The 69,267-nt window shown below is 47.5% G+C and overlaps 7 protein-coding genes across 9 annotated transcripts; 4 read left to right on the forward strand and 3 right to left on the reverse strand.

The window, feature by feature from the left end:
* Window positions 1–10,873: 10,873 nt before the first annotated feature.
* Window positions 10,874–13,807, forward strand: LOC136516974 (cleavage and polyadenylation specificity factor subunit 3-I-like). Its single transcript, XM_066510489.1, has 5 exons — window positions 10,874–11,066; window positions 11,174–11,271; window positions 11,350–11,395; window positions 11,476–11,625; window positions 11,937–13,807. Exons 1-5 carry the CDS (start codon window positions 10,905–10,907, stop codon window positions 13,572–13,574), a joined length of 2,094 nt encoding a protein of 697 aa, XP_066366586.1. The 5' UTR covers window positions 10,874–10,904; the 3' UTR covers window positions 13,575–13,807.
* Window positions 13,808–16,013: 2,206 nt separating this feature from the next.
* On the reverse strand, window positions 16,014–19,073 carry LOC136517524 (non-specific phospholipase C3-like). The gene is made up of 3 exons (XM_066511113.1): window positions 17,600–19,073; window positions 16,801–17,517; window positions 16,014–16,706 (listed from the first exon to the last, which is right to left on the reverse strand). Exons 1-2 carry the CDS (start codon window positions 18,846–18,848, stop codon window positions 17,156–17,158), a joined length of 1,611 nt encoding a protein of 536 aa, XP_066367210.1. The 5' UTR covers window positions 18,849–19,073; the 3' UTR covers window positions 16,014–16,706; window positions 16,801–17,155.
* Window positions 19,074–20,240: 1,167 nt separating this feature from the next.
* LOC136517525 (uncharacterized protein ycf20-like) lies at window positions 20,241–22,065 on the reverse strand. Of its 2 annotated transcripts, none has more exons than XM_066511115.1 (3): window positions 21,894–22,065; window positions 21,470–21,679; window positions 20,241–20,759 (listed from the first exon to the last, which is right to left on the reverse strand). In XM_066511115.1, exons 2-3 carry the CDS (start codon window positions 21,649–21,651, stop codon window positions 20,306–20,308), a joined length of 636 nt encoding a protein of 211 aa, XP_066367212.1. In that variant the 5' UTR covers window positions 21,652–21,679; window positions 21,894–22,065; the 3' UTR covers window positions 20,241–20,305. The 2 variants fall into 2 exon arrangements, with proteins under 2 accessions (XP_066367212.1, XP_066367211.1); XM_066511114.1 differs by having other exon boundaries at window positions 20,243–20,759; window positions 21,470–21,684.
* A 117-nt stretch (window positions 22,066–22,182) lies between these two features.
* LOC136517527 (uncharacterized) lies at window positions 22,183–24,065 on the forward strand. The gene is made up of 2 exons (XM_066511116.1): window positions 22,183–22,444; window positions 23,661–24,065. Exons 1-2 carry the CDS (start codon window positions 22,229–22,231, stop codon window positions 23,919–23,921), a joined length of 477 nt encoding a protein of 158 aa, XP_066367213.1. The 5' UTR covers window positions 22,183–22,228; the 3' UTR covers window positions 23,922–24,065.
* A 625-nt stretch (window positions 24,066–24,690) lies between these two features.
* LOC136518627 (classical arabinogalactan protein 4-like) lies at window positions 24,691–25,584 on the forward strand. Its single transcript, XM_066512301.1, has one exon. It carries the CDS (start codon window positions 24,870–24,872, stop codon window positions 25,446–25,448), a length of 579 nt encoding a protein of 192 aa, XP_066368398.1. The 5' UTR covers window positions 24,691–24,869; the 3' UTR covers window positions 25,449–25,584.
* Window positions 25,585–52,636: 27,052 nt separating this feature from the next.
* On the forward strand, window positions 52,637–53,485 carry LOC136518350 (uncharacterized). The gene is made up of 3 exons (XM_066511999.1): window positions 52,637–52,871; window positions 53,001–53,256; window positions 53,329–53,485. Exons 1-3 carry the CDS (start codon window positions 52,637–52,639, stop codon window positions 53,483–53,485), a joined length of 648 nt encoding a protein of 215 aa, XP_066368096.1.
* Window positions 53,486–54,865: 1,380 nt separating this feature from the next.
* LOC136518144 (uncharacterized) lies at window positions 54,866–58,952 on the reverse strand. 2 transcript variants are annotated; one of them, XM_066511812.1, is made up of 4 exons: window positions 57,891–58,952; window positions 56,125–56,209; window positions 55,246–55,281; window positions 54,866–55,164 (listed from the first exon to the last, which is right to left on the reverse strand). In XM_066511812.1, the coding sequence occupies exons 1-4, from the start codon at window positions 58,845–58,847 to the stop codon at window positions 55,100–55,102; spliced, it is 1,143 nt and encodes a 380-aa protein (XP_066367909.1). In that variant the 5' UTR covers window positions 58,848–58,952; the 3' UTR covers window positions 54,866–55,099. The 2 variants fall into 2 exon arrangements, with proteins under 2 accessions (XP_066367909.1, XP_066367908.1); XM_066511811.1 differs by having other exon boundaries at window positions 55,246–55,287.
* Window positions 58,953–69,267: the final 10,315 nt, after the last annotated feature.

Consider the following 69,267-nt stretch of genomic DNA (forward strand, 5'->3'; position numbering starts at 1 on the left):
TTAATTGCCGTAAAAAAATCCTTAGGTATCTTAAGCACACACCAAGCATTGTCCTTGGTATCCTAAAGGAGCTATATTTGAATTAGTTGGCTATTCCGATTCGGACTATGCCGGTTGTAAAGTTGATAGAAAAAGCACATCCAGAGGGTGCCATTTGCTTGGTAGATCACTTGTGTCTTGGTCCTCTAAGAAACAAAATAGTGTGGCTTTGTCCACCGCTAAAGCGGAATACATTGCCGCGGGTGCTTGTTGTGCACAAATACTTTACATGAAACAAACTTTGTTAGACTATGGTGTAGTTCTAGATAAAGTACCTCTTTTGTGCGACAATGAAAGTGCGGTAAAACTTGCAAATAATCTGGTTCAACACTCTCGCACCAAGCACATAGATATTCGCCATCACTTTCTTAGAGATCATGTTGCTAAAAATGATATATCACTAGAAGGTGTAAGGACCGAGGATCAATTGGCGGACATCTTTACTAAACTGCTAGATGAGGCAACATTTTATAGATTGCGGAATGAACTCAATGTGCTTGATTTTAGTAACTTCACTAAAAACTGAGCTTGTGTTGTCCCCGTGCATTGCATTGTAATATACAACATGTTTAATGCTTTATAATGCATATAGGGCTTGTCTAACATGGTTAAGATAACCGCCGAAAAGCGTGTGAAGAAGCTTAACCTTGGATCAAACTTGACAAGCAACTAGATTTACATTCAAGTATTGCATATGCATGAATGTTGTTTTGTCATTTATTTCAAATTGCCCTTTTATTGCCTAATTTCTTAAAAAGAATTATAGCCTAAGGCAAAATATTTTGAAAAACTTGAGGGTTTGAGAGAGGTCACTCACATCAGTCCCAATTGGTGTTTATTTGGATCTTATTGCAGTTGGGACTTGATTGGGAACAGGCAGCATGAAGAACTTTGAAGATTTGCTGAAGGAGTGACCGGATGCTGCACCGAACCCTGATGTCCAGCGTCCGGTCAGTTCACAGGAGGTGAACCTACTGCCAAAGGAGTGACCGAATGCTGAAATAGTGTTTTCCCAGCATCCGGTTAGAAGGAGCTTCAACGTCTGGTCAATGATGAAGACGTCAAGGCTAGGTGACCGGACTCTGGCTGCGTCCGGTCGGTGTTCACCGGACGCATCCGGTCATGATTCCAGAGGAATTGGACCTCTCTGGAATCAACCGGACGTTGGGTGGCAGCATTCGGTCGCTGCCACCGGAGCGTCCGGTCAATAGGATTCGTGCGGCATACGATCTCTTTGCCTCTTTCCTTATCCAACTATGTCGGGGGACTCATTTAACCGCCAGTCACCGTGATTTGTTGACCTAATCCTATTTTGCTCCTTGCGCCATCACCCACAGCGCCGCCCAAGCCGCCGCAAGCCCATGCCTGCCCACGCCTCCACTGCCCACGCGTCGTCGAGCTTGCCAGCATCACCTTCCACGCTAGTGTCACCTGCACTGCACCATCCTGAGCCTGAGCATCGTCGCACAACGCCTCCTCGCCTCAGCACTGCCGCACAACCTCTCCTATGCTAGAGCTGCCCGAGCCATGCCCTAGCTCTGCCTTGATCCAGCCGCAGCTTCTGCACAGCGCTGGTAAGACCCTGTCGTCGTGCCCTAGCATCCATATCGCAACTTTGCCATGACCTTGCTATTCATCACAGCACTGATTTCAATTACATTCAGGGCCATCGCATTGCTCGGTCACCGCAGTTTTGCCAAGCCAAAACCCTAACCCAAATCTTCGATTGCCGACCCGGTGGTTCCCCGATCCTTTCCTCGTCTCGTTGTTTTGCTAGTTCGTCAGGTAGCAAGCCCGTCGTTTCAATTTCGTACCTAATTGCTTGCTTCCTAGGGTTTCACATCTATTAGATATATCATATTTATTTGTATATCCTTCTATCCCATCATGCAGTGAGTCGGTGCCATTGAGGTGTTAGTGGCAGTTGATAGTTAACTCGGAGCCAAGCTCGTGAGTATGGATCGAGGCCAGCGACAGTTGATCTTTGTTAGAGGCAGTTGTTTCTTTGTTAGGGCAGTTAATTCATCTCAGATATTTTAGATGGCTCGTACAAAGAATGTCGGAGGTGGTCCTGATGATGAGGATCCTAGGCCCTCGCCTCACCAGCCTACAGAACCTAAAGACAAGGCGACTAAGAAGCTAGTAGTCAAGAAGCGCAAGTATCTAGATGCAGATACAGCGAGAGCCGCCGCAGTTGTAGAGGCTGCAGAGCGTGCCAAGAGAGGAGGCGCTCATAGTGGAGTCCGGATTGCCGATCCACTTTCTCTAGAGGCGATGGCTACACTTCAGCATGTTGAGCATCTTCATGGTGGTCTAGCTAGGACCCTCATGATTGGAGGATGGCGAGTTGCCATTGATGAGGTTCAGCCTCAGGGAGAGCCACAGCAGTAGCCTCAGCCCGCACAGTAGACTTAGGAGCCTCAACCAGCTCAGCAGACACAGGAGGCACAACAGACATAGCCGTCTCAAGAGGGTGAGCAGGTCCAGCAGGTCGAGGAGACAGAGACGGCACCTCAACCACAGTTACACCACTCTGGTCGCACTCGTGTCTCAGTTTCACCGAGGCCAGTCACTCAGCGGAGGGGTTCTCGTCCACCGCCTTGACCACAGGGTCTGCCTCTAGTGACCCATCTTGACATGAGGGCCACCACGGCCAAGCAGGTGCAGCAGCTGAGGTTCGTTGACTTTGAGGTGTGGTTTCCACCCAGGAGGGATGAGCGAGCATCAGAGGGATTCTATACACCCCTGCAGGAGGACTTCTTTAATGCTTATCAGAACAGCAGAGCAGTCTTCAGACCACAGAGAGTATGCAACATAGAGTCTATTGTTGCAGCAGCTAGAGAGCACATTCGCCCCTACCTAGCATATCTACCGAGGCTGACAGATCTGATTAGATGGACCGGATTATATGTTCCATCTTGGGTTCATCAGTTCTACGCATCTCTCTAGATTGACCCCCACCACAGGTTCATTCACTTTGCATTTGGTGGCAGAGACTATCGATTGATGAGCACCAGGGTCAGGGAGATTCTCAGGCTTCAGGAGCAGCCAGTCGGGCTCTATGAGGCGTGCTATGGATAGACTGCACCTCCTAGACGTCCTCATGGTGGCATGGTACCCCCTACAGACTTGGTACGTCACTGCTTTATAGAGCCTTTTGGCGAGGGTTCAAGGAGGAACCCTAGTGATCTCATGCCCACTGCTCACGTGCTTGAGGCTGTTATGAGGAGGACTTTACTCCCGAGGATGGGATACAGAGAGGGATTGACTCGGATTCAGCTATGGCTTCTCAACTCTTTGATACAGCAGATAGTCTTCGACATCCGGGATCTCCTTCTATCAGAGATGGAGGACACTATAGTTGAGGGCTTCAGAGGTCATAGGTAGCTACCCTATGCTCACTGGGTCACTTTTCTTATCCATAGAGCTATCTCTGTGAAGTCGCCTGAGATGATTGCTGAGTACAGTGGTGCCACGATAGAGTTCCCTGCTTATAACCTGTCTCAGATGATCTGCCACAGTACACTACAGGCACCGAGTCAGCCGCGTCGTCATCTAGAGGTGCCAAAGACTGCATCCTAGTAGGATGATATCATCAAGGGTATTGCAGCTATAGAGGAGGAGGAGCTTGCTCAGCAGGAGGGGTTGGTCACTAGCGAGCCCAGTGACAGTTCTGATGATGATTACCAGCCCATTCCACAGATGCCTCCATGCCGACATGATGCTGAGGCCGGTAGCTCTAGTTCAGCACCACTTGCCCCGTAGACTGACCCCACTCTTTTGGCTATACTTGAGCGGATGAGGTAGGACCAGGCCAGACAGGCTCATGAGACAGCTGCTACACTTGCACAGTTCTAGACTTGGCAGGACGAGTTCTAGTGCCAGTGGCTTATTATTCAGCAGCAGACCCAGGCACTATAGCAGTAGCAGCAGGCTATGCATCAGCAGCAGGTACTCATGCAGCAACAGCTTCTCAGGTTCATGCATCATGTAGTGTAGGTGATTGGGGCCCCACCGCCATAGACTATGCCCTAGCTTGGTCAGCCTGCTACCACTTCGATGACTCCAGCGTTATAGCCTAGTGGGCTTCAAAGTCAGGGATAGCTACCAGCATAGTATGCTCTCCTACAGAGCAGGTGACCTAGTGGTTCGCTTCACCAGTGGTAGCCCCACACTTCACACCACTCCGAACGGGCTTCACACCAGCACAGACATCGTCGCTACTTGAGCTAGACACTTCAGTCTCTAGGAGTCTTGGAGCCTCCTTCAGTGAGTTGACAGGGCAACCCACTCCTCCATACCTGCATGTTCTAGGTCCTTCTATGGCTACACCTATCACAGCGATGATAGAGACGCTCCCCTCCTCCGTGGCATCATCAGAGCTAGTTGCTTTAGTTATACCAGCTCAGACTACAGCAGCACCAGTTCCTAATCCGACCCAGATTGCTTCAGCATCACTTCCAGCTTCAGAGGGCCAGGCAGCCCAGAGCTTAGGATCAGACGATGATGGCACCTAGTTCCACCTCGCTCCTCGTACCTCAGTGCCCGGCTCATCCGCTGCAGCCCCGCCGATCGACCCGTAGGATTTGGTGTTTGACGCCAAAGGGGGAGAGGGTTCGAGTATGTTAGGTTTAGGGGGAGCTACTTATCTAGGGGGAGCTTAGTTATTATATTAGCTTATCTATTTACATTTGGAGTTTTTATGTGTGAGATACATTATGCATTCATGTTTACTATATTTATGTGACAGTGATATCTACGTGATTGTGATATATGTGTGCTCTCTACTTTGAATTCTTTGTATGTCATATCACTTGTGCTTTGCTCATTTGCCTTTGCTTCCACGTTTTACTCCGATGCAAATGAGCTTTATTACTTGTACTCATGCTTATTTCACATCTTTTGAGTATATCATGTTGGCTTGGGTCATATAAGCTTGTCTAACACCTTTGTTCTTATTGTCAAAAGCTTATATGATCCAAGCATGTTAAAAACCTCATCTCTTTCACACACTCGAGGTAGTATTGTCATCAATCACCAAAAAGGGGGAGATTGAAAGCATCTAGGCCCCTAGTTGGGTTTCGATGATTAATGACAATACGTGATTACTATGACTAACGTGTGTTTTACAGAAACAATTGAGTTAGGCCACGGTAATGGAGATCGATTGGGCAATCATGGTTGTCATGCCTCTACGATGGAAATCATTTCGGTTTTCAAAGGATGGACGATAAGGTTAAGGATGGACTAGTTCTAAGTGTCGATTGGAGTTGGAGAGACACTTAGAGTAGTTTAAGACTTTGTTTTTCCTTTGGCCGTACTATTAAAGGGGGTATGAACAGGTAGCTTGACCTAGGTGAGTCTAGTGAGTTAGGTGTGGTGCACACTTGTTAAAACTAGCACTAGGTAGCTCCATAACAACCCTATGATCCATTGGAGCAAACTTCATTCACATATGTTCGAGAGTTGGAAGTGAATGGAGGGTCAAATACTGACCGGACGCTGGCTCCGGTGTGACCAGACGCTGGCTCAGAGTTCGGTCAGTTTATTTGACCAAGGTGAAAGCGTCTGGAAGTGACCGGATGCTGCTAGGTCATGGTACCGGACGCTGAGGGCTAGTATCCGGTCGACTCCAGTAAGATTCCAGAGAGGGAAAATCATGACCGGACGCGTCCGGACTGTGCTGACCGGATGCTGGCCAGCGTCCGGTCACACTGTAAACACTAGAGTTCGGGGTATACTGACCAGAGCGTCCGGTCAACCCGCAGAGGCATATAACGGTCGTTTTTCTGCCGGTGTTATAAATACAACCTTCACTCATGTGTGGGGGTACTTTTGCTCATTCCAACAGCTGAGAAACACCTTAGAGAGTGCCAAGAAGAGCAAGGTCCTAATGAGGTGATTGAGATTTGATAATCCCAAAGAGAGCCCTCATTAGTGAAGATCAAGAGTAGCAAAGTGTGCATCCACCTTTTCATTAGGCTTGTCGTGGTCAAGTGAGAGTTCGTGCTTGTTACTCTTGGTGATCGCCATCACTTAGACGGCTTGGTGGTGATTGGGAGTTCGGTGATCACCCGACGGAGCTTGTGGGTGACCCAACTCAAGTTGTGAGCGGTTGTGGGTGATTCACCACGATGGAGTGTCGAAGAATCAACCCGTAGAGAGCACTTGATCCTTGCACGGATCAAGGGGGAGCTACACCCTTGCGCGGGTGCTCCAACGAGGACTAGTGGGGAGTAGCGACTATCCGATACCTCGGCAAAACATCGCCGCGTTCCTTCATCTCTATTTACTTTGAGCAATTCAATTCATGTTTTTACATTCTTAGAATTGACATGCTAGAGTAGGATTGAAACTTAGGTTGCAAGTCTTTTGTGCGGTAGAACAATTAGAAACATTTTCTAGGCACAATGGGTTAATTGGGCTAACCATATGATTTAATTATTGCAAAGAAATTTAGAATTAACCCAATTCACCCCCCTCTTGGGCATCTTGATTCTTTCACCGGCCATGGAGGCATTGGATCCGGCCATGGCGACCCCGGATCCGGTCGTGGAGGCCCCGGATCGACCCCATCAAGACCGAGAAGCACATATCGACGCTGGACCTGGGCACCGGCGAGGGAAAGAAAGGAGCAAGGGAGAGATGCCACCTTCACTTGGTCTGCTCTGCGTGAAGAACCCGTGCGCTGGTGGCGCCCCTGGGGCCCACCAACCCACGCCGTCGTACTGCGTCGCCGAGAGGCGCGCTCGCCCGCACCGCCGCGTCTGGGCGTGCTCGTCCTGCGCCATCGCGCCGGGCCTGGAGGGGCGCCCTCGCGCCTGGGCGCGAGATTGGGAGCGGCGAGATTGCCGTGATGGAGCGGCACGTCGCCACGAACGAGTCCGCGCGGCGCGGGCGGGCGAGGAGCAGCAGATTTTTTGGGTTCGCTGTTGGAGGAAGGAAATTTTGGGTCAATGATGCAGCGACTGTGCGTGACTCAATCCTTATAATGGGTATTGTGTTTGTGTTTGGTTGGTTGGAGATAGTCTGATGGAAGGAAAAAGGCAGCTGCCAGCAGGAGCAGGACACCAGGTGACGTGACGCAGGCAGGCAGGGCATGCCGCGTACGGACGGGCATGTGGGCGACGGGACCGGCCGGCACGCCGCGTAGGCTAGCAGAACTGTACACATCGGCCGGGCGCGGCGCGGCGCCCAATGGACGCCGCCGGGGCCCGCCGGCTGCAGCGGCAGCCAGCCTCTCCTCCCACTGCGTCCGACATAATAATGCTCGGGAATCTTAACTGGCTCCCCGGCCGCCTCTGCTCGGTCGCTGGTGGCTGGCTGGCTCTCCGGCCGGGCGGCCAGGCAACCAACCGGCCGGCACAGGAGGCGCAATGATGGCAGTGCACACTGTCGCCGCTGGCTGTGGGCTGTGGCTGCACACGCACGAACGCCCACGACACGCATGATGAAGGCGCACGCACGCATCAAAGCCGGCCGGCCGGCCGCGCATGGGGATCCTCCCACCCGATCGAACGAAGACCACGTCGACCATCAGCCTGTCGGGGAGGCCGTATCGTATCATGGATTATTTACTGCTGACTGGTTTGGTGTGAGAGAAAAACACTGTTCCTGGCTGGAAATTTACGATAGCGAACAAACTGCATGCATCCATCATTAGGTAGGCCACACACAGCCGTGCCCCGCGCCTCTAGGTAGACGATCGAACGAAGCCGCCGGGCGCCAGGTGGACGACGATGGACAGTGGTGGTTTGCATTGCCCCGGCCGGCCGGCCGATCGAGTTGGCTTTTGCTTCGCTTCGCTTTGCCTTTGCAGCGCGCGGGCGGCGCGGCGATTGATGATCCAGGCATGCATGCATAGCAATAGCATCTGATAAATCTGATCTGTGATGATCGGATTCCCGACGATCGACCGCGAGCCGCCATGCGCGCGGTTCGCTTTGGAGCAGCCACCACTCGCTGCAGGCGGTATGCAATGCAAGCGCGCACCATGCGCATCGTCGACCGGGCCGTGGCCATGGTGCTCTGGTCTCCGGCCGACCGTCTCTGTGCTGGATCCCAAGAAGAAGAAGAAGACCCATGCAAGGTGCTGCTGGAAAGGAGGAGCACCGCCCGCCCGGGATCTCGATCCGACTGCTTGTTTAACGCATGGATGCCCATCTAGGGAGGATCGACTGACTGACTCTTCTGCATGCCATTGCCATGCATTTGTACGTATGCTGAATTGCTCATGGATGCATGCATCAGGCAAGAGGCCAAGATTCGGTCCTGCTAGTAGCATCTCGCAGACTTCGTGCTCCGCGCGCGCCCCTACTGAACCTCACCATAGCTGCAGTAGCTTCTTCCAGCGGCGGATCCGCGTGCAGGAGGGGGTGGAGGTAGCACCAGGCAGGCAGGAGGATCTGTCTTCCTTGTTCAACGCAGCGGCAGCATGTACAGTCTGCTCTCTGCGCACTGTGCATGCATGCTTGTCTCTCTTCTTTGCACACTGCTCCTGCTCTGCGCAGCCTCTTCCTACTGCTGGGAGTTTTTTTTATTATTCTAGCCAAATAAAACCAATAAGAATTTAAAAATAGCATGTAACAAGCTTTGGATTTTTAAAAACTAGTACAGTCATTTTTAGTCGCGCCAAATGCGACTCAGCCACTACAGTCATGCCATATGCATTGGCCGTACTAACTAGCGTCCGGTGCATGTGCTTTGTTAACAAACTTTGGATTTCACCTAAACACGTGTGCTAGTGAATTCCATTACAAAAAAACTACCTTTTTTTAAAAACAAAAAAACTACTTTTCGAACCATGAATTTAGATAACATTTTCGGATTCCATTCTAAGGCTAAACAACTTAACTTAAGTTTTAAATATAGCAATACATGAAGATCTTCAATTTCAAAACTTAAGGAAGTATGATACCAAATAAAAAAATTGTGGCATGGTTATTTTGTAGCACCTACTTATAAAATTTGGAAAAAAATAGAGATACGTAATTCTTCATTTCCGATCGACAAAACAAAAAAATAAATCGCCAACAAAAAGCTATGCAAGCTAACGGAGGCAAATATAGCCACGCCAATGATGGCGTGACTGGCCTCCGTGTCACGCCATTCACTTTGGCGTGACTCAGTTAACCAGTCAAGCCAAAATGTTATGGCGAGACTGAGCTTCATGTGTTGGTTGCCTGTATCTCGTAGTCTGGCTAAAAAGAGATGTTGTTTTACATGAGAAAAAAAAAGAATACAAGGTTGTGAGTGTAATTTTTATTTCGTACAGATATACTCTTAAAATTCCTATTGTCTTAAACTTCTTTAAAATACATTAATTGTACTTGATATGATATATACTAATCCTACACTAATAATAATATTTGGCTCCTAGAAACGCTTAAAATCTACGTGTCTGTAGAGCCAGGTTTAGAGACTTGTTTTGCATCCCGTGAGCGTACCCCAGAAAGCAATACAAGCTATTGGGCCAACCCAACCGAACGGCCCATATAATGTACGGATAGGCTCGGACTTTGACTCATGGAGCCCGTGCGATGCCGGGTGCTTGAAGTTTGAACTTAACGAGAAAAATAATCCAACTTCCTCAAAAGAAAAAAAAAGTGATGACTTTTTATTAAAATGATCTATCTTAATGAGAAAAATACTAGGGCCATTGCGAAGAAAACCTCAAACTTGAGAAAGGAAAACAAATAGATTTTAATAAGGCAGCAATAAGGATAGAGAAAATAAAATAAAAAACCATAACCAATCCAAACCAGCCAAATGTAGGCCCGGTTCTGTAGCAGTACTTTTCAGCGAAAGAACAGTGTTTTCCTCTCACAACATTTCAGCATAAGCATCAACATAAGCCAAATTTCAGCGAAACGAATAGGGCCGTAGTCGCTACCTTATTCAAACCAGAAAACCAAATCAGCCACTAGCTAATAGATAGAAAACCATATTTTTATTTTATGTTTATATTATTAATTACTTTTTTCAAAAGTAAAATATCCTAATAAAAAGGTGGAATATGCCACTACCACCATTTGAATTGGCGAAATTTAAATTTCGCATATTTAGCCATGGAATTGAACTAGCATCGTTTGAATCGATGGAATTTATTCTTTCTGCACAACACTTTTTAAAAAAATTCACAACTTTTTCAGATAAGCTTGGATGAAGATAAATCACAACTTTCAGGTAAGTTTGGATGGAGATAAAATTCATGTGAGATTTTCATATCGCGACAAAATCTACAACTTTCTACTTGCCCTGTTTTAAATGGTATAAATCATTCACATTTGTTTTGGAATACTTCTGTAAATAAAACATGACAGTTCATATATCAAAATCAACTTACTTCCTGTTTGTTTGCTTTGTTTGAAACATTACATTTCAGATTGAAAGAAAATATCTGTGCAGTTCGATCCATTCCGTCGCCTTTTTTCCTTCTCGGTCATTTTATGAATATTGTACTCGTACATTTTTAACGGTTGAAGTTTGTTAGATGAACATTTTTTATGTGTTTTTTAGCTGGATGTGGTCTGAGTTGTATTGTCAGCGCTACCACTACTAATAACTTTTTTTAGCAAAACCACTACTAACCGTCCTGTTCACTTGACTTATAAGCCGTACTTTTTCAACCAACAAACAATATTTTTTTCTCACAACGAATCAGTCAACAGGACTTTCGGCCATGGCTTATCAGCCATAACTGTGAATGTGAAACCCCAGAAAAGAAAAAAAAATCAAAATCGGGCTGGGCTGGCTGGTCGGGCCAGGGCCCAGGGAGGTGGTAGTCTACGAGCCCGCCGGCCGCCGCTACGCCGCACCACGAACAGAACCCTAACCCCCTCTCTGATTCAGGAAGGGGGGAAAAGATGGCGTCCTCCGCCGCGGCGCCGAGCGGCGCGCCACCAGCTGGGAAGCGCCCGGCCTCCAGCGGACGGGAGGGAGACCAGATGGTCATCACGCCGCTGGGCGCCGGCAGCGAGGTCGGCCGTTCCTGCGTCCACATGACCTTCAAGGGCCGCACCGTCCTCGTAAGCACCTCAGTCATCATTCTCCCCCACTCCCCTTGCAAACCCTACTTTTTTTTCGATTCGCCACTACTGCAGCTGATGAATGCTCCTCTTTGTGATGCGGCTAGTTCGACTGCGGCATCCACCCGGCGTACTCTGGCATGGCGGCGCTGCCCTACTTCGACGAGATCGATCCATCCACCATAGACGTCCTCCTCATTACCCAGTAAGCTTCTTTCTCTTTCGATCCGACCCCCCCTTGCCTCCACGCATGCCTAATTCGCGGGATTAATAAAAATTACAGCTTTCACTTGGACCATGCCGCCTCGCTGCCGTACTTCCTGGAGAAGGTAATGCCTGCGCTATTCGTGCTGCGTGGTTGTCGTTGTGGTGCTATTTGGTGCTGAAGTTTGCCGGTTAATCTCTGCAGACTACGTTCAAGGGCCGGGTGTTTATGACCCACGCCACAAAGGCTATTTACAAGCTGCTGCTCTCGGATTATGTCAAAGTCAGCAAAGTGTCCGTGGAGGATATGCTGTATGATGAGAATGACATTGCGCGCTCCATGGATAAAATTGAGGTATGTTACATCCTATTGCTGTACCTTTTAGCTTGTTTGGCTTTGCACTGCAGGAAACAGAGTGTTGCTTAAATACACGCATATTCGATACTGGTGTTTGGCATATTGATTTTAGATAGCAAACAATCCTTATAACATGTAATGCTTATGATGTGCTAATCAGTGAAACATACAATACCTGCTAATTTCCTCCCCTAAGCATCATCTGTTTTTCTTCTTTAAAGAAAATGCAGAATTCTGCTCATCATGTTTGAAAGTTTTTTTTCTTCAGGAATGCACATTTTTATTAATCTGAAAGTCGTCTTGTTCAGGTTATAGATTTCCACCAGACATTGGAAGTTAACGGGATACGCTTCTGGTGCTACACTGCTGGCCATGTACTTGGTGCCGCCATGTTCATGGTGGATATTGCTGGCGTGCGCATTCTTTACACTGGTGACTACTCCCGTGAAGAAGACCGCCACCTACGAGCTGCTGAGCTCCCACAGTTCTCCCCAGACATTTGCATTATTGAGTCGACCTATGGTGTACAGCAACATCAACCCCGGATTGTTCGTGAGAAGCGCTTTACTGAGGTCATTCACAATACTGTTTCACAGGGGGGTCGTGTTCTTATCCCGGCATTTGCACTTGGTAGAGCACAAGAACTGTTACTTATCCTCGATGAGTATTGGTCCAAACACCCAGAGCTCCATAAGATTCCTATCTATTACGCTTCCCCTCTTGCCAAGAGGTGCATGGCTGTCTACCAGACATACATAAACTCCATGAATGAAAGGATACGGAACCAGTTTGCACAATCCAATCCCTTCCATTTCAAGCACATCGAGTCCTTGAATAGCATTGATAATTTACATGATGTGGGTCCTTCAGTGGTGATGGCTAGTCCAGGTGGTCTTCAGAGTGGTCTCTCTAGGCAGCTTTTTGATAAGTGGTGCACAGATAAGAAGAATGCCTGTGTTTTTCCAGGTTATGTTGTGGAGGGAACCCTTGCAAAGACCATTATTAACGAGCCAAGAGAAGTGACACTAGCTAATGGGCTCACTGCTCCTCTTCATATGTCGGTCCACTATATCTCTTTTTCAGCTCACGCAGATTTCCCTCAGACAAGCAATTTTTTGGACGAACTTCGGCCACCAAATATTATTCTTGTGCATGGAGAAGCAAATGAGATGTCAAGGCTTAAACAGAAACTTATTACTCAGTTTGATGGTTCAAATACAAAAATTGTGTCTCCCAAGAATTGCCAATCAGTAGAGATGTATTTCACTTGTGAGAAAATGGCCAAGACTATTGGTAGGCTGGCAGAAAAAGTACCAGAAGGTGGAGAGTCTTCCGGTGGCTTACTTGTCAAGAAGGGATTCACATATCAGATTATGGCGCCTGAAGATCTCCGTGTCTTCACACAGTTATCAACAGCTAACATCACTCAGCGCATTGCAGTCCCTTATTCTGGTTCTTTTGAAGTCATAAAGTACAGACTGAAGCAAATATATGAGAGCGTGGAGTCAGCAACAGAAGAATCTGATGTTCCAGCATTGATTGTGCATGAAAGAGTGACAGTTCGTCTAGATTCAGAAAGTTATGTTACACTGCAGTGGTCATCTGATCCCATCAGTGACATGGTGTCTGATTCTGTGGTGGCTATGATCTTGAACATTGATCGTGAAGGTCCAAAAGTTGTTCCGGTTGAAGAAGCAGTGAAGACCAAAGAAGAGACGGAAAAGGTTGCTCAAAAGGTGGTCTATGCCCTTATGGCGTCACTTTTTGGTGATGTTAAAGTTGCAGAGGAAGGGAAATTTGTCATATCTGTAGATGGAAATGTGGCGCACTTGGATGGGATGAGTGGCGATGTTGAATGTGAAAATGCTACACTGAAGGAACGGATCAAGACTGCATTCCGTCGCATACAGAGCGCCGTGAGACCAATCCCACTTTCAGCCTCTTGATCGGAGGGCAATGTTTAAACTTGCTTGTCATTTCCCAGTTTTTCAAAGTAAGATTATCTGTCTGGACTAGGATAGCAGTTCTTTTTCGAAAAGAATGCCCAATTGCATTGTAGTGCAAGCTACTCAAGAGGATCGTTGCTCTGGGATTGGCACTGAAACGCCAGTTGTAACATTGTAACATGAACTAACTCATTTTCATTAAAGTTCGACTTATCTGTCCTGTTTCCTTTTCATACCCAAATTTGAAATACTTCGGTGTGGTGTTCCAAGTTCTGTGTGGACATGTTTCATCAATCTTCTGAAGCGGTTGTTGGTTGTTAGAAATGTGGCCTCGGGTATATCACCAAGGCTGGCTTGCAACTGATGGGGATACCATAAAGTTTCGTACTGTAAAATTTTATGCAGACGAGAATACATATAAAAAAAATCAACCTATCTTCTTTTCATCCTATTTTTTTCAGGGGCGCTAGCGCCCGGACGTCCGGCGCCCACAGCGCGTCCGGACGTATCTCCCAGTCCTAGGCAATCGAACTGTAGGCTGGCGTCGTGGCTCACCAACAGGACCATCTCAGCATCTCTCGTAAAATATAAAAATAAAGGGGTCTGAAGCGCTACATGCCCGCCTAACGGGAGGGGAAAGTGTGTGCTCGCGTCCGCATAGCAATCCCTTGGCGCGTACCGTCCGTCGGCCCTCGCTGCGCCCCCTCTGTAGTCTGAGAAGAATGCAAGGCAACAGAAGGCGAGGAGGAGACACCAAGGCGAGGCAGTAGAAAGCGAGGAGAGAGATGCAACCCCTGATCTACTTTTGAAACATCTAGATACAACACTCGCAACATATGTCTGAAGACAGATGAAACATTTAAAACATGCGTCTGAAACACTTGTAAAAACACTTGAAAACAATTGTAACACATACACAATATCCAGATAAAACGCTTGCAACATATGTGTAAAACATATGCAACATCCACATAAACACACACTTGCAATATACGTCTGGAAAACAAATAAAACATTGGGAACAAACGTTTGCAACATACGTGTACAACTATTGCAGATATGCAACGTCCCGATCTACTTTTGCAACATCCATATGAAACCCTTGCAACATATCTCTAAGATATATGAAACACTTGAAACATACGCCGGCAACATGCGCTTTTAGCGCAAGCGTAATGTCACCTTGCTGGTTGGACGAATGGAGCTCATCGTTGTGGAGCTCGACACTGGTGTAGAGCTCGATTCCATGGAGTGCACAGAGATTGCCGATGCGGAGCTCGTCGCCGTCACGGACCTCGGCAGTTGCCGCGGCAGGTGGATGGAGCGCAGCCGCGACGAGAGGCGTGAGTACGGGCGTGGGGGGGGGGGGGGGGGGGTAGCGGCGCGAGCAACGCCGGCGTGTGGATGAGGATGAGCCACGACGCCCGGACTAGAAGTCACGCGAGCGACGTAGGCTAGTGGATGAGGATGACCCATGTCCAAACGAGAAGTCATGGGACGGACGGTAGAGCCATATCATTATCGTATTTTTTTCAGAGGTAGTAATTATCACCAAGGAAAAGCATCTTATTTTTATGACCAGAGGTTGTAATTGTAATTATCAGCGAGGAAGCCTTAATGACCAGAGGTTGAATATGGTCTCGCTTTTCTTTCTTCTGCTGTATAAGCTATGACCTGAGGTCCTGAGTACTATGAGGTCCATTTTTTCAGATGAATATTTTCTGCTACTGTCACTGGGGTCCAATTTTTTTTCAGACAATATTTTCTTTTTTTCCATTATAAATTCTAAGACGTTTCGACTTTTTTAAATACTTTGTTGTTACTATCTATCTAGACATAGTGTATGCCTAAGTGCACACTAAAATATATATGCATCTAGAAAACCAAAATGTCTTGTAATTCGGAACTGTTTGAGTATTCGGCGGTGTTAGCGTCCGGACGTCCAGACAGACACCCGCTCCTACACTTTGTGTTCCCCCACATACCAGCATCCCGCGCCGCCCAACTGCGCATGTGGAGTCCCTGCCCGCGCCCCTTCACTTCTCACGCGCATGCACGTGGCCAGCAGCTGCAGCAGATGACTATAGCAGCTGGCTACGCAAGCATTCGGAAGAGAGGGAGGGGGTGATGGATGCCCAACCGGCGTCGGGAGGAGGAGGAGGAGACACCGAGACGAAGGTGAGGCAGTAGAAAAGTGAAGAAAGAGATGCAACGCCCGATCTACTTTTGAAACGTCCGGATGGAAAACTAACATATGTATGAAGGCAGATGAAACGTATGAAACATGCATCTGAAACACTAGCTGCAACATCAGATCTACTTTTGAAATATCCAGATAGAACACTTGTAACATACGTATGAAACAGATGAAACACTAGAAACATGCATATGAAACACCTGCAAAACACCTGAAAACACTTCATATGTAGAAAAACATATGCAACATGTATAGACTTGAAACATACTCTTGCAACATGGGCTTTGCTTGGACGAATGGAGGCACGCTGGCGCAGAGGTCGATGGCGGCATGGACAACTCGCCGGTGGGCGTGGCGTCACACGAATCTCGTCCCTGTCGCGTGCTTACTGGAGCATCCGTCATGGAGGCTTGCCGGCTCGGTGAAGGCGACCGCGGCTCGCCAGCTCGGTGGAGGCGGTTGCGGAGAGCGGGCTGGCGTGGTGAGTAGGCAGCGCGGTGGAGGCGGGCAAGACAGACTGAGCCTGGTGGGGAATGTGGCGCGAAGGAGGCAGCGTGGAGGAGGCCGCATGGGATGATGGACCATGGCGCTGCGGGGGACAGGCGGTGGCGAGACGGAGTGGGGTGGACGGATAGGCATGGCGACATAGGGAGGAAACAGTGCAGCTCAAGAGGATTGTTGCTGACCGCCTCTGTAATATCACTTGTAACATTGTAATCCTAACTTGAACCACCTCCATCGTTTTCAGTAAATTTCTACTTATCCATCTGTTTTCTTGTTGTACTCACTCGAATTCCCAATGCTTTGCTGTTCCAAATTCTGTTTTGCTATGTTCATGCAATCTTGTGAAGCAAAGGATCTGCTGCAAGATTTTGTCATTCTACCATCTGTTCACATGCCTTCAGCGTTTTCCTAGACAGTAAGGAGTCGGTCACCTGTCATTTATTCATTATTCAGGCTAAATGATCAATTAAACAGGATAAACAGCCAATTAGACGGGATACAATCGATTAAACGGAAATGGCATACCGCTTTGTAGCTTTTACATGGTGTTTAAGTGGGCTGAATGATTGTTTAGGTGAACAATACTGCCCTGCTTCTCTTTTCGTATCCACTCAGTTTTGAAGTTTCTGTATTTACTCCCCCTTTCTATTATGCATTAGAATATTTATCAATGAAAGGGAATACAAATCATATAACCACAATTCAATCTACACAACTTTGGTATCACACTGTATAATTCAGAAGCACACGAACTTATCAATCAGGCTATGTACTGTACATTGCTCCTTCCCCATTCCCCTGCAACTGCAAGAACAACAGGAACCGCTTACTCACCAGCCGATTCTGAATGGAAATTTCTGATGCCTGGACGCACGCATCATCAGTCATCAGAGAGGTCATGAGGGACGGCACAGGGGAGGCAAGCCAGCGCCTTGGAAACGAAGCTGCTCTTGCTCTTGTCCTTCCCCGACGACGACGGCTTCACCGTGGGGATGTGGGAGCCGTCCTCGCCGCGCTTCTTGCATTTTTCGCACTCGTCGCGGAAGGCCTTGAAGGCGTCGACGCAGTACCTGGCCGCCTCCGCCACCGTCATCCCCTCCACGAGCTTGTGCGGGTACGAGTCCTTGGTGTGGTCGCCGTTGAGCACCGCGGCGAGCTGCACCAGCTCCTCCTGGAACTCCGACAGCGGGGCGTGCTCCGCCGCCGCCGTCCGCCGCCGCTTCACTGGCTCAGGCAGGGTGACTGCATGCATGCACGCTCATCATCAGTGGCAGTCAATCAGTCATGCATGTCACTACACACTAGCTACTGATGGAGTACGTACGTGGGCAGTCGGTGCGCGGCGTGTCGCGCGTGAGGACGCAGTCGAAGGTGCCGGCCCAGGCGTCGCGCTTGGTGAGGAAGCTCCTGAGGTTGAAGAGCTTCTTGACGGTGGCCGGGATGGAGGAGTGCTCGAACTCCGACGTCGTGTATGGCGCCGACGGCCTGTGCAGCACCGTCCCGGGCTCGATCCAGGGCGACACCAGGAGAGCCGGGACGCGGACGCCGAGGCGGTCGAAGCCGAAGAAGAAGGGCGCGGCGCTGACGATGCCGTCGGGGCTGGGCACGACCCCGGCGCCGGCTGGCGTGGGCACGTGGTCGTAGAACCCGCCGTGCTCGTCATAGGTGACGACGAGGAGCGTCTCCTCCCACTGCGGCCCCGACCGCAGCGCCTCGTACACCTCCTTGACGAACCGCTGCCCCTCGGCGACGTCGTGGGACGGGTGGTCGTCGTTCCCCGGGAGGATCTCGAGATCGAAGTAGCGCTGCTCCACGACGACGTAGCTGGGTAGCTTCCCCTCCCGGCAGTGGCGCCGGAAGTCGATGTCGAACTCGTGGAAACTGCCGGCGTACTTGAGCTGCCGGAGGCTGCGGTAGAAGAGCGTCGACGGCGGGTACTGGTAGTAGATGCCGAAGGAGAACCCCTCGTCGTGGAGCGCGTCGAAGATGGTCCGCTGCGGGAGCCCCGGCACCAGCGCCTTGGTGTCGTTGCTGACGAGCCCGTGGGAGGTGGCGGAGTGCACGAACAGCCGGTTGGGCTGCGTCGACGCCGGGTTCGACGCGAACCACCTGTCGCAGACGGCGAACTCCCGCACCAGCTCGCGGTACACGGGCACGGCGTCCGGGCGGAACCCGCTCATGACGGTGCCGGACATGCCGGGTTTCTCCTTCTCGGCCTGCTGCGCGAAGCCGGACATGGGCGGGACGGCCACGCCCGGCGGGGTGATGGGCGTTGTGGTGGCGTCGACGAAGGGTGTCCCGTACACCTGCTCGTAGATGGCCTGCATGGAGTGGCCCGGGTCTGGGTCCACGTACTCGGCGCCGTCGCTGAAGCGGACGGCGCGGGAGGTCGGGTCGGACGCGTCCACGTGGTTGGTCTCGATGCCCGTGACGCCGTCGATGTCCGGGTTCAGCGACTTCATCCACCCCAGCATGTGGTCGAAGGAGCGGTTCTCCTGCACCAGCACCACCACCGTCTTGATCTTATTGTTACTACTGTTCCCGGCCGCCGCCGGTGCCGGTGCCGCCCCCATTGTTGCTCGCTTCTCTACAACACAAGTGCTTGCTTGATTGGTTTCTTCCTTCTCGGTGGATGGATGCGGATATAGATCGGTGGACAATGCACAATATATGTGCTAGCTAGCAGGAGTTAGTCCAACGTGCAAGGAAAAAACTGAAGACGAGAGAAGGAAGGTCGTTGTTGACGTAGCATTACACATGAGCCAGAAGAAGAAGAGGAAGAGGAAGAGGAAGACAAGCAAGATGGCACCCAGCTCGGACGCTTGTCTGCCAAGCATCTTATCTTCAGAGTTTCAGACACACACACACACGCATGGTTTCGTATTCTGACATGACAACAACAAAGAGAGCAACTGAGGAAGCTAGAACAATGTAGTGCATGCATGGACGTACACGCATCGGAGAAGCGTCCTTGTCGTCCGTCGCCATTCCTCTGACAGGCGAGAAGACAGAGAGAGATTTATTTGGCTTGTGGAACTATGCGGAGGCCGCCGCCAACCATATTGTTGACCCCATTTGTTGGGCTGCTGCTTTTGGATTTGCTTGGCACTCCAAGGTAACCCAGTAAAAGATAGATATCACAAGCAACAAGTCCAACAAACAAACAGATGATGGATCCACAGCAGCTAGCTGCTTAGCTTAGGCGTCCGATCCATCCACCATCAGTTGTGTACACTGTCCTTTTCAGCTCCGTGCAGCAGAGAAACCACCGGATCCAACCACCACCACTTGCTTAGGCGTCCGGCAAAAGGGTGGTTTCAGTTTCAGGCATATCCTTTCATATCATCGTTTTGCAATCTGCGTACCATCATTTTTCTTCTAACACATTGCCGACGTGTCAACCCAGAGTGTCGTTATCAGCTGATTAATTTGTTCATAAACCATAAACATCCATTCCTGTTGGTGCAAGCATATTCTCTGTTAGCGTAGCAGTGCGAACAATCAGAATGCTGATCTGTTTAGTTTTAGGTTTTAGCTTCTTATACACACAACTTGCAGTAGCTCATCAGTCAGTGAAAATTTCATCAGTCATGCCTTTTTTTTTATAAAAAAAAATCGAAGTGGTAGAGAACTGAAAGATCAAATGGAAGGAAACAAAAACAAACATGATATGAAAAATATGTTGGGTAAGAGCAACTCCAAGAGAGTTGGTAAAAATAGATGGCTAAATCCATGATTTAGCCAATCTCTAAAATAGAAATCTCCATAAAAAAACTGAAAACTCCAACGGTCTTTCTAGTACGGCGAGGCAGATGGCTAGCGGCACATGCAAGCTATATTTACCATGCGAGAATTCCGGGATAGATGGTTTGCTATTTTAGAAAGCCAGATTCAATAGCTGTTGGACTCTTTTTTTTTCCTCCAAAATAGTCAAATATAGATTACACTACATGGATAGCTCTTCTGTTGGAGTTGCTCTTAAACCAACATTTTCCATTGGTACAAATAGTAACAGGACCTGGAGGAAATTTTACCAAAGCCCAGTAAATATATTAATCTGAAAGTTGAATGGGTTACATGATTCAAGAAACTCATCCACTTCATATTTAAATGAATCCAAGAACAGCCCAAGTGTAAGACCAGCTTTCCAGTAATTAAATATGGTAATCATGTTCCTCATCCTACCAAGAACTGCAAAGGAAGCCCTGTACATCAGCGCACCGACAACCTCCACAATGGCAACAGCAAGTCCGGCTGACAATATATCCCAGTCACCTGTTTGTCCAATGACGGTTGCGAATGCAGTAGCGCAGTAGAACCCAATCAGAAAGAATAGGATCTTCACTGGTAACCCTTTCCTTGCTTTCTTCAGCTTGGCAGACAACATACTCCAAAATGAACGAATTGCACTGAAGAGGCGAGTGCTATTGCCTGACTGGTCACCACTGTTGTCTGACATAGTTCTGATGGCCCATTGCACCTTCCTACATAAATAAATGAAACATATCTTAATTCTTATTCAAATGCATTAAGGCATATAGTTGGAAGATGGTAACTGGTATACGATTTCAAAGACAGCAGCAGCTTTGATGAAGGAAGACTGGAAGGCACATAACGGAAGAAAATTAGAGCACTTAGTTAAGGGGACGACCACTGCTCAAATCATACAATTAACAGTGAACTGACTGAGATTGCACATTTTCTAAGGATTCTGTAATTGCAAAATGACGAAAGCAGACACCTAGTATTGCGTAGTTTTGGATCTTTCTAGTGAAGGTGTACAACTATACAGATATAATAAACAAAGAAACTAATATGAAAAATAAGATGCATATACAATGTGCACGCATAGAGCGATGCACAGATTGAATTCCCACTTTGGAACGTAGATTTGGTTCCTGATCAGAAAACATGATGCTTACATGCATTCTCTAGACTGAGTAATACTGCTTGACTTTGAAAATGAGTTCGGTGGTGTGGTGTATCTGAACCGCATAGCCTTTCGTGGTTTGGCCAGTGAAAGATGAGACTGATTGCTAGGACTCCCATTCAAAAGCTATTACACCAAAAAAGAAATGCTCTAAGCATATTGCATCTCTCAGTGTCTGCTCAAACATGCATCAGACACATTGACGGATCAGTACATTACATACACATGTTGCTGCTGCTAACAGTTTCAGTTACGCGAACAAACCTCGAGTGCCTGCGCAAGGAAGGAGATTTTGCCCTCAGCAAGCAGAGGGTCCCTGGCCTTTTCCAGCGGCAGGAGACGGCAGCTGCCCTCCCAACACGGGGCGCAGCAGCAAGCCTCGATCCGGAGCACTCCGACCAGCATGGCGAGTTGGCAGTTCCATCGCACAAGGAGAGAGCTGACATGTGCCACCGCCGGCTATTGACCAAGCATCTGCGCTGCAAAATTAGAAGAAAAAAAAATCCGTCAATGTCTCAAACGTTCAGACGTAACATAGGACAGTCGAAGAAAACCCAATCCTCCTGAGATTGTTTCCCCCTCAAAATTCACGGTGGTCTGAGGCGGCCAGCCATCTAGGCAAGGCAAGGCAACTGGACTCGTCAGGCAGGAGGAGCGTGACAAGGAAGAGGGGATGCAAGGTGCTGACCTCTAGAGATGCTCCTCGTCAATCGGCGGCGGGGTGAGCGGGGCAGTCACCACCGGAGCGGAGCCGGCGGTTGGCCGGGCGGCCGTGGCCCGTGGCGGAGAGAGATGAGATGGTTGGATGGAGGAGGGGAGCGGCGAGCGGCGAGCGGCCGACGACGAGTCTGTGAGGGCTGGGCGAATGGACCAGCTGGCCGAGCCCGAGGCAGTAACTGTTGGGCTGGGCCTGTTGGGCCTTATGGACAGCATTTTCTTCTGTAGCCCATTTCCAGGGGATGAGGAGGAGGGCTTTAGGCTGAACCTGAACTGAACCCCAGCGACCCAGGCGGCGGCGGCGTGATGCAGTTCCTCCGAGGCGGCGGCGGTGGCGGTGGGTTCGGGGGGACGGCGTGGGAGGTGCTGCGGCGTCACTTCTCTAGGAAGCGGGCGGTGAACGTGAGGCGGATCAACCCCAAGGTGCCCAAGGAGGAGGCCGTCGCCATCTCCGAGCGCCTCCTCCAGATCCTCTCCGACCATGGGCCCCTCACCGTCGGCAACGCCTGGAACCACGCCAAGGTACAAGGAAAAACACGCTGCTGCCCTAATATAAACTTCACTCACTCTATGTGTAATAATAACCTGTGGGCAAATGTGTACACTCATTCTACTACTCGTACAAAACAGAGCAGCCTGTTGCTTTGTTCATCATCTCCGAACCAGTAGTTGTATGCTACGCATTTAGGGAAGCATATAGTAAAACCAGATACATACCGTGATAGCGTTACTGTTCTTAGACAGGGCATTGAGCCATCCCCTGTGGATTCAAGCATTGTCCATCCCAACAGCTAGTTTGAGTTCAGCTAGCTCCGAGTAGTTTGAAGCACAGTTTTATTATCGGACCTTTGCAATTGCAACAGGTCATTCCGATCAACAGTTTTGTGGCTTGTTCAGTCTTTGGTTGAAGCAGCAGTTTGATGCGCAATATAAATGTCTGCAGCTCATCATGCTTGGATATTGTTCTGCCCCACAAAAGGGTGGTTATTTTTATTCTGTGAACTTGAAATTAAATGGGATCATGTGATCTGTTTCATCTCAGTAATCATATGTACATTTCTCTATACCACCATATTGCAAGGACACTGAAATCGGGATTACTTTGTTCACTTTGTTTGAATTAGGTGATCATAGTTTGTAGAATTAGGTACCTACTAATCTACCAGAATTAGGTGATCCATGAGTGTTGACAGGCTTGGGTTGCTGTGTAGTTTATATGTGACTGTTTAGCTCCAGTACCACAGCTCTGCTGAATGATATGAGCTGATATACCCATTAGTTTTCCATTTTTTTGTCGCTATGTTGGAGCCACCTGTGTACATTAGCAATCGTTTAGTTCATCTCTCTCATGCCTATGTCTTTTTTAGTTTTAATTTCCTGACTGCAGTTTAGCACCTGCTTTCAACTGAACTAGACTGTAGAATTAGGTGCCTAATCTATCAGACTTAGGTGATCCATGAGCGTTGACAGGCTTGGGTTGCTTTGTAGTTTCTATATGTGACTGTTTAGCTCCAGTACCACAGCTCGGCTGAATGATATGAGCTGATATACACATTAGTTTTCCACTTTTTTAAATTCCTGACTGCAGTTTAGCACCTGCTTTCACCTGAACTAGACTTACCCACTAAGGTCTGATTTATGTTAGCTTAGCTGCAGAAGAATGTATAGTATTCGAACCCGACAATCATAAGCTGTTACCTGCTGTGTTGTCAAGAGCTGAGCGTATTTTCTACAACAGGACGCTGGTATCGCTGGCCTGAACAGCAAGACTCACATGAAGATCTTGCTGAAATGGATGACGGGGAGAAATATCGTGAAGCTGACCTGCGTGCATGTGGGCAACGCGAAGAAATTCCTCTACTCCCCGTTCACTGAAAGCAGCGCCGAGGCATTATCGGCGGCAGCGGCGGACACCAATAATAAGGCTTCCGCCCAAGGAGGGAGAGGCAAAGCTGCGCGAGGGCAACCGAAGAAGCAGGCTGCAGCGGCCTTGCAGTGACGGTCAGTCGCCAGGCAGGCAGGCAGGCAGGAGGAGAACCCTGAGCGTGATTCTTGTGGGGATTTTGCTGTTGCTTTGTGGGGTGGAGGTGGAGCAAGAAGGGGAGGTTTTGCCTCTGGTCATATGACCCCAAGTAGAAAGAATTGTGACGAACCTTTGGAAGCATTTTGGGTATGTATTTTGAGCTGTGTGGGTAGTGACGGTTGTATTTGCCAAGCATTTGTGGACTGGAATAATTTACAAGCATCATGATACCATATTGTTGTACTTATCAGTTGAGGCTGCCCTGTCTTGATTTGATCATTTACAAGCATCATGATACCATATTGTTGTACTTATCAGTTGAGACTGGATGCAGTGCCATGCATTCGTCCCTTGCTTTTGTCTATTTGATGAGTTGATGATGAGTAGAGGTCAGTTTGCACTTCCCACAGCTGGGAAGTTGGGCTTGGGCCGTACAGGGAGTAATTTGAAGGAGAGGTTTAGGCCGTCGTTGGGAGCCTGGGAGCCCTGTCCGATCCGGCCTGCACTGATAGAGTCGTCGCGTAGGAAGATGTTGGGGTCGTAACAATCTTCGCCAAACTCGTATGTAGGACCTGAAGGCTCCTAACAGAACTTGACTTGTGTTAGAGTCGTAACAATCTAAATCTTGCCCAAACTTGACTAGAGCTGCAGCCTTTGCAGGCATCAACAAGTGCATGCATCAACATGGGCGAGATGCAATGCAAATGGTTTGCTTGGTGCGACGGCGTCCTCCGTGCTCTGACTCACCTTTCCCACCTCCTGCCGCGACCCTACTCCACGCTGCTCCTCTGCTCTGCTCTGCTTCCTTCCATTATATTATAAAAACCTGGCCACCTCACCTCTCTCTCCCCACCAAACCCATACCATCCGGCCCACACCAGCGGAGCCTCGCCGAGATCTGCGCCGCCCTCCGCTGCTGCCTGCATGGCGACGCCGGCATTGCCCCGCGCCCTCGCCGCCCTGCTCCTCCTCCTCCTCGCTTCCACGGCGCGGTCCCAGGAGGAGGCACCGAGCCCCACCGCCGAGCCCCCCGCATCCGCGCCTCTCGCCGCCGACTCCCAGCTCGCGCACTCGCCAATCTCCAACCCACCTACCGCCTCCGCCCCATCCGCCGCAGCAGACGCGCCCTCACCGCCGCCGCCCAAGACCTCCCCCGTGGCAGCCCCCTCCTCCGACTCGCCCGCCCCCGCGCACGCGCCGTCCCACTCCCACCTCGCGCCCGCCGCCGCCGACGAATACAAGGGCGACGACAACAAGTCCCCCTCGCCGGCCCCGGCCGCCGACCAGATCAAGGCGGCGAACGTCACCGCCGCCAGCATCGGTAGCGGAGAGCCGGAGGAGGAGCATCGGGAGATGAACGGCGGCAGTAAGGCCGGCGTGGTGCTGGGCACCTTCGCCGCCGCCGCCGTCCTCGGGCTCGGCGTCTTCGTCTGGCGGAAGCGCCGCGCCAACATCCGCCGCTCCAGGTACGCCGACTACGCCGCGCGCCTCGAGCTCGTCTGATCCGGAGGGTGCTCGTCTGCCGCTCCACGGATCGGATCGGATCGGATCCGATCGGGACACGCGTCCTGCCTACACACATTTGCACCGTTAGTAGAGTAGCTAGCCTAGTAACACTTGATCATCATATCCCATTCATTCTTTGGTGACGACAAGGAATAATTAATTGGAGGATATATATTCATCATTCATATACGGAGATGGATCGAATATACATTTTTGTATAAAATCATCGTGTACTATATATATATATATTTTTTTTGGAGAGTGCTCTATTTTATACTACAGTGGTATTCTTAGCTACAATGCCAATGCGGTACTCGATCTTTTATGGTTCCTCGCTCCTAAAATCCATTCCATTGATGAGTTGGACGATTCATATGCCACCTACACTCAATCACTGCACCTTATAGAGCATTATTGGTGGTGGTTGCAATCCTCTCTGCTACTCCACTCCTCCGTACCTACCAGTGGCTGGCGAAAGAAGCTGTTGTAAGACTACTCTACATGCCCACAGTGGACATATGGAACGAGCGGACAAGCCGGCCGGGCTTCCGAACACGGCCATGTGCGGATCTCACGGCTGCCGCCATCCCAGATGCCAAGTAAAAGGAACAGACGGCCGGCCATACCCTGGTGGTCTCGACATTTCTTAGCGTCCCTTTGAAAGTACTCATGAGATGCAACACGACAGCAATTTCACGTGAATCATACGGCAATTTGCGTCAAAGCACGCACACCGTTGCAAGGAACCAAGCAGGAGTGAGCGTGCTTCTGGAATTGGTCGTACAAATTTGGCTCTTGGCCACACTAGTCGACGTCTCGCTCGCTTCTTGTTGACTAAAGGGAATAGTATTTCTTGTTCCTGTACTCCACTAGGCCGCTCTCAGGGTTTCAAATCTCGCAAATTTGCCAAAATTGCATGAATTTTAGAGGTGGTTGAAAGAAAATTCTGAAATTTTGTATTATGCGCTACGTAACTCAAGAGTCACGTGTGTGTTTTTTTGTCGAGTACAAGAGCATATTTTATATTTTTTGTATTGCATATTCTTCTACTTGATAGAAATGTAGTTATAAACCATGTTATTATTTTGTTTAGATCTATACATTTTAGAGAGAGAAAAAGCATACTTCATGTTTGTCTTTAAAAAAAAGTTTGGTAATTTTGGAGGTGGTTTCGTAGTTGAGAAAAAGAATTAATACCGAAATAAATAAATAAATAACCCTGATAGTAGTATTACGTACAGTACTATGCATGGTTTACTTTACTTGGTTTCAACGATTTCTGTACCGTGGACTCCCCCATCTCCAGCCAAGTAGAAGAAGTACGCATGCTATGGCTGGCGGCATCAACAAAGTGAGGACGTGCACGTGGTGGTAGGCTGGTAGCAAGGAAACACTGTCATCGAGGCGTTGACACTTTGCCATAAATTTAATATATCAAACGATCAAAGTTATCAGTGTCCCGATTAGTATCTACAACTAGAATTTTGGAATACTACTGATATAAATCAAAATGATATCGATTCTATCTAGTCTTTTAAATTTTATATCTCGATACTACATAAAGATTTTACATGATCCTACATAAAATGTCATAGTATCCCGATACTAGATCCTACGATATCATATAATAATTAATATATATGATTTTGTTATGATAAAATACGATTTTAAAGTTAAAAGATGTTGAACTAATGCCAAAAATTGCACTTATAAATATAAAAACTGAAATGAATTAATCAAAACCAATGTTATAACCTTCAACCTATATAACATGTTACATATATTATATAAAATATAATTTACATTACTGCAAAAATGATTTTAGAATACAACCTCTATTATTAATGAGGCAGACACATCCAGTGGCCGCCTACGTAAAATGGTTGTGCGACCTCCAGTAAATGCCTGCTTCTAAAAATTATTTAAGAGACGACCGTCTTAGATAAATCGATTTCCAAAGACAGGCAGCTTAAGATGTTCGTCTCTAAAAATAGATATTAATAGCGATAGTTATTCTAAGCGTTCGTCTCTAAAAATCGATCTTCAAAAGCGGGCATCTTAAGATGCCTCTCTATAAATAGTTGCAAAGAAAAATAATTCATAATTTTTTTATATGAGCTCTGACGAAGACGTACTTTATATCAAACTTTGTGATTGAAGAGTTTATGATTTAAAATTGTTTAGAGTCCTAAAATGTTGTTGTAAATTTACTGCTTTTAAAATTTGAAATGTTCAAACAATCTCGGATGTTGACATGGTCTATACCAAAGTTTCAGTTCTCATACAATCTACAATTTTGTAGTTGAAAAGTTTTTTCGTTTAAAGTCATTTAAAGTCCCAAATCTCTTTTCCAAGTTTATAGAATTTTAAATTCAAAATTTAGAATTTCTAAACAACCTTCAATATTCACATGGTTAATACCAAAGTTATAGTGGACGATCTAATCTACATGTTTGTTGTTGATAAATTTTTTATTTGAAGTTTTTAGTGTCTCAAATATTTATTTAAATTCACATATTTTGATATTCAAAATTTTTCAAAAAAAAAATCTTGAATGGAGACACATCTTATTCCAAAGTTGTAGTGCTTGACAAGATTTAAAACTTTATAGTTGACACTTTTTTCAATTAAGCTTATTTAATAGCTAAAATATTCAATATAAGATTATGAAATATTTGAATAAAAAAGATAAAATCCTATATGCTCACAAACAAATGTGTGATGCAGTAGTAGCATGGTGTTAGTACTGAACGGTAGGTTGTGAGTTTGAGTGAGTAACACCTAACACCAAATTTTTTTGGTGCAAAAAACAATAATACCTAGCTAGTAAGGCCAATCTGAGTGGAGAGTTTCATGACGTTGTTTTCAAGACTGTATGAAATGAAATGAAACTTGGATGAAACACCTACTCTCAATGGAGAGTTTTATTCTATGGTTTCATTGGCATTTAATTTCATGACTCATAGAGAGTTGGTAATCGTGCCAAAAGAGTTTCATCTAGATGAAACTCATTTCTTCTCTCTCTTCTTAAATACGCTGCCATGTCATCAAAAATGTCTGTCGGTGCAACAAGTGATCAACACGTAAATATTTGTAGTTTTACCGTACGTTGTGACCTTCGCGGACCGGCCTTCGAACCCCGGTCAGTCATTGCTCATGTTGAATGAGGCAACTACCGCTTCGTGATGCAACACGAAGTGTTGTAATGCATTTAATTGCATATGCAATACTTTGGATGTATGGGATGAATGAATGATTGTATGAATGAATGTATGAATGAGTGTATGAGAAAGGATGAATGAATGATCTTGCATCAGAAAATAAAGCAAGAAGGTTTGGTAAAGTTACCTTGATGACTCGAGTGACGGGTTTGAGGAGCTCTTATCGGATATGTCCAAATGGGATCCATGTCTATCATTCGTGATGGAGTCGGCATAGCCCGTATGAGGCATCCCTCTGCTCCTTACCTGTCTCTCGGCATTTGCCTGAGCCATCGAATCAACTCAGGAATCCCGTTGGTCTCTCCTTGATGGAGATCTCATCATTGGGCCCTTCCAAGTCCTGCCTGGGAAGGCGGAGGACCGTTTGCGTGTGGTTGCACCTTGTTTCCTATGCCCGGCGTGCGGTAGTGGTGGGCCATGCCCAGGCCACGTCTCGTTTAACCAGGCGTCGTTTCGTTGGGTAGGGCATGTCTCATCAGTCAGGATATGTCCCACCGCATGCCTATCTGCATTAAATAGGGGAAGGAAGAGGGTTTTTTTACCCCATTCCTTCGCCTTTCTCCAACTGCTACCTTTCCTCCTTAAATAGGGGAAGGGAGAGGGTTTTCGTCCCATTCCTTCGCCTATTCTCCAACTGTTGTCTCTCCTCCTTCCTTTTTGCCAAGCGCGTTCATATGCCACGGTGGTTTCTAAGTGAGAAAGGGTAAAGCGAGGGAGAGGAGAACTCACAAATTTGTTCATGAATCCAGAGCGAGATATCGAACTGGAGGCCATCCAACGTGGACGAGGTGGTGCTGGTCGCCTTCGCCGAGAAGGGGTAGCTCCCGTCGAAGGAGGTGGTGCACTGGAGGGCTCCTGTGCTAGGGGAAGCTGTTTTGCGACCTTGGGCCGACGAGGTTGTCTCCTTCCTCGCCTTCCATGAGCACGGGCTAGGATATCCCACGCACTAGTTTTTGCATTGGCTCCTCAATGAGTGGGGCCTGGAGCTGCAGCACCTTAATTCGACTAGGGTGTTGTACGTTGCTAGCTTTGTCACCGTCTACGAGGCCTTCCTCGGGATGGAGCTGCACGTGGATCTTTTCTGGCGGATCTTCACCGAGCGAGCCTTGTCTAAGGGAAAGCCACCTAGGACCGCGTCGGTGGGGGATTTCGCCCTCCAGAAGAAGCCGAGGCCATCGGGCTCCTACCTCGCATACTCCCCCTATGACTCCAATAGGGGGTGACATGTGGAGTGGTTCTACATCAGGAACCCAGTGGAGGTGCCATTCCTGTCATTCACCAGAAAAAGGCCGGAGAGGTGGGAGAGCTGGTCGTGGGGTCCCTCCATTCGGTAGAACAAGCTAGAGGTCATCGAGGCGGAGCTCCAGAAGCTAGTGTAGCATGGCCTCGACAGGTTGTGGGTGTTCCACACCTTTTTCCGCTGTCGAGTCACCCCGTTGGCGGAGAGGAGGCGACCGATGTGGATGTACTCTAGCCCAACGGATCCCGACCGCGCGTCGCCGGAGGAGTTGGTGAAGGATGAAGTCTGGAGTTGACTCGACTGGGTGCTGCAACTGAGGGCCCATGAGCCCCTCGAAGGAAAGCCTAGACCTCTACACGCCAGGAAGCTGTCCAATCTGGTATGTTCCCCTCTTCTTATTCCGTATGTTTTTTCCTTTTGCTCTCCTGAATTTTGACTTTGAGTCATCCGTTTTGTAGGGACTTGCCGGTTACAAATCCCGGTCACATCTTCCGAGGGGGGCGGAGGGCGTAGCTCGGCAAGAAGAGAGCTAAGAAGGCCTAGAGGAGGCACGAGAAGGAGATCGATCGGTGGGTGTGGGCCGGTGAAAACTAAAGCGACGTGAAGGCAGAGCTCGAGTCAGAGGAGCCCATGGAGATGGGTGGCGACGCGAGCACCTCCGAGGATGACGGAGATAGGGGCATCGTTGCAAACTCGGTGGAGCATCATGCGCCTGCGACCGCACCCTATTAGGGGTGGGCGGGATACAGAGAGGCGCGGTGACGTTCCTGTGCTAAGGAAGCGCATCGCGAGCTTGGACGCCGTCGTCGAGCGAGAGGCGAAGCGGGCGCTGTCACCGCGCCCTTCGGAGGCATCGCTGGCTTCACCCCCCTACTCCAAGCATGGCGGGGCACGTCGGCTGGTCGAAGGAGCGTGCTCGTATCCCTATATCTTTAGGGTCGGTGTGTGCTCGTGACCCACAATGGGGAGATGCCCCGTCAGTGGCCCCGATGGGTGCGCCATGAGCCAGCGGTCACGATGACTCGTGGGTCACTCGAGAACCAACTGGGTCGGCACCTCCCTTGGTCAATGTGAGGGGGTGCAGGTCGCGACCCATGAGCAGTCCTCGTCCGGCTGGCTTGTCGCTAGTGGGTCAGGGCTTCAGGGCCCTACCGCTTTCGTCTAGGTATGCATCTATGTTCCTTTTTTATCTCACAGTTGAGTTTTTTAGCGTGATTGACCTGTACTTATTTGACAGCGACCAGGGACTGATGGGATTGAGCATCGCCCTGCCTCCCATGCAGGAGGAGTGGAGACCCAGCCTGCAGCGAGTTACGACAAGCGGTAGGGAAAGCAGGCTGGTGACGGTGTGACCTTCCCTTTTGGGGGTTACACCCTCTCGGCCGGTCGCGAGCATGGAGGCGGCGGTGATGGCGGCAATCCTCGTGGCGACAATGGAGGTTGGGTTGGAGGTGACCCTTGTGATCTCTCCCATACCAGCTATGGCAGAAGAGAGGAGGGAGATTGGGCTCCCTGCCTCGCCTGGTGGAGGGACGCATGGCTCGCCCTCCTAGTCGGAGCTGGAGGTGTCGGGAGTAGATGCGGCCAGGCCAAAGGCAGAACATCCACTAGCGGGCCATGGAATCAATATAGTGGAGATCCCATACTCTATCAAGGTAGGCACTAGGGTGGAGCCACCGGCCATCCCGCCATCACAGGAGCTGGTGGTGGTCTGGTCGTCGCACAATGTTGCGGCGGCTGGATCTTCTAGCGGGTTGGGGGTGACCTGTGAGCTAGTGTGGCCCTGCCCCAGTGACCCAAGGAAGGCTCAGTTCATCCTTCGCGATGAGGAGGAGGTGGCGCTCTGGCACTTCCTAGAGGAGAAAGGACTGTCGATGGAGTTCGACCTCGCCCAAACCAAGGCAAAGCTCAAGGAGGCCTTGGGGCGGGTTGAGCTCGTCCATCAGGCAGTCTTAGTTGACCTACCATGCGTTGTCAAGGTAAGCCTTCTGTGTTTTTAGCATTTGTCCTCAACTCCTTGGTCTTCCGCTAGTTGTGTCAGCATGATTGCTTCTCGCTTTACAGGAGTTAGAGGCGAAGTCGGTCCGCAAGTCCTATTTCCTTCGGGAGGAACACGGTTGGATGGAGTGGGAAGCTGTGATGTCGCAGCAAGTCGATGAGCTTGAGCGCCAGCTGGAATCCACCCACCGTGAGTCCTTAGACCGGGCGGTCGAGGCAATGGGAGCATGGGCGGTGGAACTGCTCGTGGTGGAACGGCCAACTACTGCCGAGCGGGGACTCGATGCAGCGAAGGTCCATTAGGCGAAGACCGAGGAGGCGCTCTAGAAGTCCTTGGAGGCTCTAGACATAGAGCGGAAGGCCTAGTCAGAGGCTGATCGAGAAGTGCTCGCGCTCCAGGGGCGGGTGCTTGGGACGGAGGAGTCGAATGCTCGGTTGCTCAAGAAGGTGACCCAATAGGAGGAAGGACTCTCCATCCTCGAGAACACCTACCTCAGTATGTACCTATTCCGCCTATGGTTGATGCCTTAGTTTTTCCTTTCCTTCGCTTCTAAACTTGTCGTCCTTTTTCTAGAACTAGGCAAAAAACTTGGTTCTCTAGAGCGGGAGTTGGAGACAGCTAAGGCGGCGATCGGTCGAAGCGCGGAGGCGCTGGCCATGTCCCTTGAAGAGTGATGTGCTCTCAAGGGGTGCTCGACCAGATCCACAAAGTCGCCTAGGTGGTCGTTTCTGAGGTGTTTGGGTCGGCGCCGAGCACCAGCACGCCCTTCATCCAGCTGGTGGAGGTCCCAAACGAGGTTCGGGACTCATCTCCGATGGGATGTTCTATGGGACATCGGGTGTGCTAACCACAGTGGTGACGCGCCACCCAGACCTAGACTTTGCCACCATATGTAGAGGGTATGCCAACGGCTGGAGCGCGGACACCATCCATGCGCTTGGGGAGAGCTTGGTGCCATACGCACATATGGTTGCCGAGCAAGTCTCCACGCAGTGGGTGATGGAGGCTCACCGTTCGAGCGTGGCGGAAGGTGTGCACCAGGAAGATGTCATTCAACCTACGGATGGAGTGGAGACCGAGTCAGAAGCGAGCGTCGTCCCGCCTTCGACCGAGCCAAATGTCGTCCCATCGGAGAGCGAGCAACCCTTATCTTCGTCAGTCGCGCCGTCAGCCGATGCTGCTGGGCGGCCATAATAGAATTTAGAATAGAAGTAGTCAGTATATGTAATAGATAAGTTCATGGGGGAGCCTTGTGTAAATAGTTTTTTGTATTCATGAATACTTTAGTTCTATTTTGTGATGGAATCACTCATAAGGGGAAGCTTGTCCCATCCGTTACTTGTTTTTATCCTAGCATAGCTTTGTTTTTTATCCTTTCTTTTTCACACCTGCCTGTTTGACCCATAGGCTACAACCTTAAGAACCTGGGCATGGCCCGTGAGGCCTAGCTGCTCGTAACCATAGGTCGTGGCGGGGTGTGATCGGTCGGGAGTTTAAAACAAAGTTACGTAGGGTAATTAAAGGAATGGACTACCCTTTCGTTTGGCTAAAAAGTATTTACTATATGATAGTAAAAAAGAGAGGTGGTATCGCACCCTCGTGGAGCCCCCAAGCGACCCAGGCCAAGAGCGTTTGGGCTAGGGTGCTTGTAGGAGCAAAGGTTGAATGAAAGAAAGCGGTAAGACCGAATTTTTAGGGGAAGAAACGGCGTAATTGTTTGATGTTTCAAGTGTTGGTGAGAACATTGCCGTTGTCGTCCTTCAGTCTATAAGCGCCTTGTCAAATCACCTCGGTCACCGTATAGGGCCCTCGTCTTGGTCCTCACGCTTGGCCTTGCCCTTGTCTTGGCCTCCACTAAAGACCGCTCTGACCACCTCCTCGCTGGAGGCGTGGTTCATGGCGATGTCGAGCAGGTCACGGGTGGTACGGGACTTCAAATAGCCGAGCTTGTGGATCAAGGACTCATAGGTTATCCTGGAGAGGAACACGCTAATAACGTCCGCATCAATGACATTAGGAAGGGAGTTGCATCACTTTGAGAACCTATGAATGTAATGCCACATGGACTCGTTGGGCTCCTATTGGCAGCTCTTGAGGTCCTAGGAATTCCCAGGGCCGATATACGTCCCATGGAAATTCTCAATGAAGATCCTCTTGAGATCCGCCCAGTCGCGGATGCTGTCAGGTGGGAGGAATTCGAGCCATGCTCGGCCATGCTCCCCTAGGCAAATGGGGAGGTATTGAATGATGAAGTGGTCATCAACCACTCCTCTGGCTCGATAGGCGAGCCAGAAGTCTTCGAGCCATATACCGAGATTCGTCTCCCCGGTATATTTGGCGACATTGGTAGGCGGTCGGAAGTGATGTGGGAACGATGCCTTTTGGATGCGATGGCCAAAGGCCCATGGTCCCGAGCCGTCCGGGCTGAGACACTGGTCGTCTGGTCGGCGACCATGCCTAGGGTGTGTTTCCCTGCTCCCCTCGATGATCTGGCCAGGGCTCATGCTGCCTGCTCTCACCGCCCCATGATGGACGTCATCATCACGCCAGGCTTGACGCCGATTGTTGAAGATGCTATGAGCATCTTGGTTCAGCCTGAGGCGTTCCTGCATAGGTGGTCAGTGTGGAGAGGGCATCGGTTTAGGCTATGGTGCAGCTATGGCCTCATGTTCTATGCCCGGCAACTGTAGTGGTGAGCGGATGGAGCGATTTGACTGGTGCGCGCCCATTCCCCAGATGGGGAGAGAGGCTATGAGTCGGTGTCGTGACGCGGAGCTCTCTACCTATTGAACGGTGGCAATTTCCACCAGCGCCTGGATGTTCCGGTGGACCGCCTGCTCCTGGGGGTTGATAGGCTCTAGAAGGCCGCGTAGAAGCATCACCGTAGCGGCGATGTTCTGGCCAGCTCGAGCAAACTATGGGGGATCATTCTCCCCATCCATGATGTTGCGCTGGACCTAGCGGGCGCCGCTCATCGGGTTACGCGCGTGGGGCACAACATGCTATGCCGAGCGCGCCGGCGTAGGTTGCGGCTGGCTCTACTGCCTTTGTCGTAGCTCCTCGCCATGCTTCTACACACGTGCAAGGGTCTCTGCATGAGGGTTTGGAGGGGTGTGAGTTGTTGGGACTCTGCTACCATCGATAGGTGTCCCAGAGGGTCTGCCATAGCGCACTCCCGGGACAGAGGGTGGCTATGTGCCATGACGTCACCGATGCTGGAGTCGTCGCTTTCAACCTCGTTATCGACGAGGTCATGGAAAGAGGTGGGAGCATAGCCTGCCATCACCACAAATTTAGATGTGAGAGGGGACGGCGTCAGCATCCTTCAGAGGCCATAGAGGAACCGGTTGCATGGCGGTTGCGGTGGGGACAACGGGGTCCCTCCAAAGAGTCAGCAGAAGATATTAAATAGCGAGAAAAGAACAATATGTACGTTACTCATAGTGGGTTGAGCCTAGCATGGGCTCAGAGTGAAGCATAGGTGCCTCGTTGTTGAGGTCGCCGGGTGACCTAGAGCCAACAGAGGGCGCTCCTCTTCCGACGGGCGTCGAGACAAGCGCCTCCTCGCGAAGGCGAAGCACGCCGAGCTGGTCAGCGACAAAGTCTAGGCTTCCGAAGAGGAAGGTCTGGGATGGCTTGAACACGGGAGGAACCCACATCCCAATAGGTGGGAGTGTGGGAAACTCCAGCGAGCCAAAGCGAGTCGTATCGCTTAAGCCTGTCATGATGAAGATGGCGGAAAGGTGGGCCATCCGATGACCAAAGGTGTGAACGTGCGGCGTTCTCCCCACGGACGGTGCCAACTGTCGGTGCGAAAAGTGACCAACACATAAATATTTGTAGTTTGCCATACGTTGTGATCGGATGTGGCCTAGCACTCAATGACACAGGGTTTATGCTGGTTCAGGCAACGTGCCCTACATCTAGTTTGAATCGGTCGATGACTTTATTCCTGAGCCCAGGTGCTCGAAGTTTATTGTGGAGTTACAAACGAGTGGGAATAAGATGGGGGTGTTAGAGGTTTGGTCAGACTCTAGACTGAAGAGCCGAGAGTGACAGGAGCTCCTATGTGCGCTAAGTATTAGAACGTATGCTCTATGTAGCTTTATAGTTCTAGAGCCATGGAGCTATCCGAGTGCTTAGAATGTTTAAAGCTAGCAGAGAGAGTCAGAATGAACTGTCTATCGTCCATCATCTTTTGGGAGAGAGCGTATCCCCTTTTATAGATGAAGGGGACGGCCTTACAAGTTCAAGAGAGAGAGAGAGTGTGTGCCCTAGTCTTGTTGCCCACATCGTCGGGTACAAGACAGTTTGTCGGCTCCCATAATACTGTTGACGCCCAAATGCGTGTGGCAGGCTCCATCGTGCTCTTTTGGTATGGCAAATGTTGGCGCCTACAACATTGTTTGTGTTCTGACATGTCTAAAAGGTCGCAAAGAACCCTTCTGGCATGGCCTGTCAGTACTATCCTACAGGTGTGTAGGGTACGGTCCTCGGTATTGCGGTTGACTCGAGCGCCTCATCTTATCTGCTCTGCTAGATTTCTTGGGTCCTCACCTAGCGGACGTCCTTGGCCGGCCGTTCCCAGTTGGCTCTGACCGCGCCGGTCGGAGAAGAGCCATAAGCAGTGGTTTGGTGTATTCCCGGTCGGAGAAGTGGGTCAAAGTCGGAAGCGAGAGTCGCCCCTCTTTGGTCAGGCCTTTCGGTCGGAGAAGTGGGTCGAAGTCAGAAGCGAGCGTCGCCGCTCTTTGGCTAGGCCTTCTGGTCAGAGAAGCGGGTTAGAGTCAGAAGCGAGCATCTCCCTTCCTTGGCCAGGCCTTCTGGCCAGAGACTAGATCTCTCTTCCGGCCTATCGTTTAGGTATCTGGGTCGGCCTAGGAGTTGCGCGTCGTTCGCAACGTCATCTACTAGGCCAAGCTTTTGCTGGGAAGTGGGCCCATTATGGACCCTGGGTTTATGAACCCGACAATGCCTATGTGGCAACCTATTTAATTCAAATGAAACTCACATAAAACTCCCATTGAGACTGTTCTAAGGATGTTGGATGGCGGTTGGCGGACACAACACCCCACGGAAACACATGCATGCATGATGCATAGAAAGAGTGGGGTCAGATGCATGGAACATTGAATGTAGGGCTATAAATTGGGCTGAAAAACAGGAGCCCAACTTGCTGAAGTCATCCCAGATGCAATCCATGCCCTCCACTAAAAAAAAAAGATGCAATCAATGTCCTAAACTGTTCAACAATTGTATTCTGTTTTTGGTCATCTATCCCCAGGTTGCTTGACCAATAGTGATCTAATCTAGTCATAGCCCATAGTCAAGTCCAGGATATCGACTAGGACAAGTAATCGCTATTAGTCGACCTAATAACACTATATCCAACATAGCAAACATCTTAACTTGAATTTTTAGTATAATTTCTAGCATCACCTAGATAAGGGAAAGTTGCAACAGTTCTTATTTTTCTATTTGTGCGAGTAAAGTAGCACATATCAATGCACTTTCCGGCACCAAGAAAATATTTGTATGATGTACTATATGAACATAAGAATAGTCAGTTTAAGAGATTGCTTGGGAAGAAGCACGAACGGCTAGCGATGTAGTGGAGAATTTTGTTGGTGACTTCACGATATGATAAAGGTGGTTGCCAAGGACTAAAAATACTAGACTATGCATGCTTAATCTAGAGAGGCAAATGATTCTAATTGATTATAAGTCACTTTATATGAAATTAATACACATATATTTATTTATAATCTTTACGATCATTACATAGATTGGAACTAAATTAAACGAATTTAATCTAGATCCTCGCTGTTGGAGCTAGTATACTTATTTTGTCTCCTTGTTGGAGCCTCATCGGTGGCCTCCTCCTTGACCTCATTCCTCTTCCTCATTAGCCACCTTCTCTACCTTCTCGTTGTTGTCGTCTCCATACCACTGCTCATCGTCTATCGTCTATGGACTCTCAAGCGATCCTTTGCCACCATCAGTCTCCCAGTGTTGTGGTCCTTCCCTATCATGGTTTAAGTCGAAGAATAGATTGAATAAAGGAAAGTGGTGGTTTTACAGATAGATGCTATCAATATGTAGTGTTGGTGCATTAATGATGTTGAACTAGATATAAACTCCAAACAATCACGATAGTATAGTCGATAGTATAGTGATGCTACTTTGATCGTCAATTCAGTTCAATTGGCTCTTTTGGGCCCATGGTGATAACTAATATTGCCGTTAGATAGGCATATGATCTGGCTGCAAAACACACACTAATTAAAACTGCAGATTAGTGCGCTCAACCGGTAGTGAAAACACTTATCACCGCCGGTTTAGTTGGCCACTTCGCACTACCAGTCCTCGAACTGGCGGTGAAACAATTTCACCACCGGTTATATAATAAATGGCAGTGATAAGGCTGCATGCATAACTATTTTGTTGTAGTGGTAAGAAACGTTCTAGAGTATAGATGTTCTGTATGTGACGCTTTGGATGGTAGTCATTTGGCACCAATCCAATGGATGTGTAATATTATATATAGGAGAGGCGTACACCAAAAAAGGCTAAGGTAGATAGAATCCATCTAAATGAACTGTATATACATATACACCATTAAAAGTGAGTGTTGTCGTAGAATAGTCACCAAGTAAAGGTTAATAAGTGTGAGTTGTATTATGTAGAGCATTGTCTGCTAGCACAAATTATGTATATGTGATGTGACTCAACACATGTGTCATATCTTATCGATTGTTAAATAGCGTATAACACTTAAATTATTTCTCTTAATTATCCCAAACAGGATCAAGTTGATAACGATGAAAGTTGAAACACATAAAAGCTACAACTACTCCAATACATCCTTAGGGTTTATGTGAATGAAGTAACAAGAAGACTAAAATGAAAAGGTGTATTGGTTATAGGAAAAAATGCAGCATTTAACATCTTGATTAGGGTGCAAAGAGTATCCACAGTGACATCGATAAGATTAACCACAATAGCTTCTACACCAAGGATTCCATTATTTTCAATAATATAATTGCTTAATAGCAAACAATAGCTATGCAAAAAATTGCAATTACCTTTTGCGTGTTAGACTGTTTGGAAGGAGGAGAAGCTTGTGAATCCTGGTCCAGTACTACTCTCTGTGCTAGGTGTGTTAGCTTCAACTCTTCCATCTCACGATCCACTCCGACGTCGCTGTTAGCGCCTCCACCTCCACCTCCAATGCCCTCGACAGCAGCTACAACACCTCCGTCTCTTATCCCAAACCCAGGAAGAGAGCTACAACACCTCTGCCTCCTATCCCAAACCCAGAAGAAAGTCCCACACAAGAGTTTGGACTAGGTTTGGAACCGTTGAGATCCATGCGTTAACCCATAATTGGGTTTGGAACCATTGAGATACATGCATTAACCCATAACCGACATCAGTTAATAGGAGCAGTATGACGATCGTGCAACTAAGTAGGTTAACTACCCACTTTTGAGAGATTTAACTTTTTAGCATTATAAGGATCGGCGCCTCCTAAGATATCACTGCAACGGCTGGTAATATGACTTTGGCATGCAACAGAGAGAAGAGATACAAAATTGCCAATTTTGCACTCGTGGCACGACAGCGCGTCAGTCTAGATGGGATCCGAGGCAGCATGGGGGTGGCAAATGATCGCGGTTGCCCCTACCCTCTACTGCTAACCCAGTCGAGCCACACTCAGTCGCCTCGCCCAGCCTATTCGCTCGTTCTTTGTTTCCCCGCTCTCGCCGTGGCCCTTCGCCATCGCCGCCGCCATCCGATGACGCCGCCGCCTTCCTCTCCCTCCTTCCTCTCATAGCTTTCTTGATGGATTGAAGGTACGTGTGGACCGCCATTGTCACCATCCCGCTTGTTTTATTGCACTGGTTTTGATGGTATTGTAGGTTAGGTTAGGGTTCCTACCAGTGATGGTGAAATTGTTCGCCTTCCTTGCTTCGTAGGCCATTGATGTACTGGCTTCTATTGCGGTGGAGATTGGAGACGCAATGGATTGGAGTGGTTGCCCTGTTTGGTAAGTTAAACTTCAGTGCACTTTGTCCTCGCTGTGATTCCAGATTGGGAAGATGCTGTGTAGTAGGATACCGTCTAACAGTTTGATTTGTGTTTCTATTCGTTATTGTGTCAGGATTGATCCTGGCAACACTTTTAGATTAGTTGTTAAGGTTTCTAAGTATGTTGCTGATGGTGAGTACGGGCAAGTAGAAATTTCACCACAGGAGCATGAACTATGGCTGGATAGGACTATGCAGTTTTCTCTATCTAAATTTCATGATGAAATGCCTAGTAAGATAATCTGGGGACCTTCACAGACATTGACTGTTTGGGTGGTTGACAGTGACAGTGAATCTTAATGGAAAGTTAGGAGGGATGAACATTTTGAGCAGCTAATAAAGGATAGATGGAATGATAGGGTACCTGTGATTATAGTGGATATAGTCAGCAAACATGCTCAAACTGCCAATGCTAGCTCTGGTGTTAGGTGTGCATCCGATGTCACTTCTACACAAGGTAGTGCTGCTCCTAGTAATGCACAAGGCAGTGGTGCTCCTGATAATGTAGAAGACAGTGTTGTTCCTGATAATGTTGAAGGCAGTGGTGACACCTGCATCTCTCCACCTTCGTCTATGCCAATGGAAGAAGCAGAAGAGGTTGATTGGGCTGAGTTGACCATATTGGTAGAACCTAATGAGGATGGAGAGGCCAAGGAAGTTGCTGATGAGGACAAAGTGTATGAGGCAGTGGGTTTCAAAGTAGCAGATGAAAGAGCAGAGGAAGCAACTAGGGAAGTTGTGCCTATCCCTACCATGACAGCTGAGATGTAGAGTGATATGGCAGATGTAGTTGTACCAGTTGATGATCATGTGGGTGAGGAGCCAATGTTTGATTGGGACATGGATAATCTAGATATGTCTATAGGGGTTTCTTACCCTTCTATGGATGATTTCGGATTAGCTGTGAGACAACATGCAATTATCAAGGAGTTTGAGCTTTACACTGCACACTCTGATACATCAAGGTTTAGGGGGAAATTGTGCTTCTCTTGGATGTCCTTGGATTATTAGAGCTAGAACCCAACATGATGGGAGTGTTAGGGTATTTTTTATAGATTTGTTTTATTTCATTTAAACTATCTAGATGTTATGTTTGTCTGGTTACTTATGTTTGGCTGTTTTGTGCATGTGTAGGTGCAAATAAATGAAGGGCAATATAATTGTGCCTCTAGAAGCAGAGTGGTTGGCAGGATGGCCTCACAAGCTTGGGTGGCAGAGAGGGCTATTCCACTACTCAAGAATAAGCCAAGCATGGGTCCAAAGGAAGTGCAGGAGGAGCTGCAGACCAAATACAAGATTGAGACCCCTACCAAACTGTAGTGTATGGCAGACAGAGAGCAGCCAACGAGCTTTTTGGTAAGTGGGATGACTCCTTTGATTGGTTGTATAGATTTAAGGCAGAGGTAGAGATGAGATCACCTGGTATCATAGTTGAGATAGCTACTGAAGAAGTTGATGGGAAGTGTCGATGCGGGACCCACAGGATACCCCGCAAGGGAGAGAGAATATCTAGTCCAACTAGGATTCTCCCCATGTAATCTTAGTAGTATAGCTATTAAGTAATCCTACTAGGAAATCTCATTGTAAACAAACTAGGACTCTGGCCTCCTGACTATATAAAGGAGGGCAGGACTCTTGGGATAAGAGAGACGACCATTGTACAACACAACACTTGACAATCAATCCAACGCAAAGGCTAACGCCGACTGGACGTAAGGTTATTACTCGATCTACGATCGAGGGCCTGAACCAGGATAAATCGACTGTGTCTTGCATTAACCATCGAGTTCGGCATACGCCGAAGTCCGAACATACTACCCCGGGTACCCCCGTGGCAGGCTATCGGTGGTAAAACATCGACAGCTGGCGCGCCAGGTAGGGGATTTCGGCGACTTTGCATCCGAGAACTCGATGGACCTCGACAACATAATCTTCCCGACGGGATCAACTTTTATCTTCGGCTCATGGATCTGCGAGGCAGACAACAATGGCAAGCTTCAGGGCCATCTCCTCAAAGATCCAGATCATCATAAAGAATTTCATATTTCACCAACTACAACGGATCAGCTCACCAGAAGATTCGCACAGCTCACAGTATCCGATTCAAATCAGATTTCACGGCCACTCGTATCCAATTCGAATTCAAACATCAAGGCGAAGTTTTATCCGAGTGCTTTCAAAAAACTGAGTTCTTTTTTGGCAAGATTCCAGAGCACAACCCAAAACAACTCGGATTACCCTCAGAGTTCTTCCAAGAAGTCGAGTTCTTTTCCATTTGGGCTCGACAACATGGCAAAATCCTATCAGGGACAGTTCGAAAGATCTTTCAATCCAAGATGCGGGATACCACTGACAGGAGCTCAGGAGGGTCTTGTGCTAACAATAACATCCCAAGACTGCATCATCCACTGGCCAGGTTCTGTTCCTGAGGACAGCGGTACCCAACTAGTCGGCACGACGACGACAGCAATTCTACCCTACCAAGAAGGAGACTCGATCTACGACACCGAGGCATCCACTAAAGTTATTAGCAACTCCGATAGCATGAAAACTAACGCCAATAACAGAACGACTCATGCGCGAGAAGTGCTCATGGTTCGACGACCGCGGTCACCATTAAATCCCCCAGAAGCACCCGATGTCAGATCATCAGATGAATCAGAATCCAACATATCACCTTTTGCCCAAGGCTACGACGGAGAAACAGATAGTCAAAAACAAGCTAGAGAAAGAAAAAACAAGTTGAAGCAAGGGCGTCAACACCGTGCTAGGCAGCGCAGGGAAGCTCGGATCAGACAGAGCAAAGGTTCCACCCGACGTATTCATAGAAGAGCTATCAGTTCCCTCTATCAAACAACCCGGTGAAACAACACATGAAATTCAGGCTAAAGGCGTTCAGATCTTGATAATCAACACTTCATGGACCCAAGATTTCATTGACTATATCAAAGAAAATAAACTGCCAGCAGATAAAGCAGAGGCCACGCAAGTTGTTCGCAGAAGCAAAAACTACGTTTTAGTAGGGAATAAACTCTACAGAAGAGCAACATCATCAGGAGTATTACTAAAATGTGTCTCATTTGAAGAAGGCAAAGAAATCCTAAATGAAATAGACTCAGGTTGCTGTGGAAATCATGCCGCCTCAAGAACACTGGTTGGCAAAGCATTTCGCACCGGATTCTACTGGCCAACCGCTTTGAAAGACGCCGAAGAGCTTGTCAGAAAATGCAAAGGTTGCCAAATGTTTGCAAGACAAGCCCATATACCAGCTCACAATCTTATCTGCATCCCACCCGCTTGGCCTTTTTCCTGCTAGGGCCTAGATCAAGTAGGACCCCTGAAAAAAGCAAAAGGCAGCTTCGAGTACATCTTCGTAGCAATCGACAAATTCACCAAGTGGATTGAATACAAACCACTCGCGAAGTACAGCGCAACCAAAGCAGTTGAGTTCATCCAAGACATTATGCACCGCTTCGGCATGCCCAATCGAATCATCACAGATCTAGGCTCCCCCTTTATAGCTACGGAATTCAAGAGCTGGGCACAAGGCTGTGGTTTCAGTATAGACTATGCGTCCGTTGCACATCCAGAAGCCAACGGACAAGTAGAAAGGGCTAACGGACTCATACTAGCCGGATTAAAACCAAGGTTATACGAAGAACTAGTGGACTATGGGTCCAAATGGATTGAAGAATTACCGAAAGTAGTATGGGGGCTACGAACTCAAATAAGCAGAGCAACAGGCCACTCACCCTTCTTCCTAGTTTATGGGTCAGAGGCCGTACTACCCGCTGACTTGATCTGGACTTCCCCAAAAATAGAACAATATGATGAAGGAGAAGCAGAACACACAAGAAGATTAGAACTCGACAGCTCAGAAGAAGTCAGAATAAACGCTACCCTCCAATCAGCCAGATACCTACAAGGCTTAAGACGGCACTACAACAAGAGTACCCAACCGCGATCACTACAAGTTGGAGACTTAGTACTAAGAAGGATACAAAAGACTGATGGACGACATAAGCTACTCAGTCCATGGGAAGGCCCGTTCATTGTCACAAAAGTCACCGGACCAGGCACATACAAGTTGATGACCGAAGATGAAAAAGAAGTCAGCAATACATGGCACATCAGCCAGCTAAGAAGATTCTATGCGTAAAAACAACTCAAGAAAAAACAGATATGCAAGCCACAAGGGACCTACAATCAACGAAAGACAATACTCTTCAACAACATATGTATTAGTTTATACTCATGATCAATAAAGATGATATTCATCCACAGCATGTCTTGTCATGAACTCCAACGAGTTGTTTTCACGAAAAAGCAAAATGGCTGAAAACATGCCTGAGCATTCCGGCCGAGAGCAAAATAGCTGAAAAGATGCTTGAGCCCGCCGATGAGGGTAGCTAAAAGCTAACACCCAAAACAAAAAGCAAAATGGCTGAAAACATGCCTGAGCATTCCGGCCGAGAGCAAAATAGCTGAAAAGATGCTTGAGCCCGCCGATGAGGGTAGCTAAAAGCTAACACCCAAAACAAAAAGCAAAATGGCTGAAAACATGCCTGAGCATTCCGGCCGAGAGCAAAATAGCTGAAAAGACGCTTGAGCCCGCCGATGAGGGTAGCTAAAAGCTAACACCCGAAACAAAAAGCAAAATGGCTGAAAACATGCCTGAGCATTCCGGCCGAGAGCAAAATAGCTGAAAAGATGCTTGAGCCCGCCGATGAGGGTAGCTAAAAGCTAACACCCGAAACAAAAAGCAAAATGGCTGAAAACATGCCTGAGCATTCTGGCCGAGAGCAAAATAGCTGAAAAGACGCTTGAGCCCGCCGATGAGGGTAGCTAAAAGCTAACACCCGAAACAAAAAGCAAAATGGCTGAAAACATGCCTGAGCATTCCGGCCGAGAGCAAAATAGCTGAAAAGACGCTTGAGCCCGCCGATGAGGGTAGCTAAAAGCTAACACCCGAAACAAAAAGCAAAATGGCTGAAAACATGCCTGAGCATTCCGGCCGAGAGCAAAATAGCTGAAAAGATGCTTGAGCCCGCCGATGAGGGTAGCTAAAAGCTAACACCCGAAACAAAAAGGAAAATGGCTGAAAACATGCCTAAGCATTCCGGCCGAGAGCAAAATAGCTGAAAAGACGCTTGAGCCCGCCGATGAGGGTAGCTAAAAGCTAACACCCAAAACAAAAAGCAAAATGGCTAAAAACATGCCTGAGCATTCCGGCCGAGAGCAAAATAGCTGAAAAGATGCTTGAGCCCGCCGATGAGGGTAGCTAAAAGCTAACACCCGAAACAAAAAGCAAAATGGCTGAAAACATGCCTGAGCATTCCGGCCGAGAGCAAAATAGCTGAAAAGACGCTTGAGCCCGCCGATGAGGGTAGCTAAAAGCTAACACCCAAAACAAAAAGCAAAATGGCTGAAAACATGCCTGAGCATTCCGGCCGAGAGCAAAATAGCTGAAAAACGCTTGAGCCCGCCGATGAGGGTAGCTAAAAAGCTAACACCCGAAACAAAAAGCAAAATGGCTGAAAACATGCCTGAGCATCTCGGCCAAGAGCAAAATAGCTGAAAAAACGCTTGAACTCGCCAATGAGGGTAGCTAAAAGCTAACAAAAAGCAAATTGGCTGAGTCGATCGAAATTTCAACTTCAAAAGACCCTCCAGCACTTCGTTCCGAAAAGCAAGAGGCTCGGGGGCTACAACCAGATAGGACCACTTTTTCCTCAGGAAAGCACAAGCGCCACTCAAGAAAGCACTCGGATGCCGAGTCATAGCACGGACAAAGCACTCGACGGATCACAAAGGAAAGAAGAAAAGAAAAGTACTCAACAAATCGAGGGGCTTCGTCAGAATAACGCACAGAGTTGTCTTACGGAGCAGAGACGGGAACAAGACAAGGTACTCAGCAAGTCAAGTAACTTCAACCGCACCCAGGCAAAGAATACATCGACAAATATAAAGAATCTTCATTTAAAAGGAAGTGTAATATTACAAGAAGACGCTCAGTCGAGTCAGGCGTTGTCATCAGAAAGGGAAATATCAATATTTAGACTATCTACAACCCTACTGGCTAGATCTTCAACCTCGGGCTCCATCCTTTCAACGGCGTCAAGATATTCTTGGCTTTCAGCTTCTTCTGCTATCTTGGAGAGAGGCGCTTCTGGAGCAAGGACCCGGACCTGGGCCAGCACATTCTTGGTACATACTTGGGCACACCTCTTCGCGAACTCTTGGAAATGAGTTGGAATCCGGGGAATGAACTACGCCCAAGATTGCCCGTCATCCGCTGGAGTCCGAAGGACATCGGCCACCGAACGAAAAGATTTCCACAAGGCATTCCAATTCTCGGTAGCCGTCGCCAGCTTCCCGGACAAGCCTTCAATGGTTTTTTGGGCCTGCACAAGATCTCTGTCAGCTCCATGCCTAATCAGCCTAGCAAGGGCGAGTTCTTCCTCAGCATGAGTATTTACCTCCTCAGCTCTATTATGACTAGAACGGACAAGGGCCTTCATTTCATCAATACTCTCCGAGAGCTTTTGCTTCTCAACTCGGAGAGCTAGATAGAACACCAAAGAACAAGTCAGCGGAAAAAGAAGTCAAAATACAAGAAGAAACAAGCAGAACCCGCGGCACCTTTGCATTCATTCTTTGCAGACTCCACCGCAGCATCTCTCTGTTTCTCCGTCTCCACTACCCGGGCGCGAAGGGCTTTCTCCTCCTTTTGGTGCAATTGACGCTCCGTCTCCAACTCAACACAGAGAAGGTCAAGATCGGCTTTCAGAGCGTCCACCTCCGAAGACAACTTCCTCTCATTTTCAGATGAGAAAAAGAAGCCAGAATGATCACGAGAAAAAGACTGAGCAGAAAGAGGCAAAGAGAAACAAGGCGTAAGGATAGAAGAAAAACAAGCATGCAAAAGAGAAGTGGCAGTAAAACTTACCTGGAGCTTTTCACCAAAAGAAGTCGCGAGGGTCGACAAGCTCCCCCAGGCTACGGTCAGCTCCGATAACCGATGAGTGGCATCGAACTATTGCACCACGTCATCGGACAGGGAGGGGCCGCCAGAGGCAAAAGAAGGGGAAAGAGAAGCCGGCTGGGGCGAAGGAAGAGCGACCAGAGCAACCTCCAGAGAAGCCGGAGCCAAACCCCCAGAAGAACCCGGCGCGACGGCCATAGTTACCTCCGGAGCGACCAAGTCCGCGACTCCGCCAGGTAGCTCTGAAGCCCCCGCCGCGACTTCATCAACAGAATGTTGTGAGTCTCGAGGCTCAGAACTCGTTGGCACGGCGAGAGGCAGAGAAGAAGTCGATGAAGAAATTAGAGAAGACGAAACACTGAAAAGTGATAAAAGGAAGCACCAATAAGAACCAGAGGAAGGAAGATAAAAGCCAAAAAGATAAAGCAAGAATCTACTCACCCGACTACTTTTTTCTTTGCGAAGCCAAGAGAAGGCCTCGTAGGGGGAACCACGACGGCGAAAACGTCCCCGCCACCCAGCGACGGGAGCGGGACAGCCGACAACGGAGCCGCGGAAGAAGCCGGAGCTGGAGCCGTGGAAGAACTCCGCACCGGAGGAGCAGTACAGCTCAGGGCAGAGGCAACCAAAGAACTCGACCCCAGAGCTTCGGAAGAAGTCGGCGCGAGAGCCTCGGAAGAACTCACACCCGACCTCCGATTACTTCAAAAAAGTTCAAGACTAAAATTAAAAACAAAGAGGAAAAATTCAATGCGACAAGAATATGAAAAACAACTCACCGCCGCATGATGAGGGGAACTTCATCATCCTCTTCTTCCTCAGCCAGCGAAACTAGAGCACCTGCTGAAAAAGAGATGAAAAGTACTCAGTTCAAGAGAGAAACATGAAAATAAAAGAACAAAGAGTACTAAATGTGCTCACCTAAGAGCATGCTAGCAACAACTGGAGTACCTGAGGGAGTACTTGGTTTGCGAGGCTTCTTGGAGACAGGCAAGCCAGATGAAGACCCGTCCATTCGCCCCCTCTTTGGGACACTGCGAGGACCGTGAGGGACTAGACAAGGAACATACTCTTCATATACATCAACAAATCTGAAAGAAACCCTAGGAAGGGCTGTAAAAGTTTGAGACTTACTAATTGCAGAAGTACCAGCTAGACGATCCCCAGTCTCCGCCACAGCAGGGAGAACATCAAGGGGGATCGGATCAACAAAGTTCCGCCCAAGCTCCTGCGAAAAAAGACAAAACACCAAGACAAGGAAAAGCTAAGCAAGAACGGACGCAGCAAGAGTACATAAAGAACTCAAATAAAAAAAAGATAGACAACTCACAGCTGGGGGCGGGTTGTTGGCCGAGTACTCAGAGACGGCAGGAGGAATGACGCTCACTCCTTTCAGCATCTTCTGGAGACGCTCGAGTACCTCCTCATCGGTCAGCTCAAGAGCTGGGACCATGCGTGAAGGATCCTCGGCCCCAGAATACTCAAAGCCGAGATGTTCCCGCTCTTTCAAGGGCTGAACCCGGCGACGAAGAAAACTTGAGACAATACCAAAGCCGGTCAATCCCTGCTGTTTCAACGTGCTAATCCTATCAAGGAGTGGCTGGATCGCTTGAATCTCAGCAGGAGACTCAAGCTTCTTGTCCCACCGGTCATTCGCCACAGGACCAGATCCGGAGTGAACAACAAGAGAAGGGATCAAATTGGCAGCGTAAAACCACTCGGCACGCCAATCCTTGACAGAATCAACCAGGTCATAATCAAAAAACTTGATTTTGAGACCCTGGCGAAACTGAATCCCGCAACCACCGAGGGCACTGGTTTCCTCGCGGCGGGGTTGAGGTTTCAGGCGAAAGAAAAAACAAAAAAGAGATAGAGAAGGAGGGATCCCAAGGAAGGCTTCGCAAAGGTGAACAAAAACAGAAAGATGGAGAACGGCATTGGGGGTTAGATGGTTCAGACTAACCCCGAAATACCCAAGAAACTGATGAAGGAAGACGGAAGCAGGAAGACAAAGTCCAGCGCGGACAAAAGAAACAAAAAGGACAATCTCACCAGGACCCGGGGCCGGAACCCGATGCTCGCCCGGAACTCTCCATTCAGCGATGACTTTGCTTTGGATCAAGCCATCACTAACGAGCTCGCGCAGCTGGTCTTCGCTGGTTGTTGGAGCCGGCCAAACCTTCTGAGCTGCCCTCATGGCCACGAACTCCTAGTTTTCAATCAAAGATAGGGATGACTCCTTGTCCACGAAGGTCGCCTGAGATTTGCTTGCGGTCTTCTTCTTTCCCATGAACTGGCGGAAGCAACAAAGGCGCTAAGGAGGATGAAGCTAGAATGATGGTGCTCGGGCGATGACGACAATGACGGCGGCGGTTTTCTAAGAACTAGGGTTTAAAGGCAAGAGCTGGGCGACAAGGGAAAGGAAGATAAAGGTCTTTAAATAGATTTCTCAGTGATACAAACGGCCCATAAGGCCCGTTAAAGCATAGCGTGGGAACGCAACGGTCCATTTATCGACGCAGCTAAAACGACGGAGGGCACGAATCCACACAACGGTACAAACCAACGGGCAGATTTCAGACTTATCCGCGCAGCACCACAACAGGGTTATCAGATAGCCGCAAGAACAACTCGTTGAACCAAGAAGAAAAAAAGGGATACCTCACGAGGAACAAAAGAACCCGGTTATGTAAGAAAGAACTCGGTAGTCTCATGAACGACAGGGATCACAACAGAAAAGTTAAAGACAACTCAGAAGACAAGATTCATTACATTACAAGTGACTTCAAAAATAGAAGATTACAAATCATACAAGACCCAACGAACTCGGCACCACGAAAAGCAAAGTAGCAAAGAGGAACACGGACACGACTAGGCTCTGGAACGACTACGTGTCCCAAATTGCTACTCGGAAGGACAGACCGCCATCAGCTACATTGTTTTCTTCAAAGGACGAACGCAGTGCATCCAAGGCGGAAATCGGCAGCACGGCAGGGCAACATGGAGCAGAGAAGGCCGGCGGGCATCTATCTACCCAAGACCGATGTGATGCTGGATATGGTGTTGATCTGCACTGGACGGTCTCAAGACAGGTGATGAGGATCAACCCAGAACTACCGGATGAAGGAACGAAGCCCACATCACAAGACTTCCTCCAACTACCACCACGTACATCCTGGCACAATGCTGTCGTGGGATTAGCCTACCTCTAATCCCTATCACAAGACTTCCTCCAGCTACGACAAGACACACAGAAACTACAAAACATGCCCGGGGGCTGCTCTACTTCACAAACTACCATGTTCATAACCACCAAGGCTTCAACAGAGTATCCAATGAATGAAAACAAGCACTCCGGGATAGAATTTATAGACCAAAGGATTGGCGCACATGGACTAGGAGTACCAACGAAATAAGCCTAACAAAGGACACAGTGAAAAGACAGGACACAATAATGGACGACTCAGGCGAGAAGAGGCAGTACTCGAAGACGGGCATATTCGGAAGAATATACCAGCACAGTACAACCCGTGAACAAAAGGCATTTACACTCAACCACCACCATACAACTACATCTGACAAAAGCAGACTATCAAAGAATACGCCAAGACCTCGTATCCGAGTTCTTCCCGAATAAAACAACACGGATATACGCTCGGGGCCTCGGCCAACATCATAGCTTAATCAACACTAAGCTAGGGAGCTTGGCCTTTCATTTCAACTACCCCCCGGAGGCTCGGAACCAAAGACAAAGGACCAAGAATACAAGAAGCTCAAGACTACAACGACGACAACACATCAAGACTCTTCATCCGACTTCTTTTCTAAAAGAGAAGAACTCAGAGAAAGCAGGATACATAGCCATAGAATTTTTTGAAGACAAGAATCAAGACCCTCCAACTTTTTGTTCCAAATAGCAAGAGGCTCGGGGGCTACACTCAATGAGTGCACTTTTTCTTCGAAAAAGCATACGTCACCAAAAGACTTCCTCAACGCAGATCACTACAAGACACTACGACAAAAAGAACCCGGAACAAGCCATATTCGAGTTCTTTTTTTATAAAACTTCAACGAACAATCAGAGCAACGTCAAGACAAGATCCTCCAGCTCCTTGTTCCAAATAGCGAGAGGCTCGGGGGCTACAACCAGGTGGATGTACTTTTTCTTCAAAAAGCACTCACCACTCAAAGATCCCAAGAAGCGCTACAAGGTTTCACTCCAGAAAGTACTCGGATGACATTTTGTTCCTACTCAACAAGACTTGAAGAAGCAAAGCGAGACTTTCGGAGCTCAACCATGAAGTGCTCGGGGGCTTGTCGATGCGGGACCCACAGGATACCCCGCAAGGGAGAGAGAATATCTAGTCCAACTAGGATTCTCCCCATGTAATCTTAGTAGTATAGCTATTAAGTAATCCTACTAGGAAATCTCATTGTAAACGGACTAGGACTCTGGCCTCCTGACTATATAAAGGAGGGCAGGACTCCTGGGATAAGAGAGACGACCATTGTACAACACAACACTTAACAATCAATCCAACGCAAAGGCTAACGCCGACTGGACGTAAGGTTATTACTCGATCTACGATCGAGGGCCTGAACCAGGATAAATCGACTGTGTCTTACGTTAACCATCGAGTTCGGCATACGCCGAAGTCCGAACATACTGCCCCGGGTACCCCCGTGGCAGGCTATCGGTGGTAAAACATCGACAGGAAGATTCATTTCAGTAGATTTTTTTATTGTTTCAAGGCAACCATAGATGGTTTTAGAAATGGATGTAGACCATACATTAGTATAAACTCCACAAACCTTAATGGGTTGTGGAATGGCCACTTGTCCTTAGCCCAAGCATTAGATGGTTATAACTAGATGTATCCTTTAGCATTTAGATTGTTTGACTTAGAAACCAAGGAAAACTGGATCTGGTTCATGGAGCAGCTTAGCAAAGCAATTGGACCTATGGACAAGTTAGCAGTATGCACTGATGCTTGCAAGGGTCTTGAGGCAGTAGTGGCTCAAGTGTGGCCTCATTGTGAGAAGAGAGAGTGCTTCAGACATTTGATGGAGAATATGAAGAAATATTACAATGGAGATGTCTATGCCAAAAACATGTGGCCTATAGCTAGGGCCTATACTCCTCACAAATTCAAGTATTTCTTTGACAAGGTTGTGGTAGCTAGCCCTGGTGTGCTTACTTGGTTGAAAGAGCACCATAACCTACTCTGGGCCAGGAGCAAATTCAGAAGTGACATCAAATGTGACTACATCAACAATAATTTAGCTGAGTCCTAGAATGCATGGATCAAAGAGCACAAGGATCTGCCTGTGCATTGTTTGGCTGATACTATTGGGGAGAAAACAATGGTCATGTTTGCTAAGAGAAGGAAGATCTCCACTGCCTTGACTTGACTAGAGGAACCTTACTTGCTGTCATACACCAGCTCAATGCAGCTTCCAAAGGTCTAGGCCACCTCAAAGTGACCAAGGGGCATCTAGAAGAAGCAGAAGTCACATAGATATACAAAGATGAGAAGTGAGGAGGCATGTTGTGTATCTTACAAAGCATATTTGCACCTGTAGAGAATGGCAGGTAACTAGAAAGCCATGCCCACATGCACTAGCTGTCATCACCACAATGAGGCAGCCCCAAATGGACCTATATGTGGACAAATACTACTCTATTAAGAAGTTTCAGGCTGCCTACCATGGTATTATCCCAAACATCACTGATAGGAACCAATGTCTTGAGGTTGACAAGGGTTTCAAGTTGTTGCCACCACTGTCCAAGAAGAAAAAACTATCAGGCAGATTGAAGAAGAACAGGTACCTATCTCCAACTAAAAGAATTGGAAAAAGAACTAGGCAGGTAAAATATACTGGCTGTGGTGAGTATGGCCATAGAACTGGTAGCTAGAGGTGTGCACTGACAGGGACAAAGAAAAGGTAAATACTGAACTGCTATCTTATTTCAACAAATAAGCAACAACTAACCTAACTGTGGTGTTTATTTACAGGAAGAGGACCAAGAAGACAGCACCTAGACCAGGAAGAAAAGAAGGCCAAGAAGGACCAGCCACCAACAGACCAAGGAACACCGAGGACAAGAGCAGCAGTGGTTAGAGAGGCAGCTGCAAAGGCAGCAAGAGAGGCTACAGAAGCAGCAGATAAGGCTGCTGCTGCTGCAGAAGCAGCAGGACATGCAGAGAGGCATCTCCTAGATGTGCCACCACTAGAGACAACTCCACCATCAAGCCCAAGAACACCTCCAAGGTATGATACAACCTTTATAATTATATGCTTGCCAAAGAATGCAACCCTAAACTCCTAGATGTTTGAACACAGGAACACCTGCCTTGATTTGCAAGCTGTAAACCAGATTGAAGACATGCCTGCTGATGGTGTACCAAGGAAGATGACACCAAGGAGGAAGCAGCTGGCATCCAAGGTCAGAAAGAGTCCAGGAAAGAAGACTCCAGCAAAGAAGGGGAAGAAAAAGTGAAACTTGTAGTGAACCTTTTGTGTGATCTTTTGTGTAGTGATGCAAGGCCTGAACATTATGTGCTTTATGTGGCCACAAGACAATGTGATGTGTGGCCGTAAGCTTTTGTGTTGGAACTGGCCAAATGACTATGTAATGTGTGGCCTTAAGCTACTGTGATGTAAGTGGCCAAATGTCAATGGATGTGTAGACATCCCAATTATCTGTACCTATTATGGTTTGTATTAAATTATGTGCCACTGCTCTATGAAATGATGTTCATGCGATCTGTTTTTATCATACCTCTGTGAATTATGTGTCAATTCATCATTTCAATTTCAGTCATTCATTAGTTTCATTCATCCATCTAGACAATAAAATTTTGGGAACAACATTTTTCAGTTTCATTCATCCATTACTTCATTACAGCATACATCACTACACACCCAAAAACAACACATACAACACAAGCAATGAACATGTTCATCTTCAACATCAGTTTCTCCAGCTTGTGCTCCAATTCCTTCCTCTGCTTGTCACCATCTAGACTCCACACTGAAGCTTCTTCTTCCACCACCTCTACCTAGTTCGATGGCTGAACAATGACGATGCCGAGATCCTTCAACTGCTAGAAGTACTGCTTTTTGAATCGATAGTACCCACACGACTTGAGGAACTAAAAAAAGGACACAAATTACAACCCTAACTGTGCTAATTTAGGAAAATCCAGGAGACAACTCACCCCATTCCTTACACACTTGAAGTACAGACGACCATGATTCTCATTGTCCTTCTTGGTCCGCCCTTCCACCACTCGAGCAAGATGGCAATCCGGGCAAGGGATCAATGGGAAACCGCTGAGCTCATCAATGGGATCGAGACCGACCGAGGCAATGCGGGTGCTCGGGCCACCGTGAAGCCTGCTCCTCGCCCGTCCACCTCTAAACGACTCCGAGTAATGCTCCATCGAGAAAGCTGAGGGAGGAAGGAGGGAGAGGAAGGCGGCGGCGACGAATGGCGGTGGCGGAGGGCTACGGCGAGAGCGGGGAGACGAAGAACGAGCGAATGGGCCGGGCGAGGCGACTGAGTGCGGCCCGGCTGGGTTAGCAGCAAAGGGAAGGGGCAGCCGCGGTCATTTGCCACCCCCATGCTGCCTCGGATCCCACCTGGACTGATGCGCTGTCGTGCCACAAGTGCAAAAGTAGCAATTCTGTATCTTTTCTCTCCGGTGCGTACCAAAGTCGTATTGCCAGCCGTTGCAGTGAGATCTCAGGAGGTGTCGATCCTTATAATGCTAAAAAGTTAAATCTTCCCCCATTTTCTAATCTTGGGTGAGGCTGAGGGAAAAAGCGGACGAGGTTAAAGAAACTTGGGTGATAAATGATAAATCGACTCTTAAAAAATACTTTCACGAAACATTTGAATCCACTCTTAACTACGGACTAATACAGGTCTTGGGTGACAAATGATAAATCCAAAAGAAAGCATAAGCTACGTGTATCATCTGATCTGCCTGTATGCCGATTTATGATAGAATTTAGTAATCAGTCAATACTACAGGTTTCCTTATACATGTTGGAAAAAAACACTAGCATGACTCAACAGAGGACTAACAATCTAGTCTAGCATAATCGGTTATGAGTTGTTGCCTGCCATTGCCTTCGAAGCATCTTCGGCTGCAACTCTTTGTGGTACAAAATCTGAAAAAAAAAATTGCATGAACGGACCGATCAGTTCCTCATGCTTCATAGCATAGCAACAAATGTGGATAAAGAATTTACCCGAAAGGAACTTCAAACCCTTCTGGCTGCAAACAGCTGTTGCTGAAAAATGAGAGCACAAGTTACATGAGACATGTACCAACAATAAAAAATGATAGATGGAAGCCAAAGGCTACAAGAACTATTTAGTACTCCCTCCGTTCTAAATTGTAAGTCAAAACATCTTACAATTTGGAATGGAAGGAGTACTACTTAAACTGCTAGGAGACAGGTTTGATTTTGATGGTGATTCTGAGATGAGTGCAATGGGAGCACAACTACGAATTGGATAAAAGATGTGAATAAATTCATGCATCACAATCCTAGATATACATGATCATGTTTAGGGGTCTTATTTTACCCTGGTAGTGAGCTTTAACAAAATCATAGCTACGCACTAAGGCCCACAAGAACAAACAATAAAATAAGATTTCAGGGACCAGCCGTCTGTCTCTTCCACACAGCAGTTATCTATTATAGTTCTATATTGATTGTTTGCGTTTACTGCAGTACGATGCTTGACTGAAAAAAGAGAGATTCATCTAACTCAAATAGCATGGTTTTACCTGAGAATGGTCTTTTTACAACCACACAACACAAGGTACAGAAGCCTTGAACGTTTGGACAGTAAGTTCAGAGGCGTATTACACGAAGTCAGTAGTTCGTGCAAACTTTGAAGATCACTGCACTCAGGTCTTAGTAGACAATTTGTGTTTCAACAATCTGATGTTTTATGTGCACTATTTGATTGTTTTGCATATTTCTTCCTCTCTTCTTAAATACAGCCACAGCTTGCGACTTTTGATTGCCTTTTTAAGCGCAGACGATGAAGAATATTAAGTTGGTTCTTTTTAAATAAAATGTAAACATTAAGTTGATAGGAAGCAAGAACCAACTTACAGAGATTATCGTAAATAATGGACTTCTTACGATCCTTCACGGCATTGCAATAAGCGTCCTCTGCAAACTTCCCCAAAAAGAACTCCTGCAATTAGAGGTGCAGCTACAATATCAAATTTCAGAAATCATTGCAAGCACCAAATGTCAGCATGTATTCCAAACGAATGAATTTTACGGGGATGAAAGGTGCAAATTGTAATAGTAGTACAACCATCGTTCCCCCAACCCATCCCCCAGAAAAATGAGTATTAACAAAGAACAGGGGCGGAAAGAAGCTACTCTCCAACAATATTTTCTCTTGGTGCCATATATCCCTCCATCCCCTGAAGACATTAATACAAAGCACTTAAATTTTTATGCCAATGATTTTTCTGGCAGTGGCAAGGCATCGGCTGGGTTAGCTTGCTAAGTGAGTAGAACATGTTTACTTGCCTCAATCAGCTAGTCAAGCCTATAATTCATAATTCATGTCTAGCTGCCCCTTGTAAATGCAAATCATCAACAAAAATAGAACTCAGAAAAATTCGCCAAATACTAAGCTTCACTCGAGTTTTCTGCCCAATCTATGAGTTTTGAAATAACTTGTGGTCTAAAACGGCAACAGAATCAAACCTAGATGCGGCGTGTTATGTGGACAATCCAGTTAGCTACAGATGGTTCATTACCATGAAGACAAGTAGATACTAGTAATATAATTAATGCTTCTAACAGATAAACAAAAGTCAAAAGTGGCAGACAACAAATCTGGAAACCCCACACTAGGCCACAAACATCCTCTCTGGATATATGTAAGAATTACTATGTTATTAGGCCAATATAATCCTATTAACGAAATCCAGCAACTCAGTAACATAAATCTAATGTCTCAATGCACAAGAATACAATAAACAACAGTACAACACCAATATTTCAGATAAGTCCCTGGCTCCCTGCAAGACAGTAAAGACACACTAGCTTTATGTACAGTATTGGTCAACGCAGTACAGAAACATAAATCGAGCAGGGTGTGATTAGGAGAGCACATGTTCCTGAGATTGCAACTAACAATATGTCAATATCTAAGTTAATTGATCTAACACCTTTCTGATGTTGATTGCATCAATGCAGTAAATCTCAGGAAATCAATCCTAAGCTATTGGCACCAGATAGAATGATATGATGCTTTGCTAGAAAGTAGAAAATGTTTACTTCTCCAGATCAGATAGTGACGCCCACAATTCATATGTAGTTACACCTTTCAAATGTAAACTGACAACGAAATACAAATTCAAACCAATTTCACAGTAAGTTTGAGGGATTAGTAAGTTTGAGGGCAACTTCTTTCGGCGTACCAATTCACGGTGTACAGGGACAGATCCCGCAGGGTGAATTGGGGGTAGCACATGCTCATGTGGTCACAGGCTTAAGCTGACAATATCTTAAGGCAATTCGTCGCACACCCGTTTGAGGGATTAGTAAGTTTGAGGGCAACTTCTTTCGGCGTACCAATTCACGGTGTACAGGGACAGATCCCGCAGGGTGAATTGGGGGTAGCACATGCTCATGTGGTCACAGGCTTACAGCTGACAATATTTTAAGGCAATTCGTCGCACACCTAGTCGGCACTGATGGCATCACCAAAGTAAATCTACGTAACTCAATAGATTCGATCCTAAATCATCACAATCGGATAGAATGATGCAATGCTTGAATCCTCCGATGTCTATGCTAGCATAAACCATTGCACTTAGAGTAAAAACGAATAGATGCGGGGGAAGGAATCATACGGAAGCCTTATTGATGAGGAAGACAGCCTCACTGGAAGCGCGGATGGTGGCGTCCTCGACCCGCATCAGCTGCCGCACCCGCGCCATGGGGAAGCTGCACACACCCATGTCTGCCGCAGCCGCCTTCTGGTCCTTCCGCTTCTTCTTCACGGGCGTAGATGCGAGCACCTCCCCATCGGCAGGCGCTCTCTTGGGGCTCTTGGCTTCCTTTTGGGGCTCATCGTCGCCGCGCTTCCTCTTGGTGGGCGTGGGCTTCTCGCACTTGGCTTGCTTCTTCGTGGGCGAGGTCGCCGCCGCCGCGGGCTTCCGCGCAATGCCGGGTGACTGCTGCTTCTTCTTCGGCGTGGCCTTCTCCGCTTTGCCGGGTGACTGATGCTGCTTCTTCGCGGGAGTCGCTGGCTTGCCGGGTGACTGCTGCTTCTTCGCGGGCGTCGCGGCCTTGCCGGGTGACTGCTGCTTCTTCGCGGGAGTCGCGGCTTTGCCTGCTGGCTTCTGCTTCTTCGCGGGCGTCGGGGACTTCCCGGCTGGCTTCTGCTTCTTTGCGGGCGTCGCGGGCTTCCCGGCTGGCTTCTGCTTCTTCCCGGGCGTCGCGGGCTTCTCCGGCTTGCCGGATGGCTTGTGCTTCTTCGCGGGCGTGGCTTCCTTCTGGGGTTTGGGTTCCGGCCCTTCGCCGCCCTTCTTCCTCTTCTTCGCGGACGTGGCCGCGTCGGCGGACGCCTGCTGCTTCTTACGCTTGCCGCCCACTTGGGGCTCCGGCTTGTCGCGCTTCTTCTTCGCGGCCGCCGGCTTCTCCTTGGTCATTTTGCGCGGTTTGGATGCCGACTGCGCCTTGGCGCTGGCGGCTGCGGCCTCCTCCGAAGCCTGCTTTGGCCGGCTCTTGGAGCCGGGGGCGGCGCTGCCGTTGCGCTGGGTGGAGGGAGGGGCGGGCTTTACTGGGGTGGGCTTCTTCCCGGCCATGTCGCGCCCCCCGCCGCCGCCCAAACCCTCGCCGCGAGCTCAAAAAGCGGTGGTGTGTGGTGGTTCGTTGCAGAGTTCAAAATTTTCTCGGGGCCGCGCGGACGCTTCCAGACTTTTCAGTTCCACAGACAATGGAGCAGCCACCGAGACCGACCCAGGGAGGAAATGTCATACGCACTATTCGCTGGTCGGTTTCTGGGCTGGTTTGGGCTGGCTGGTGCTGAGAAAAACACTGTTGACTGGCTAATTTGGGCTGGCTGAAACCAACAAGCAAACAGGGTGAAAATGTTCCTTCCTTAAAAGAAGCTACAGTGTTTCTTTTTCTCTCTTCTTTCTTCCCCTCTCTTCTTCTCCGTCTCCGGCGGACTTAAAAAGGGGTCGAGGAGACATGCAGGCCCAATGATGAGGGCAGGGCAGCAAGCGAAGACGGCGGTGACATCGCCGGAGAAGGAGACCGGGCCAGGTTGAGGCGGAGGGCGAGAATGGCCATGACAGTGGCGGGAGCAGGGAAAGGAGGAGGTCGGCGCGGGCGCGGTAGGGTCTCGCGCGCAGCTCTGTACCCGCGCCGCGACAGGGCAACAGAGCTCCAGTGAGACCGTACCGTGCCGCGACGGGGCAATAGGTGGTGGCGGCACGTCGGGCTACAGTAGAAAAGAAATCGGGTGTCCGAAGAGGTAACACCCCCCTAGTGTTCGATACACACATTCTTCTTTTATTTATTTTAAGGAGAGACTATGGGGTGTTTGGGTCGTCTAACGATTAGTCCTGTTTTTATATACCAATTAGAAGGTTAAATGTAGGATAATTTTGGGCTACTAAGAGTTAATGAGGGCTAATTAGTGGTTGAAGTCCATTAGTCCTTATTAGCTTAGAATTAGCTCATGTTTAATCCATTTACATAAAATGAGCTAATTTTTAGCCCTGAGATCCAAATAGACCCTATTTTAAGGGCATGTTTGATAAATGAGCTAATTACTAGCTAGTTAAAATTAGCTCCGGTGCATCCAGTGAGGAAAGCTAACAGGTGAGCTTACTCTTTAGCCAAGTCTTAAATTAAGGGGTGTTTGGATCCGGTAACTAAAATTTAGGAGGTGTCGCGTGAGGATGTCGTATAGGGTGTTCGGATACTAATAAAAAAATAAATTACATAATCCGTCAGTACTACACGAGACGAATTTATTAAGCCTAATTAATCCGTTATTAGCACATGTTATTGTAGCACTACATTGTCAAATCATGGACTAATTAGGCTTAAAAGATTCGCCTCGCAAATTAGTCGCAAGCTGTGCAATTAATTTCGTAATTAGTCTATATTTAATACTCTGCAATTATCCAAACATCTGATGGGATAGCGACTAAAGTTTAGGAGGAAAAATCAAATGCCGTTTTAGTTGTTTGCCAACTAGCTAGACAATCCTAGCTAATTTGGACTAAGTTTTAGCTCTAACGAGTAACTAGTCATGGTATCCAAACATGCCCTAACACGCACAAAAAAACAAAGTTACATTTCCAAGCAATAATTAGCTCACTGCAGGTTGGTCCTGAAGCGCTAAACCAATCGTGTGTCTCAGTATGCATAGCTAGTTGTGCAAACTCATGTGTTGCATAATTCTAGCCTATCTTCATATGAATCGCCTTTTGCTTATGTAAAGCATCAGCTACTTCAATCATCTCTTCCACGCTGAACCAAAGTTAGGCGCCTTGTTCGTTTGGCTTATAAGCCGTACTTTTCTAGCCAACGAACATTATTTTTCTCTCACAATAAATCGGCCAATAGTACTTTCAGTCATGACTTATCAGCCAAGCGAATAGGGCGAGGATTGCTGCCCCTCCTTGTGGGCCAAAAGCTGCACACTGTGTTGTAGCTCAATTTAAGAATACAACATTGTTGGTACCATTCTGTCGCTAGGCTGAGTCCCTCACAGCAAGCCAATCTTCAACCTTCTCCACGTTGTGTGCCTTAAAGACACATCTCTACGATGATAAGGCCTTCCACAGTGTATGGTAAAGTGATGCCTAGAATGGAGAGAGAATGTTTAGACGTCACTCTATACTGCAGCAAGTGATGCCTGTTATAAGTGAATCTTGAAAAACATGAAGTGAATCTTCTACTTGTGCTAATGCCTAATTGATAACATACTGTAAATGAACTGTAGCAAGTGATTCTTTTCTCACAAAAGTACAAAACCATCGGATGGAGAGAAAAGTTACCCATAGCTCTGATGGACCGATACTTGTTGCTCAATGTAGGATCCACTATTTCTTGGAGACCGATGCTTGTTGCTCAATGTAGGATCCACTATTTCTTGGGCATCAATGCTACACTGCGGACAACCTAATTGGACTTGTCCTTCAGAGTTACCACACCTGAGTCCTCCATCTCTAGACGTTTCAACAAAACTCCATCGGCATTAGCCTTAATCCATTTATGATATGTTGCCACCCAGATCTGCTTCTTCCGAGGGGTCCTTTCCTTCTCTATTGATCTTGGGTAAGAAATTACTCAAGCATCTGCAGTTTGAACACAAGACAAAGTTGTATTCATTTCATGATCGTACTATACATGTCAGAGTGGGTATTTATAGGGCCTCAGTCTTCGTATTTTACATAAAATGACAATTTTACCCCTAACTCAAATATTTACATCCCTTTTGTACTTCAAGGGTGAAGTGGTCATTTTGCACTACTTCAGTCTTCATTCTTTTATTTAGCCATCATTCTTCCGGGAAACCTTGTCTTCTGACTTAGTTGATTTCTGCTCAGCCTTTCTTTGTCTTCGTTAATCAGCGAAGTCGAATTCTTATTAGCAAAGCCAAACTTCTGTCTTCGCTCTTGGTATTGACTTCTTCTACGTTTTGATTTCTCCATCTTCTAAGCAAAGCCGAATCTTTTTAGAAGTCAAAATGTTACCTTCGCTCCCTTTTTCCCTACAAAACAAATATTGTTACAGAATTTTAAGGTTTCAGCTCCAAAGTTTGGGGCTATGTTTTCTGAGGAAGTTAAATTTCCAACAGCAGCCCCTCACGGACGAAGGCCTACTCCAAAGGTCTGAACACTACTACACAAACGATTAACCGCGACACCCCCCCGATGGCCTCCGAGGCGGGCGTCCATTTTAGCCCACCACGGTTAATCCCGTGATTTATCGATGCGGGCATTTTTTATTTACCGTGACAGGCTCTTTTGTCCGCCACAGTAAATTAATTTACTGTGGCGGGCGTCTTAAGATGCCCGCCACGAAAAATACCCTATTAACCGTAGCGGGCGTCTTAAGAAGCCCGCCACGGTAAATCGATTTACCGTGACGGGCATTTTATAAAGCCCGCTTTAAAAAATAAGGCCCAAACTCTCAGCCCAGAAGAAGCCCATCTCAGCTTTTCTACTGGGCTCGTATATAAGTGGCACTTCACTTGTGAACCCTAGCCTCACTCCACATCCCCAGCCGCCTCCCTCTCTCATCCCCGACTCATGCGACCGCGCGCCTCCTCCTCTCTTCCCTCCGCCGTGCGCCACCCCGCGACGGCGGCTCCCGGGTGCTCGCGCGGCGGTGGCCCTCCGAGCTCACACGCGGTGGCGACCCTCGGAGCTCAGGCGCTCCCTCCTTCTCTTCCTCTCTCCCTCCCTCGTCAGCGGGGGAGGCCCCCACGGCGTGGATCCACGACGGGGGAAACGCAAGGAGGCGATCATGGCGTGGTTTCACGGCTGCGCAAGAAGGTGGTGCCAGCCCGGATCCACGGTGGTTTCCGGCGCAAGGTGGCGGCGGCTTCTCTCCTTCGAGGTTCGTAGACAGAGGTCTAGATCCGGAGGTCGAGGAGGTCCAGATCCCCGACCGTCTCCCTCTTCCTCTCTTCAATCTCCCTCACTCGTCCCTCTCTCCTCTTTGTAGATCGGGCCACGGTGGGTCCAGATCCGGCGGCGTCGCTCCTCCTGGTGGCGGATCTAGGGGTGGATCGACCGGATCCGGTGGTGGATCGTCCGGCGGGGGCGACGACGGCGCTGCAGCCCTGGATGGGCTCGACGAGCCTGTGGATGGGCTTGGCGGGCCTGTCCAGGGTTTTTTCTCTTTTTTTTGTTTTTTCGGAATGATTTACCGTGGCGGACATTCTTAGTTGCCCGCCGTGGTAAATCGATTAACCGCGGCGGGCAAAGGTGCCCGCCGCGGCAAGGCCACGATTTACCGTGACCTTCTCGCCGTGGCGGACGCCTTTGCCCGCCGCGGAAAAGCAAAAACGACCGCCGCGCAAAAGCATTCTGTAGTAGTGGAATTCCGTGAAGTTCGAATTTTAGAACGAAGACAAAAAACGTTGTCCCGAACTTTGGAGTTGGCCATTTATATCCGTTAGACTTATGAACAGTTGATTTTTGAACTGCAATGGTTGAATTTGACCGGCAGAATTCGAACCGTTGTGTTTGACCCAAAGCTGCCTATATATACTACGTTATCCCCTCTAGTTTTTGTAGCTTTGTAGAAGACGGGGAGGTTTTGTTGAAAATTTCTTTGAAGCGAAGTCAAAAGTTTTAGTGAAGCCAAATTCTCTTCTGCGGACCGCTTCTTTACAGGGGTGAAAGTTTGATTGACTAAGGTTAGTTTTTTACTTTGTTTTTTTTTGCTATTATTATTTTTTATCTTGCTGAGTTTTTTTCTTGTTTTCTAGATGTCTAATCTAGAGAAGAATGTTTGTCGGGTTCATAAACCTAGGGTCCCCAATGGACCCGCTTCCCTAAAAAAAACTCGGCCCAGTAGACGGCATTGCGACAACGCGCGCCTCCCGGGCCAGCACTGATACATAATAATAGGCTAGGGCAACTATCCGGTCCCCGATCGAAGGGCCTGGCCAAGGTGGGGACATAGTCCAATTCCAACCTCCTTTTCCGACCGGGGATACGCCGAACCTCTGCTCATGATTCTTCCCCGACTAACATGGTCGGGGCCAACTAGAAATAACCGACTGGGGACACCCGCTCGGTGAGGGCCTAGGGATCAGGCAAAGTAGATAAGGTAAGGCATTCAAGTCAATCACAATACCGAGGACTGTACCCTGCCATGACATGTGCACCTTCAGGACAATGCCACCAGCCCATGCTAGACGGGCATTGTGCAACCTTCTAGGCATGTCAGAGTACAAATAGTATTATAGGTGTCGACGTCTACCGTACCAGGCAAACATGGTAGAGCCTGCCACATGCGTCTGACATAAACAATATTGTGGGCATCGACGACCGTCACGTACCTGACAACGTGGACAACAAGACTAGGTAGCACACGTGTCCATTCTCTCTTTCTCTAACTTGTAAGGCCATCTCCTTCAACTATAAAAGGGGATGTGCTCTCTTCTCTCTAGTGGATGTTCTGACTCTAGGCTGGTCTTCGCATGCCCTGTCAAGATTTTATTGAAGAAATTTTGAAGGCATACAATATTGAGATGCATCATTTGACTCCGAATAGGATAACAAATATTGCACTCTTTGTTTGGGCAGTGAAATCTCAAAAAGCAAATTTGGATATTGGAGCTTTTTGTAATCTTCATGAGATGCATACTCAGTTTTGAAACAAGACGGTGGATGGCAAAACTATTATCAAAAACTTTGGTTGCTGTAGTTTTAAGCCTGCTCGAGGTGCCAAGCATATTTCACTGGCTTCCAAGAATAAGTGGGTTGAAAATTGGTATCAATACTGATTTTACCATTTAGTTCCTCTTGTTGAAGAAAGAGATGATACAAGGAAAGTTGTAAAACGATACCCATTAGCCGCGAAGATGAGCAGGAATATTTTTATTGTAAACCTAATTTTCCAAGTTCAAAGAACTCTAGAACTCGCAAAAAGGTTTATAAGTTGGCTACCAGTTTGCAAAGTGCTCATGATTTTTGTGAAGAATATATTGCAACTCGAATTTGGCCTCTAAAAAGGGCTGGAGTTGTGTTCATTTTCATGAGAAGGTTGTGAAAGGAAAGAATTATTTGTTTCTAGATAATGAAGCTTTCCGTCCAAAGAAGTACTCCAAAGATGAAGATTTTGTCTTTGCTGTTGAAGTTAAAGCAGTTGAAATTCTTGGGATGTTTCTGAAGAAAGAAAAAGATTTGATGGACAAGATTTTGGGAAAGGATTACAAGCATTTGAATAGGGTTTTTTGATATTTCTTAGATCGGATATGGTGAGAGACCTTCGTTAGCTTATACTCGTAGCACGAAGCCGGGTATAGAGAATGTAACAAAGAAGAAAAGAGCTAGTGGACAACTTGTTAAGAAGACTAGCAAGAAGAAGAAGGTTACTACTCCTTCTGGTTCTAAGAAGCTTGGGTGAAGTGATGAAGATATGGGTCAGGAGACTCTTAGTCAACTGGCTCATGATGAAGAGGTGAGGATGATTAGTTTAGTTTTTAGTTCTAGTGGGTTGACTCCATCGATGTTGACTCCGCTTGGTGATTATTTCCAGAATTTCAAGGGCAATGTTCATTCTAATGTTAATTTGGGTGAAGCTACTTTGTCTTCATCTCAAGTTAATGTTGGCAAAGATACTTTGCCTTCTCTGGTTATTCCTATTCATTCTCCTGTTGTTGTTGCTACTACTGCTGCACCTACGACTATAGAGTCGCAAGAAGAAGGTGAGGTTTCTACTTTGCCTTCGCAAGAGACTGCCGAGACATCTTCTCAAAGGTTTGTTGTTGAAACTCCACCAGGGACTACAGGAGATGTTGGTGCTACTCTTCATGTTGCCTCACCTCCCCAAGTTGTGATGCAAGATACTAATTTGGGAGGTGGGCCTATGGAGACTGATGCTCTAAAAGTTAAAGCTCACAAGGGTAAGGGTACTACTACCGTTACCCTTGATTTTCATGATTATGATGATGATATCTTTGATGAAGAGGTCAAAAATGCCCGTGCTTCTCGTCTTTCTGAGTCCACAACTGATGTAAATACTGATGAAAAAGTTGCATATCAACTCAAGAAGGGTGTTTCTATGGGTAAGTTTGTTTTGTTTTCTTTGTGCCTGCTTTTTTATTTTTGACTTTGATTATTGACTTACTAACTTTCGACTTGTCTTTTTTGTGCAGAGGAATTTTTCCTGGACCCTTTGTCTCAAAGAGAGACGACTGTGGATGTTGGGAAAATGAAAGAGGTGGCCCAGGAACCTGCTACTCTAGCTGAAGCTTTGGAACTATTCCTAATGGAGTGGACCCAGAGTCATACAAACATTGTTTGGAGTACTACCAAGCTCAAGGTGTGAATTTAGACACTTTTAAATTTATTGGGATTGGCTTGGATAAACTTCGTATTATGCCAAAAAGCCAGAATTAAAGTTGTCAAGGTGCATTGATGATGCCTTCGCAGTGTAACACCCCAGGTGTTTGTCACCAGTTAAGCAATGGGTTTAAACTCAACCATGGCATGTTAAGTGGTGATGGTGATGTTAGGTCAAACATATGAAAATGAGCCACCACTTAAACTTGGACCATGCACCATTGCTTACATGCCGCCCTTTCTAAAAAGTATGCTTGGGTAATGTTGGATGTACTTGTTTCATATGTCTTGCATCAATATCCATCTATATTGATCCATGGAAAAGTTTCGTGAAGTTTGAAATCAAGAAATCACATGAAATGATAAGTTACATCTTTGTTGGGATTGCTTTATTAGGTGAATGAGAACATGTGATGACAAACAAACATTGCAACCTTGATCAAACAACTCTACTTACACTCATGAACAAAAGTTATGAAGGGTTTATGTTGAGCAAGTGGCCAGAAAATGCTCCAATAGATCAAAAAGTGTAATTTAAGCTTTATCGTGACGCTACTTTGACTTGGTTTGAACTGTGGCTTACAGTGCTTGCATGGTAGTGGAACCTAAACAAAAGTTGAAGTTTGAGTGGAGTAGAACAAACTTTGTTTTTGTACCAAGAGCCAAATCAGCTTGTAAGAAAGTCAAACCGAGGCTCAAACTTTGAATCTGCTGTTGTTTTTAGAGTCCAAAAATATTCTAAGTCTGAGTTAACTGAAACCTGAATTTTTAGTTTCGTGTACCCCGCTTTGGAGCCTTGTATCTCTCCAACCAGGCCGAATTAGACTTTGGCACTTTAATCAAAGTTGGAGATCTCGCGTAACTCTATAACATTGGTTACTACCTCTTATGCCAAAACTAAACGGATTCAGAGTTACGAAGGGACGAAGTTTGAGTTTTAGCTTGTATTTTTGAGGTGGTATTTAATCCATTCATTCAGTTTGAAACAGGGCCGACACAGTGCACAGCGCTGCAGCCGCGTGTTGCACTCGTTCGCCGTAGCTGCTTGCATGCCCGCTAGCTCGCCTTGGGCATGTGATGAACACATGAAATGGACGCTGCTGTCTCTCCCTTCCTCTGCATTCTCTCTCTTTCTCCCTTGCTGTTCTCCTCCTTTAGCCAGGCACGACGGCAGCAGGAAGCCATGGCCGCCGAGCTGTACTCCATCGCCGCTGCCCAACTCCCTTGCCGCCGCTGCTCCCTCTCCTGCAGCCCCTCCAGCACCACCACCGTGTATGCCTACGGCTCCACGACCGCCTCCCCAAGCCATAGGCAGAGCCGAGACCTACCGCGCGCGGCAGCGTCCACCATGGACGGCCGGCTGAGCTCCCTGCTCCGTGTGATTCCACTCCTCCGACGCTCCTCAGTCCCAACTGACCTCGCCTTTGAGTTCCTTGAGCCACCCCGTGCGCGTCGCATCTCTTTCCTGGCTGCCTCCATCGTCGTGCGCTGCTACAGCTGGCGCCCGCCCGTCCGTTGTCGCCAGCACGTGCGGCCAGGCCACGTCGGGCCACCGCGGTGCGAGCCGTGGCTACCCATGGGAGAGAGAGGGTCCCTTGGTGGTTCGCCGCCACTCCTCGCCACCGGCGAGCCTTCTCCGGTCGGCGCCGGTGATTCCCCGTCCGCCTCCTCTGTTTTGCCCCGGTGAAGGACTACGCGCAATAATTAGAGCAAGTCCAGGGGTCTAAGTGCGAAGCTATGACTCGTTTGAATAGTGCTCTTAAGGACCTCTTCGCTGGATTTTAATTTATGTTTTCTACAGGGACCCCGATGCAAGATTTATAATTCTTTTTCTCTGGTTTTTACAGATTTGAATGATCAACTTTGAAAACGTGTAGTAATTAGTATAAAACTCGTAAAATAACAAATGTGGACTTTTTGGAATCCTTGCAAAATTTTCTATGCAGTAGATCTATAATATGGCAGGTTTTAGTTTAAATATTTTGCTGTAAAAAGAGATTTATGTAGTTAGGTTCTTAATGCTAGTTGTGTCTTGTTTTTTTATATAACTGCAGTTGTTGTACTCAAATAATTGTGAAATTTTTTTGGAGTGCTACTAAGGTTATTTTGATGTCTAGTAAAAATTTAAATATTTTAGGCTTGATAGTTTAAGATCTATAAAAATAACAAATTACCTGTATTGCTTTGCTCCTATTCTGAATAGTCTTATATGTTTGAATTAATTGGCTTAGTTAAGTTATGAATCATGACTTTATGATAATACATGAGTTGTAGTACTTTTATTAAGCTTTTCAAAAAGCTAAATATCATGATTTTTGGTTAAGTAGATCTTGAGTTATACTTGCTTAAATCTCTGTGGCTATTTCTACCCAAACCCAGAGAGGGTTTTCTTGTTCTTATTGTGGGGCCTTCTTAGTAGTAGAATTAGCTTTAGGTGTTTACAACAAAGTTGTTTATAATTTGCTAAGATTTCTAAAAAGTCTAGAACCACATTTATTGGACATGTATAACTCTATTTATAGCTATTTAAATTGACATGTCAGTTTCTGTCCATGTTTTAGACAGAGATACAATTATTGGATTAATTGGCCTTGTTATCTGTAGAATCATCTTAAGATGATAATAAGAAAGTTGTAGATAACTCACTTAAACATCTTGTGTTAAATGTTCATGGCATTTTGCCAAATATTTTCTGAGTTATGACTGTTCTAAGTTGGTCTTCAGAAATTGTAGTTCTCTGGAATTTTTGGACCAGATTTGATAAATGTGACTGTTTGACCCTTTTAACTTGGGAATCATGCTAGGATGATTAAATATTAATTGTAGACAATTTCATAAGTTTTCCATATTGTCTTTTTGCATATCTTTTGGATTAGTACAACTCGAGTTTTAAGCTTGTGAAGTTGCATGACAGAATCTGTCCAAGTCTGGACAGAGGTGCTCAATTATGCTTGATTGACCTTGTTAATGGTGGAATCACCTTGTGATGATAATAGACATGTTTTAGATATTTTAATAAGATTTCTATAAAGCTAAGGTTCATGCTTGTTTGATGTCTGTAACTCCAGTTATGCCATTTTGAAACTACTACTACTTTTCTGTCCTAGTTCTATGCAGATCTGAAACATTGGCATGTTTGACCTAGTTAGCTTTGGAATAAGCTTTTGGTGATAATAACAAT

The sequence above is a fragment of the Miscanthus floridulus genome, chromosome 17, assembly GCF_019320115.1.
Source record: "Miscanthus floridulus cultivar M001 chromosome 17, ASM1932011v1, whole genome shotgun sequence".
NCBI classification, from domain to species: Eukaryota; Viridiplantae; Streptophyta; class Magnoliopsida; order Poales; family Poaceae; genus Miscanthus; species Miscanthus floridulus.

Coding starts and splice junctions, on each gene's coding strand:
- LOC136516974 (XM_066510489.1), top strand. CDS start 10,905: ATGGCGTCCTCCGCCGCGGCGCCGAGCGGCGCGCCACCAGCTGGGAAG. Junction 11,067..11,173: donor TCAAGGGCCGCACCGTCCTC/GTAAGCACCTCA, acceptor TGATGCGGCTAG/TTCGACTGCGGCATCCACCC. Junction 11,626..11,936: donor GCTCCATGGATAAAATTGAG/GTATGTTACATC, acceptor CGTCTTGTTCAG/GTTATAGATTTCCACCAGAC.
- LOC136517524 (XM_066511113.1), bottom strand. CDS start 18,848: ATGGGGGCGGCACCGGCACCGGCGGCGGCCGGGAACAGTAGTAACAAT. Junction 17,518..17,599: donor GCCGCGCACCGACTGCCCAC/GTACGTACTCCA, acceptor GCATGCATGCAG/TCACCCTGCCTGAGCCAGTG.
- LOC136517525 (XM_066511115.1), bottom strand. CDS start 21,651: ATGTCAGCTCTCTCCTTGTGCGATGGAACTGCCAACTCGCCATGCTGG. Junction 20,760..21,469: donor TCCTTGCGCAGGCACTCGAG/GTTTGTTCGCGT, acceptor TTATTTATGTAG/GAAGGTGCAATGGGCCATCA.
- LOC136517527 (XM_066511116.1), top strand. CDS start 22,229: ATGCAGTTCCTCCGAGGCGGCGGCGGTGGCGGTGGGTTCGGGGGGACG. Junction 22,445..23,660: donor ACGCCTGGAACCACGCCAAG/GTACAAGGAAAA, acceptor TTTCTACAACAG/GACGCTGGTATCGCTGGCCT.
- LOC136518627 (XM_066512301.1), top strand. CDS start 24,870: ATGGCGACGCCGGCATTGCCCCGCGCCCTCGCCGCCCTGCTCCTCCTC.
- LOC136518350 (XM_066511999.1), top strand. CDS start 52,637: ATGGACCTATATGTGGACAAATACTACTCTATTAAGAAGTTTCAGGCT. Junction 52,872..53,000: donor GGTAAAATATACTGGCTGTG/GTGAGTATGGCC, acceptor GTTTATTTACAG/GAAGAGGACCAAGAAGACAG. Junction 53,257..53,328: donor AGCCCAAGAACACCTCCAAG/GTATGATACAAC, acceptor GTTTGAACACAG/GAACACCTGCCTTGATTTGC.
- LOC136518144 (XM_066511811.1), bottom strand. CDS start 58,847: ATGGCCGGGAAGAAGCCCACCCCAGTAAAGCCCGCCCCTCCCTCCACC. Junction 55,288..56,124: donor CATTATTTACGATAATCTCT/GTAAGTTGGTTC, acceptor CTCATTTTTCAG/CAACAGCTGTTTGCAGCCAG. Junction 55,165..55,245: donor GGGTTTGAAGTTCCTTTCGG/GTAAATTCTTTA, acceptor TTTTTTTTTCAG/ATTTTGTACCACAAAGAGTT.